This window comes from Stomoxys calcitrans, chromosome 2, assembly GCF_963082655.1.
Source record: "Stomoxys calcitrans chromosome 2, idStoCalc2.1, whole genome shotgun sequence".
In the NCBI taxonomy this organism is placed as follows: domain Eukaryota; kingdom Metazoa; phylum Arthropoda; class Insecta; order Diptera; family Muscidae; genus Stomoxys; species Stomoxys calcitrans.
Genome location: NC_081553.1, coordinates 154,904,565 through 154,959,743, shown reverse-complemented (window position 1 = coordinate 154,959,743; position 55,179 = coordinate 154,904,565). Strand labels below are relative to the sequence as shown.

The following is a 55,179-nucleotide window of genomic DNA, read 5'->3' as shown; positions in this document are numbered from 1 at the left end:
TACCGAGATCTGGCTATAAGGAAAATTAGTGTAAGTGTCCGTCATTTCCTAAAACATATTAAACAAATAAAAACGTGCTAAGTTTGGGCGGGCAGAATCCTATACAACCATGGGTCGCTTTTGTGAAGTTGTTTGGACGGATTCTCTTTATAGACAGAAACTAAAAAAAGGATAAAAGGAGGTAGTAACAAAAAATGCCCATGGGTTTTTTATATGCTAGGATAAGAATAGCGTCAACTAGAGCCTCAAGAACTATATTCGGGAGATCGGTTTATATGGAAGCTATATCAGTTTAAGGGCCGATTGGGGCCAAACTTGACAAAATGTTGTGGCAAATACCACATTGAGGCACATTCTCATTTTTCAAAAGACAAGTAAATCATTATTTAATATATTCTATACTATACAACCGGTTTCGGTCATTTGATGCTATTTTTGCAAGAGAATACAAACAAAAATCTGACATGCGCCTTACAACAAAACCAGTACGCAAAAAACATATGATCGTATGTTTTTGAAAAGCGTCGAGTGTACCTTTTACTTGAAGTTAAAGTTAAACATGCAAAACCTAAGTAAAATCCGGTGTCTATTAATGCTACGCAGATACGAAACGTTTTAAAATATTGTAAATAATTTCTTAATAAAGAGATTTTTTACCGTCAGGGTATTTCTAAAATTTTATTGTTTATTTACTTGTAAAACGAAATTTTAATGCTAAAAATTTCTTAATATATCCAAAATGACTTCTGAATATTTTTGGACACAGTTTTTATGAATATGAAATAAAGTGTTCGAGAGTCTGTATTCGTAGTTTTTATAACAGCATTCATATTTTCCCGTTATATATCATTTGTTTCTTTTCACGTGAGATCCCAATTGTTTTGGCCATAATTTCATAAGAACACTAGTGACAGTTTCGCTATTAACAGGGCAATTATTGTATATATCCTCACACGGCTTCGCATTAACGTCTCTTCCGTGTGCAAGCGCCTCTTTAATTGCAGTGCCGTCCAGAAGGTAATCGACCAAAGAGTTCCTAAACGAAAAATAAAATAAAAAGTAAATTAGCATCTATTAAGAAAAGTTACAATCTCAAAACATAAGGATAGGTCCATTTGTATGGAAAAAACACACACACATAGCAGTTGGAAAAATCTCACAATTAACGACGAATCCTTAGGTATTGTGGTCAACACAACAAAATGTATGTAGAAAAAAATTACTCAAAGTTGGTTTAAAAATTTTATTGCGCTTAAAGATTTTCACTTTTGTAATGAAAATTTGCTAAACTACGGGCACTTTCCCTATTACTAAAGAAATTGTAGTTCATATACTAAAAGTAGTTATGGAAATTTCCTCAAAATTTTTCTTACCACCAGTTTAAAAAAAAATTAACTCACGTTTAAAAACACTCCACCGAAAGGGTTTCCCTTTATCATCTTAAATTGTACTCTGCGACGTACCAAAAAAATTTGTATGGAAAAAAATGTAATGTATTGAAAACGTATACTGATATTATTAGCATTGATTTCAACGACATGCCAGTTTTTTTAGACCACCGTAGCGCAGAGGTTAGCATGTCCGCCTTTGACGCTGAACGCCTGAGTTCAAATCCCGGCGAGACCATCAGAAAATTTTTTTAGCTGTGGTTTTCCTAATGCTGGCAACATTTGTGAGGTACTATGCCATGTAAAACTTCTCTCCAAAAGAGGTATCATACTGCGGCACGCCGTTCGGGCCCGGCTATAAAAAGGAGGCCCCTTATCATTGGGCTTAAACTTGAATCGGACTGCACTCATTGATATGTGAGAAATTTGCTCCTGTTCCTTAATGGAATCTTCATGGGCGAAAAGCATATTTGGAAATTGGAAAATGGTTTCACTTTTCCAAATGTGTAATGCAGTGTACCGCAAACAGCTCTCTTTCAACGAGTTTTAGTTGTGTGTGCATTATAGTTAAGAAACACACAAACAAAGAAAAATAACGCGATCTAGTAACATACCCAAAATCAGAGTTTGCACTAATCACTGATTTTGACAGATAGTGCACTCAATTTTTAGTTGTTGGGCAACTGCTCCTACCTGTAAATATCTTGGCTCATAACGTTAACACGACGGTGACCGTTCATTGTTGTCCGAACGTCATGGGATTGGCTTAGCCGAATTTTTAAACTTCCACCATAGGATGGGGGGTTTACTAATTTCGTTATTCCGTTTGCAAAACCTCGAAATATGCACCTAAGACCCAATAAATTATATATTTTCTTGGTTTTCATGACATTTGAAGTCCATCTAGCAATGTCCGTCTGTCTTTCTGTCGAAAGCAAGCTATCTTTCGAAGGAATTAAGCTTGTAATTTTGCACAAATACTTTTTATTTGTGTAGGTCGGTTGGGATTGTAAATGGGCCAAATCGGTCCATGTTTTGATATAGCTGCAATATAAACCGATCTTGGTTCTTGATTTCTTGGGCCTCTAGAGGGCGCAATTCTTATCCAATTTGCCCGAAATTTTCGAGGTTGTATTTTTCTATGACTTCTAACAGCCATAACAAGTACTGCCCATGTCGATCAATAACATGATATAGCTCATATATATTTTGAAAAATTCATTTAAAGAACTTGACAAATGCGATCCATGGTGGAGGGAATCTTGAAAAAGTACTAAATTTCACGTAAATTATTCGAGCAAAGAACCGATGAAATTCCCTGGTTTCTGCACCAGTAATTTTTATTTAATTGAAATATGTCATTATATTTGGAAAAAATATTTAAGTCACTCAAGGATGGCTACGATAGTGGTATCCATTAGCCGGGCGATGATCTGCCTCTGTTTCCAGTGGAGCGGCAGAACCAGAGCCCGGGAGTAGGCTTAGAATGGACTCCAAAGACCCAACAGCTGGGGTGGTGGTATCAGGCCGTAGCATGTTATCTGCTACTGAAATCTTGACTGGTGGAGCGGCAGCTCCAGGCTCCACTAGCCAAAAAACGACTGGAGAGCAGGTACTTTTAATGACGAATGATCCTAAGACTCTCACTAATATGGAGAGAGACTCCCTTAAATGGGCTCGAGAATTCGCTACCCCAAGCACTACACGTCTAGATTCGGAAACTGCACCGCAGTCAGCCAAAAGGCTGCGGTCACCTGGAGGCATCCCATGCCTAAATGAACTAGGGCGAACTATAGTAAGATGGGTCCAAGAACTTTTGCGATTGTCGCTAGGGACAGTTCGCTTATGGCAGTTGTCGACAAGGGAGAAGAACAGGGCTGCATACCTAGGAATAATTGGAGTGGGATAGTCAATGGACTGTCATCAGTATACTCCGATGTCCTAGCGGAATATCCTGAGACTCCTCCAGTTTGTGACGACGCAGGCTGGTATCGGGGCCGATACAGACTAATTGTCTCCATAAAAATGTATTGTTGTGCGCTAAAAAAGATTGAAGAGATCTGGACAGGTGCAGCACAAGATTTACCCAAGAAGGAAAATATTATTTCTCGACCAATGGCGCATGCTTGGATACCAAGGATTCCCTCAGATCCTGAATCGATATACTAAGTGAAAGTAATACCAATCTTTCAACCACCGACTGAAAGATTGGTAGATTGGATGAAGCTGATGGTTACCGGAGACATGCAATATTCGTACCCAACTCAACTCCTCATCAAGTCTGAAGGGGTTGTATCCTACGGATTCAACAAGTTGAAGGTCTATAGAAGCGGTGAGATTGGGGAACCAGGAAATCGCCCTGAAACAATAAAGACAGGTGGGGGACCCGACATGCAGGGCAAACTCCCACATATCAATGAGTGCTGTCCGATTCAAGTTAAAGCTCAACAATAAGGGTCTTCCTTCTCAAGAAAGAAAGGTTGGTAGAATTCCGGTTGGATTTTTTTATTGTAGATGATATTGATTAAGTGGTACATAACTTGGAGGGACCGATGACATCGGCTTTTTTGTCAGCCTAGCCACAGAACAAGAAGAAGGATAAGAGGTGGTGGAACAATGAGCTGAAGGTACTTAGAAAAGATGCTAGATGGGGATTAAATGCCGCAAGCGGTAGTGATAACATCGAACTGTAGGACACGTATAAGGAAAAACTCAGGGCCTATAAAAGGAGCTAACAAAATCCAAACGTGAGGATTTTGCCAAATTGGGTGAGGAACTCGGTTATATAAAGCAAACTTCCAGATTGCGGAGCTGATGGCGAAGGAAAGTCCGTACATGAAGAACTTACAGAGGCCAAATGGAGAGTGGACTTTCACTCCCCGGGTCACCCTATCACATTTGCTAGAGAAACATTTTTCAGAGCACAACCCCAGAGAACATAGCAATTCGTGTTCTATATTCATGGAATATAAGGCCGTTGGTAACGGGTAGGTAATTCATGAAAGTGAATCTTGGGCACTAAACAGGTTTGGACCCTTTAAGTCCCCAGGAGCTAAACGGCATTTATCTGAAAATGCTGCGGGAGGCTATCGACCATCTATGTCATGAATAACTACAAGTGTTTAGGGCATGTACAAAATTTGCCAATGTTATCAAATCTTGGAAAAAGGTTATACCGCAGGTGATTTTAGACCGGAGAGTCTCAGTGAGGAGTCAGGTGGCACTGGCTCTTAATTAAATACTGAGTGCCAATGATACTCGGGATGTTTCTGTTTCCAGGTTAGAGGTGGCTGAGGGCGAGCGTCGGATCTTGGAGCAAGCGGCTCGCCACAACGAGGGATGCATGTTCAATCCCACAAAACCAATGCGGTTGGGGCACTGGGCCAGTAACCCGGCTCCGGAAAACTATGAGAAACAAAGGAATAGTAAAAACGGACGCCCCCCAACGTTGACGACGCACGCAAAGGATAAAAGGACCATGATTTGCGGATCTGCACCTCGAATGTTTGCACTCTTCATAGAGAAGGTGCAGTATACGCGCTAGCTGATGTATTGGAGAAGATTAAGGCAGATATTACCGTTTTACAGGAAGCGCAATGGACTGGGATTGGCATCACTACAACACCAAACGGTGATGAACTATACTATAGCTGCCATAACACGAGGCACGAATTTGGCTGTGGATTTGTGGTTAGTCGGAAACTTAAAAACACCTTGTCTCCAGCTTTACTACGGTAGATGAGAGGCTAGCCACAATCCGCATAAAAGCCAAATTTTTCAACATCAGCCTTATTTACGCCGCGACGGAAGACAAAGACGAGCAGACCAAGGATATTTTCTACGAGCGCCTAGAGAGAATAAAAGGAGAGAGGAGATATCGGGAGAAAAGGAGAAACATTTATTCCGCAAAAAGAAAATGGAAATGGAAGGATGTGAGTGTGATCGGATTGAGATGTACAGAATGAAGTCCAAAAATTCTACCAAAGAAATAAACATCAAACCGATGTCTTTGGTGCAGGCACATCTCCCTGCAGAGACATAGAAGGAAATCTCGTTACTGACATAGATAGCGTGATGAGAATATGGGAAGACAATTTTAAACAAATGCTAGTGTCCGACGATGGCCCCGAAGAGGATATAGCAGAACCAATCAATGATGATGGTATAGAATGGTTACCTTCTAGTCAAAATGAGGTCCAAGTAACAGTGACACGACAAAAGAACATCAAGGCAGCAGGAGCCAGCGGGTTACCCGCTGAAATATTTAAGACCGGACGCGACACGCTGATAGGGGGTATGTGTCAGCTCATCTGCGTAATGTGGATAGAAAAACGCATCCCCGAAGATTGGAACCTCAGCATATTATGTCCTGTACACAAGAAAGGAGACAGGACGGAATGTGCCAACTACAGAGGAATAAGTCTCCTCCCCATCGCATACCAGACACTCTCGAGCGTACTGTATGAAAGATTAAAATCTAAATTCAATGAGATAATTGGCCCCTACCAATGCGGCTTTAGACCTGGTAAATTCACACTGCGCCAAATCCTGGAAAAGACCCGAGAAGGACAAATCAACACCTACCATCACTTTGTTGACTACAAAGCCGCTTTCGATACCGCTATACGTTCAAAGGTATTTCTGAGTTTGGTATCCCTGCAAAATTAATAAGACTCGGCAGGATGACAATTACTGATACACGTTCTTCAGTAAAAATAGAAAAGAGTAACTCCGAACCATTCAATACAAAACGATTTACAGACGAGGAGACAGCCTATCGTGTGATCTCTTTAATTTTCTGTTGGAGAAGATTATACGAGATGCAGATGTTAATAAATATGGCACACTACTCACAAGACAACAAATGCTAGTCGCCTATGCCGACGACATCGATATCATAAGTTGATCACCGTAGAATGGAATGGAATGGATCTGGCAGTAAATGGAGATAAGACAAAATGGATGGTATCAACTCCGGAAACGCCCTGTACAACCGATCCAATAAAGAAAATGTGGAAAGTCGCCTATGCCGACGATATCGATATCAAAGGTCGGTCACCTGAAGTAGTAACTGCAGCCTTTGAAAGAATCGAAAGAGAGTCAGTGAAAATGGGTCTGGCAGTAAATGGAGATAAGACGAAATGGATGGTTTCCACTCCCAAAAAGCCTTGTACAACCGAGCATATAAAGAACATGGAGAAAGTTGGGAACCACAACTTTGAGATAGTCAGTAACTTTATCTACTTCGGCACCGCCGTAACCGAAACGAATGACATCAGTTTTGAGATAAAGCGAAGAATAATACTGGCAAACAGATGCTACTTTGGACTAAGTAAGCAGTTTAAAAACAAGGCCACCTCTCGACAGACGAAGACTACACTTTACAAGACACTCGTACTACCCGTGCTGTTATATGGTTCTGAAGCATGGGTACTTGTGAAAGCAGATGAGGCAGTGCTTAGAGTATTTGAGAGAAGGATTCTTCGTAAAATATATGGACCAGTTTGCGTTAACGGAGAATATAGGCGACGCATGAACTACGAACTGTATGAGCTGTATGACGACGATAGCATAGTTACACGCATCAAAATACAACTGCTGCGTTGGCTAGATCATGTTGTCAGAATGGATGAAGAAGTTCCAGCAAAGAAGTCTTTTGAAGGCAAACACGGTGGTACACGCAAACCGGGAAGACCAAAAGCCCGATGGAAAGATCAAGTTGTGGGAGACACCTCGAAACTTGGTGTCAGAGATTTTAGAATGAGCGCAGAAGAACGAGGCGCTTGGAACGCTATTCTACGTTCGGCTAGTGGAAGAAATATTCTGTCATAGCCAATTAAAGTAAGTAAAGTAAATTAAGGAAAGTTGGAAACCACAACTTTGAGGAAGTCAACCACCTCTCAACAAACGAAGATCACACTATTCAAGACACTGATACTACCTGTGTTGTTATATAGTTCTGAGGCATGGGTTCTTGCGAAAGCAGACGACGCAGTGCTTAGAGTGTTTGAGAGAAAGATTCTTCGTAAAATATATGGATCAGTTTGCGTTTGCGACGATAGGTCAAGTTGTTGGACCACTTGAGGGAGACGCTTCGAAATTTGGTGTCAGAAATTTTAGAATGAGCGCAGAAGATCGAGGCCTCTGGAACGCTATTCTACGTTCGGCTAGTGGAACAAATATTCTGTCATAGCCAATTAAAGAAAGTTATGTAAGTATGGTAAGCATGAAATCTTTAGTTGAATCAATAGTAAGGTCAATATAATTTAATGTTTGGTCCATCCTCAAATGATCCAACTTTCATTCCAACATTTCGACCAGTATCTTCGAATAAATGCTTCAATGTGTGAATTTAATCGGACTTGTTGTTGTATAGACATGCGCTTTAACATAGCACCACAAAAAATAGTCCAAAGGCGTTAAATCGCACGATCCAATTTACCGGTCCCGAACGTGAAATAAAATGTTCACCGATTCAATAAGTCCATGGTTACGCGTGCTGTGTGCCAAAATCGACAATTCTGCTTATTTACGTACCCATTGAGCTTCGTCCATAAAATGGAAGAAGCGCACTATGAACTTTCTTAACACGGCAAGCATTTTGATAAAAAAAAAAATCAATAATTTACCAGCGTTGTTCGTTTGTAAGACGATTCATGGTTAAATTATAGACCAAACTGAAGATGTTTGACAGTGAAAAAAAACATGGAACGTGCGTAAGCTGTTTAAACCAGTGTTGCAAAAAAGATAATAGCTATAAAATCACCCTTCATATATTTTATATTTATTAATTATTATAATAATATTATAATAAGTTCGGCAAAATTGTGTTCGTTTCTTGCTATTAGCATTGTTGGATTTGAATAAAGGAATTAAGATTTTACTTGTTCAAATTCAGATTTGTGCTTTACAACCTACTCTATTTAGGTTGGTCTGCAAAGCTCCGATAAAATTCAGCTGATGATGATTCTGGCGAATCAGAAATCGCAATACAGAAAGCCGGTCAAATGCTTTTGAGCAACATCACACACTTTGACTTACTTTTGAATACTTCTTCTTTGAATAGAAAGCATTGAACGAAATGGTCTATAGCGGGACAATATCCTGCGATGGAATCTTAATAGGATTTTAAGACCAACAAAGAAAACGCAAACAGACAAACCAAACGAACGGCACATCGCATGTGGTGTAGGTATCACCACCTCACAAGACGGCACAGGCAGCATCAGATGATGGCCGGTCTCAGTGCAGAGAACAAATAAATTCGGCAAAATTGTGTTTGTTTGTTGCTATTGGCATTGTTGGATAAGTTGGATTTAAATAACTCAAGTAAGATTTTACTTGTTTTTATTGCGCTTGTGAATCAAGTCGTCTTAAAGAGCCCTGTTCAAATTCAGTTGTGTGCTTTGCAACCTACTCTATTGGGTTGGTGTGCAAAGCACCATGATCCATTTAACAAATTTCTGCTGATGATGATTCTGGCGAATCAGAAATTGGGATACAGGAAGCCGGTCAAATGCTTTTGAGCAACATCACAGATTTTACTTACTTTTGAAAGTTCTTTGCTGTGCTATTCATTGAATAGAAAGCATTGAACGAAATGGTCTAGAGCCGGAAAAATATAGGCGAAAAAGTTGCTGAGTTTATGTAAAATGACAAGGAAATATTTCATTCCATTTTGCTTGGAAAGCTAATTCGGGAGACTTATGTTTTTCATGTATTAAATAAAAAGAGCTAAGATTCGAGTCACCTTATTTGATTCTTCGGGTTGTTCTTGAGGTTCTTAGGGCTTAACTAGATGGAAAATCCTTTCGTTTGCACTCAACCAAATTTGTTATTCAAAACAGCAAAAATGATTGCTAAAACAGCAGATTTTGGCTGCTGGAAATGGAAAAGCACACATTACTGCTGTTTCGGCACATATAGGTCTGTTGTATTAGCGAACATTTCGGTCATCTAAATCAGCAAAGTAAATCTGCTGATTTAAGTACAAAAATCTGCTGAAAACTGTGTATGCTATTTTTAAATGTTGCTTGTTACTTGTTTTGATTACTTAAGGCATTGTTTTAATTTTTTTTACTTTGTGGAAGCTAATTGATCAACATATTCCTTGTACACACGACATCCATTGGTACACATTTCTCTCTTACGTGTATATGACTGTCATGGCCTTTTGTTTCTAAATCTAAAGAAAAAAATATATTGGAAAGTGTACATTCAGTAGTGATTATAAACATCCAAGGAGAAGCACATTAACATTTGTATTTTATTTGTTCTTCTCACATCCTCCTCATAATTAAGCAGCAGTCATTTTCAGCCAACAATAGATTTTTCAGCAGTTAGTCTGCTTCTCTAAAATTACAGAAGTCCTGCTGTAGTAGCAGAACTATTACTATAATAGCAGCAATATTAACTACTAATATTCAGCAGACAGTGTTTACTATTTTTTTCAGCAAACTTTTTTCTATGAGTGTAAGTACAGTTCTTCAACATGGATGGTGGATTCCAACTATCCTTTTAGAGAACCGGGGAGAGTTCTTGTCCATTTAGGAATAACTCATCCGAATTTCAACTTGTTCTACTTCCCATGGCTTCCGAGAGTTTTTTAATGGGTTTGAATACGGTAATCCGAGAGGACCAGACCAATAAATCTACACTTTTATTAGAAAACAAGTAAAAGCGTGTTAAGTTCGGCCGGGCCGAATCTTATATACCTTCCACCATGTCGAGTTATTTTCCTGGCATCTCTTCTTGGGAAAAAAGGATATAAGAAAAGATTTGCTCTGCTATTAGAGCGATATCAAGATATGGTCCGGTTTTGAGCACAATTAAATTATATGTTGGAGACCTGTGTAAAATGTCAGCCAATTCGAATAAGAATTGCGCCCTATTGGGGGTTCAAATAAATAATAATATCCCTAATACAAATGAGGAGATCGATTTATATGGGAGCTGTATCAGGCTATAGACCGATTCAGACCATAATAAACACGTATGTTGATGGTCAAGAGAGGATCCGTCGTACAAAACTTCCGGCAAATCGGATAATAATTGCGACCTCTAGAGGCTCAAGAAGTCAAGATCCCAGATCGGTTTATATGGCAACGATATCAGGTTATGAACCGATTTGAACCTTATTTAAAACAGTTGTTGAAAGTAAAAATAAAATACGTCATGCAAAATTTCAGCCAAATCGGATAGGAATTGCGCCTTCTAGAAGCTCAAGAAGTCAAGTTCCCAGATCTGTTTATATATGACAGCTATATCAGGTTATGAAACGATTTGAACCATACTTGGCTCAGTTGTTGGATATCGTAACAAAATAGGCCTTGCAAAATTTCATTCCACTCGGATAAGAATTGCGCACTCTAGAGGCTCAAGAAGTCAAGACCCAAGATCGGTTTATATGGCAGCTATAACAGGTTATGGACCAATTTGAACCATACTGGGCACACTTATTGGATATCATAACAAAACACGTCGTGCAAAATTTCATTCCAATCGGATCAGAATTGCGTACTCTAAAGGCTCAAGAAGTCAAGACCCAAAATCGGTTTATATGGCAGCTATATCAGGTTATGGACCGATTTGAACCATACCTTACACAGTTGTTGCATATCATAACAAAGCACATCGTACAAAATTTCATTCCAATCGGATAAGAATTGCGCACTCTAGAGGCTCAAGAAGTCAAGACTCAAGATCGGTTTATATGGCAGCTATATCAAAACATAGACCGATATGGTCCATTTACAATACCTACCGACCTACACTAATAAGAAGTATTTGTGCAAAATTTCAAGCGGCTAGCCTTACTCCTTCGGAAGTTAGCGTGCTTTCGACAGACAGACGGACGGACAGACGGACGGCCATGGCTAGATCGACATAAAATGTCACGACGATCAAGAATATATATTTACTTTATGGGGTCACATTTGGCATGATGTGAACTAAAAATTCTTTCACTGCATTGTCCGTTACATCTCTTTAGAAATGGTGATCTATTCCTTGAGTATTCTTACTAGAAATCGCACCATACCATGAAAAAACACCCGAAATCCATTATGTTGCGTGCATCAGGATTTATAGCCTTTAAAGTATACTGAGAGCCAAGTTGATTGTTTAGAGGCCGTCGCATGTATTTTTTAACTATGCAAATTGAACAAGAAACATAACCTTCAGAATATTTTAGAGGCCATAAGTCCTAATGGAGACAACATAATGGGTATGGGGAGCTTTTTCATGGTATGCTGGGGGCCCTTAAAGTAAGAATACTCAAAACAAAATGGATCACCATTTCTATAGAGATGTAACGGAAAATTCAATGAAACAGCAACTGGGCAGCAACGGTGTGCCTTCAGCTTTCCCCTGAGGGCGTTGAAATCCCAACCCCATATCAGTCAGGAATCCACAAGAAACGGGAAACTTCTAGAAAGCAGAATCGAAGAGGGACTCCAGAATGTGTTAGTTCAACCTATGAGTATCAATTGTGATGATTCTTACGGATTCAACAAGCGTGAATACAAACAAAAAGGCAGGCGTTGTAGTTCGACTGCAGCAAATGTTCAATGAGTTGTCATGTCATTGACGATAAGTTCTATACGCCAACTGAATCACCAAATCGAGTACTTTTTTGAGCATGATTTGAACAACAATTATGACCAACTGAGATTAAGGAAACAGGGTGCAGGAGAGACGTCACTTCAGTGAGAGGAGTGACATCCCATTTGAAAAGTTTAAGCAGTCTTGCCATTATAGCTCATCCTGCCTTTATTCTGATGCCCGGAACAGGTTGCCCAAAATCTGTTCATTAATTTCTTACTCATGGGCTAATTATTGGTTGAGTAGTCAATTGTTCCGCACTGAAAATTTTTAAGAACTATCTGCAGCTCTGAATGACTACCCAAAAGCTTTCTAATGCTTGTAGAACCACTCGAAAAAAGATGAATCTCCAATCAACATTGCCCGAAACAACCAGTGCTGTGAGCGTGCGACCAAAGTTACACTCATAGAAAATGTTTGCTGAAAATTAGTAGTTTGAATAACAAATTTGGCTGGGTGTATGCAAGACTTTTACAAATCCTGCCTCAACAAGGACAACCTCCCACTAAGATTCATCCTCTCCGATGACAACGTCAATATCTTGCGTCCTTGTGTGTTTGATGGTCCTATGTAATGATACATATGTGTGGCTCTTAAGCTTGTGTTCAATTATATAACTGCTTATAGTAACTTTAAAAAATTGCCCAAAATGCTGAAATAAAAATTTCTAAATCATTTTGTGCGTGAGGTTTTTCTATTATCGAATCACCACATATGTTAAATTTTATTTAATTTTAAATAAAAACTCATCTATATATGATACAGGGATATGAGGTTGTAAGAAAGTCATCACCTTAGTGTCTATCCATGCGTCCGTCTATTGTAATCATGCTACAGCCTTCAAAAATATTGATATTAAGCTGAAATTTGGTACAGATTCGTATTTTATCTATTCACAGGCTACGTTCATAGGGCTAAATCGGACCATATTTGGATATAGCTGCATTAGAGACCGATTAAGGGTCTAGAGCTCAAAACATCCTCATTTATTATCCTATTTTGCTGGGTTTTTCTTGCCAAATATGGTCTCGCTTGGAGTATATTAAAGTAAAGCTGCAATATAGACAGTCTCCCGGTAAAGGGTCTTAAGGCCATAACATGCGCAATTATAACCCGATTTCGATTAAATTTGGAACCGTGAGTTGTGGTTCAGATCGTACTATACTTGGATATAGCAGCCAAATAGACCGATATAGCGATTTTGGGTCATAAACCTACAAAAGCCCTATTTTTTACCAGATCTATTGAAATTCGGAACAGTATTAGATCGCTTGACATCCATGGCAAATACGATTATGATCGGACTATACTCAAGTATAACTGGCATATAGACCGATTTCCGGGTATTGGGTCATAGGCCATAAGAGTCGCATTTATTACCCGATTTCGATGAAATGTGAAAAAGTGAGTTGCACCAGGTTTCTCGATAAACGGACCGAGTATGATCCGCATGCGACTTTAGTTAGATATAGCTGCCATATAGGCCGATCTGTCGATTTAGGGTCTTAAGCTCATAAAAAGCGCATTCATTAACCAATTTCGCTGAAACTTGGAGCCGAGAGGTCTTTGACATCCATGCCAAATATTTGCTCGATATTGGATTTTTATCCGAATTCCAAATATGCCATTGTTCGCATTTGTCAAGTGCATTGCACGGTTTCTCTTTATAGGCAGAAACTAGAAAGGATCAAGCAACAAACTTGATTGATTTTTTTTTTTTTAATTTGGTTAGGATTTGCTTCCAGTACATGCTTAGGAAGTAAAACCGGATGATCCGTTTTTATATGAAAGCAATATCGGTTTAGAGACGGATTCAGACCATACTTTGCATATATGTTGGATGTTATAGGAGAAAACATTATGCAATATCGAATAAGAAGAACGCTCTCTATGTGTATATGTGTGTTTATCAGGTAATAGACTGGTTCACACCATACTTTGAAAAAATCTTGAAGGTCGTAGGTGAAATTATGCACAATTTCAACCAAATCCGATAAGAATTGCGCCCTTAAGAGGCTCAAAAAGTACAATAGGGAGATCGGTTATTATGGGAGCAATATACGGTTATGGACCGATTGGGACTATACTTAACAATAGTTTTGAAGGCCATAAAAGACGCAGATTGCAAAAAAAATATAGCGAAATTGGAAGAGAATCGCACCCTCTGGAGGTTAAAAAATGAAATTCGGGAGATCGTTTAATGTGTTGGCTTCATAAATATATAGTCCTATAAAGACGGCTATTAAGAATATATAATCGGAATTGATTATTGCTTGATGTTGATCGTAAGGGCAGAAATAATATGTATATCTCTTGCCCTATGAAGCTGTGAAAAATAGCGGAGCCAAAAAAAATTGCCGGAGCTGAACCATTTTTCCTGGAGCGAAATAGAAAATAGGCACCCGCTCCGGATCCCCAATATTGGCGGAAAGTGTATCTTTCTTGTAATTGAATTGGTCTCCGAGTCAAGATCGACGAGATAGTAGATTTTATTAGTCGGAAGGTCGTATAGGTTGCAGCGATTCAGGAGACAAAACTGACCCACACCTTCAGCCTGCGCAGTTCTCACGGATAGAATGAGCTACGCAAGGATCGCATAAAGAGTGGAGGTGGGGGATTGCAAATTGCAAATTTTACCCTCGAAAATTCCACTAAGGAACAGGGGCAAAGTCCTCACATATCAATGAGTTCAGTCCGATTCAAGTTTAAGCTCAATGATAAGGGGCCTCCCTTTTATAGCCAAGTCCGAACGGCGTGCCGCAGCGCGACACCTCTTTGGAGGGAAGTTTTACATGGCATAGTACCTCACAAATGTTGCAAGCATTAGGAGGGGAAAACCAACGTTGAAAATTTTTTCTGATGGTCTCGCCAAGATTTGAACCCAGGCGTTCAACGTCATAGGCGGACATGCTAACCTCTGCGCTACGGTGGCCTCCGGAGGTGGGGGATTGACATTCATGATACACCATTCCGTGCGGTATGAACCTACACGCAAAAAAACAAATTCGTTTGATCTAAAGGAAATTATCGAGATTTGCCCAATCTGATAGAGGAAGAATACTTCTTTGGAATAATATACCACACGATACTCAATGCATCAGCAACACTATTACATTTAAAAGACGGGTATTTCAATTTTTAACTATTTCATTTCTTAAAATTTTGTTTTAAAATTTTTAAAAATTATAAATTTATCTGTGCCTTTGTTAAATTTACAATTACACACGTCTGTTTCTTTTAACACTTTTTTAAACACTATTTTGTTCCACTTTTTATTTATTGTAACCTAGTTTATATATTACTAACCTACTCATAGTCAGATGTATTATATAACAAAAAATCTACTCTCAAATTATAGGATTATTATCTTGTAGTGTAGACAATAAATCCACAAACAAATAAATAGGTAAAGTTCCTTTCTGAAAAATTTTGGGCTTTGTTTACAATAAAAGTACATGTTTTTTGCCACAAATTCTTGCAAGAATTTGTGACAAACATAATGTTTTTTACCACGACAATACCTTTCAACTAGTGTTTCTTTTTTTGTAAATTAATTCTAAGTCAAATGTTTAAAATGGATTGTGTATATTGAAATGGATGTCAAGTTCAATTTAATGTTGTAACATAATTCAAACTCCAATTTTTACGAATTATAAACAGATCTGAGTTGGTAAGTCGAACTCTTTCAAAGTATATTTGGATTTATTTCGGTGTTATGTTCAACAATTATATCAACTCCATTTTCGCACAACTCCATTATGGTTTTGTATGGGTTTTTCGCAAATTTGAATACGTACTTTGTGATGGATATTCTTTATCGCCTAAATTTTATTAAACAATGTATGTGCCTTTGAAATTCATGTTGTGACTTCTTGCATCTGGCAGCCATATATGTTTAGCTCCAACGATTTTTGCCGTCGGACATACCAGCCTTTTTGTACCGAAACTTTAAAAATGTACACTTTCCTTCGCACTCGTCCGAGCTGCTCAATATTCTGACCTATGGGCCTATGGGTCTGCTTGGGATAATCTCCTCTTCTACGTACACAGTAATATGCAATAGTGCGAATATTTACTTAGTGATAAAAGTATTTTGTTTGTTGTAAAAATTTCCCAAACGTTTTCTTTTTTGGCGTGCATCTCGCCTGCGTCTGGCGCTAGTGACCCCAACTTGGAGTGTACGGGGATAGCTGTCAGGTCCGGTAGTGCCGGAAAAGAGCTATACAACGCGTACATACCGGCGGTTGTTAGTTGTGACCCAGTTAATGGCCAAGCCTACAAGCCCGACTTAAGTGCGCTACTATTTGGCCATAATCGCCTGGTTTTAAGGAACTGAAATTTCCATCACGTTTCGTGAAATTCTCCCCTATGTAAATACCAGCGGGGCAAAGGTAAGGCAGATCAGATTGAAAGCTCTACGTTTTGCACGGTGAATGAGGATGCCCCCTCTTCAATACCGAGGAGTTGCAGCAGCTCGCCAGACATTTTTATTGAACCCCTGATCTTTTCATTGACGTATCCTGGCAAACCGCAATTTCTATGGGATCAGACCACCTCCCCATAATTCTCATCATCGACCGACCACCCGACTTAATAACCTTTGAGCGCCGGACGTTTATCACTCTATAGAAGTCCGATTGGGCTGGCTTCAGAGAGTACACCAATCGCCTCTTCAGTGAACTGACACCCCCCTCGAATGATCTAGTTGTCGAGAGAAAATTCCGAGGCATCATTAACACAGCAACCGCTCGCTTTATACCAGCCGGTCGAATACCCCAAGTGCGGCCCAATTCCCCGGCGCAGGCAGTGGTACTCGAAGACGAGTGTGATAGGATTCGTTGCACTGATCCCACAAACCCCAGAATCAACGAGCTGAATCTGGAAATAAACAGGTTAGCCAACGAACATAAGCGGATCCGATCCGATGGAGAGACGGCGCAATTTGCAGTGGACGAAGCTGCTAAGAACTGAACGTACCAGGATTCGAATAGCTTACGACTGTGCTCAACCTGTCTTTGAACACTCTTATAGTAACCGATGTCTGTAAGATGGGCAGAGTGATCCCGAACGAAAGCATTCGACATGATCAGCCATGCCAAACTATTTGAGGACATCTACGACACGTCCCTTCAGCCAGGCCTAAAACATAGGTTTTCGAATTATCTGTGTGGTCACCAGTCATTGGAGGAATTTGGGGACAAGAAGTCGAAACGCCGTGTATCGAACTGGGAGTTCCCCAAGGAGGGGTGATTTTTCCGGCCCTAGTTACCCTCTACCTATCTTTTATTACACCCCCCCAGACGGCAAAGAAATCGTATCATATGCGTACAATTGTACGATCATGGCATCAGGCCCCACATCCATTGTTGACATTTGCGATTATTTCGCTCCAAGAGATCTGAAGATATCTGCCATCAAATCTTCAGTCACATTTTTACTACAAATAAAATAAATGGAGCAACGATGTCGACCATCAAGTATCCCAAAATACTTGGTGTCACATTTGAAAGCTCTTACACATTCACCTCGCATGGCATATCAATTTAAAATAAAGTCAAAAGTAGAAACAAAGTCCTCAAGTCACATGTCGGCAGCACTTGGAGTGATGACGAAGAAACCTTATTGACCACGTACATAGCAATGGGACAGTCTTGTGGTAAGATATTCATCGTCAGTGTGAGCTATGTGACATGCAGTGGGATAATATTCATTTCTGTCAGAATGCCGCTCTTCGAACTGCTACGGGCTGCCTCCTCAGTTCTCACGTGGACCACCTCCATCTGGAGACAAACATCTTATCCGTGGGAAGATATAACTTTATATGCTATTCAAGCAATACCTTCTGGGCTGTTATCGCAAATCATCAAATTGTGGATAGGTATCCACCGCGCTGTGGACGAAATGAACGATCTAGCGCCTCAAAACTTGTGCCGATTAGGATACAAAAAATTTAATAAACAAAAATTTGTTTAATTTTTTTTTTGTATTTTTGGATTTTGTGAAAGTTGCAAAAAATTTTATTTTTTAAAAGTTTTTTATTATACATACCACCGTAAAATGGGGCTAATACAATAGTAATGAAGTCATTCTGTTTGCAACACCTTGAAATATTGATCTGCGACCCTTTAAAGTGTATGTATTCTTGATCGTCTTGATATTCTAAGTCGATCTAGCAACGTCATTCCATCTTCCCGTCTGTCTGCCGAAATCACGATTGAGATCGAACGAACAAAGCTAGCCACTTGAAACTTTAAAAAGATACTTCTTATTGGTGTAAGCCATTGGTGATAGTATATTGGCCATATCAGTTCAGATTTGGATATAGCCCCCATATAAACAGATCCATCGATTTGACTTCTTGAGTCCCTAAGGGTCTTCACCTACAACCTCCAATGACTATGCCAAGCATGGTGTGAATCGATCCATAACCTCATATAGCTCCCATATAAACCGATCTCCCGATTGTACTTATGGAGATCCAAGAAGGTGCAATTTTAATCCAATTAGGCAGAAATTGTGCACTATCTTATATATAAAAATCAATTTGTGTTTGTTTGTAGATTTGTTTGTATGTTTGTGTGTTCCTTATAGACTCAGAAACGGCTGATCTGATTTTCTTTAAATTTTCACAAATGGTGCAAAATGACCCGTGGGGGGCAGACCCTCCCCCCTTACCCTAATTTTCAGAAACGCCAGATCTCTGAGATGGGTAGCGCGATTTAAACGAAATTTTGTGTGCTCTTATATAGTACCCTAAAAATAAAAATTTGGTTTCCAAATTTCGGATGGGGTACCAAGGGGGGCTGCCCCACCCTAAAACCAACCAAACATATATTTAGACCATTTACGACAATATGGGACTCAATTGAAAGGTATTTAGGATAAGAAAACGTATCTGATATCCAATTGTCGGACCAAGTGTTAGGGGGACCAGCTCAAGCCCCAAAACATCCCTAAATCGGACATATTTACCGACCATGGCAATATGGGACTCAAATGAAAGGTATTTGCGAGTGGAATACGAATCTGATTTCCAAATGTGGGACCACGTTACCGGGGGTCCACCCCTTTCACAAAACACCCCGAAAACAGGACTTATTTACTGACTATGGGAATATGGGCTTAAATAAAAGGTATTTTAGTGTAGAATTCGAATCTGATATTCAAGTATGGGACCAAGTGTTTGGGGGGCCGCCTCTTCCCAAAAACATCCCCCAAAGTGTACAAATTTACGACCATAGCAATATGGGGCTCAAATGAATGGTCTTGGGGAGTAAAGCACGAATCTGATATCAATATTCGGGAAAAGTGTCTATGGGGCCACACCACACCCAAAAATTAAGTATTTGCTGACTATTGCAATATGAGGCTCAAATTAGAGGGTTTTTAAAGTAGAACACTAATCCGATATATATTTCGAATGCCAACTCACTGAGTGGCCGCCCATCTGCCAAAACACCCCACCAAGCCCGTCAAGTTTGCCGACAATGGAAATTTGGGAGTAGACCACAAAATTTGGTTAAATAAATGATGTGTAGATATATGAGAATAGAACACGTTGCTGATGTATTTTCCAGGCTTAGTGTTTGGGAGACCAACCCAATCCCCAAAACACCCTTAAACCGGAAATATTTGCCGACCATGTCAATGTGGGGCTCAAATAAAAGGTATTGAGGAGTAGAGTAAAAAATTTATACCCACTTTCGGACCAATTTTCTGGGGGTCTACCCCTTTCCCAAAATACCAGCAGCAACAGCAACAGCAATTTTGTACTGACCATAGCAATATGGGGCTCAAATAAATATAAAACGAATTTGATATCCAAATGTAGGCCCATGTATTAGGGCGACCATGACAATATGAGGCTCATATGCAAGGTATTTGAGATTAGAAAAAGTGTTGGGGGACGCCTCATCGTGCAAACACCCCTAAACCAATGGCAATATGGGGTTTAAATAAATGGTATTTGAACGAGAACACGATACTGAAATTTTTCAGGGCCAAGTGTCTGGGGGACCACCTCACCCCCGAAAGCACCCCTAAACCAGACATCATGAGAATATCGGGCTGAAATAAAGTATTTTAAGAATGGAGTACATCTTACATCCAAACTTAAATTCTTAAACCAATAGAGATCATATGGGATTCAGATAAAGGCACTTATATTGTTAAACTGTTAGTCAAGCGATATGCTATTTTCGTAGCATGGTATTTCACTAAAGGCTCTTTAATTGTTGAAAATAAATATTCCAAGGAAAATTTTGTTCCATATTAAGTAAAAGAAAAGAAGAAGTATACTACCAGACGCGGGCCCGCTTATATATATATATATATATACACTAAAAAGGGAGTATCAAAAACGGGGGTAGCGAAGCGGACCACCGGCATGCTAATAGATATCATATATGTATGCACAATGAATTGCGCTAATATTCCATAATAGGTGAATTTAGCGGCTGATATTTTTGTATTAATTCGTATGGATATTTTGAAATTGGGAACCAGTTGATGTTTTTAACAACCAGGAGACTTCTCAGCAATTGGATTGCTTTTCTAAAGTTACAAGAATTTTGCTGTAATTGCAAAAACAATGCTATAGTAACAGCAACACTATTTACGCACAATCTTAAAGCTGTATATGCAGATGTTTTTCCTCAAAACTGTGAATATAGTTTAAAATTTAAATCAATGAAAAAAGCAAAACTTACTCCGCTAAGATATGCATGAACTCGTCCATTTTATCTGGCAATTCAGTCATCATATTATGCTCCGTAGAACGAATATAACTACAAACGGCACGTTGCATGCAGCTCGTAGAATCAATGTTGTTTTGCCCAAGAATATCGTCAATCCTATTAATAAAATTTGATACCGGCGATAAATCATTCTCGCCTAAAGTGTATACATTATTAAAACAATTATATGTTAACAAATTTTTTAGCGTCGCTTACTTCTTCCATAACTGCCATACCCTCCATGAAAAGCATTCAAAATTTTAGGTATTATGATAATTGCGCCGATACCCACCAAGGTTCCTAGCACAACACCTCCAAGATCTAGTTTAATGGGGTTGTATGCAGCAAGTCCAGTTCCACCCGGGTACGTCTATTTAAGTTGTTAGGGAACACATTTTATGAAATTAAATCTCTTTTTTAAATCATGTCTTAAAGTCTTACGTTGATTGTGCCATAGCCGGTGGTATATCCCAATCTCTGCAATCGATCCTTGGTGGACGTACTATCCTTTTCAAACTCCTGAGTGTTATTATCCCTGTATGGTGTTGGATTCCATTCGCTCTTTTCGTTGTAAGGCCTAAATAAGAAAATTAATTTTACGCAGACAAAATATTAAGTTATAGAGGTTCAATTTAAAATCATATTGATAAAACAAGCAAAAGCGTACTAAGTTCGGCCGGGCCGAATCTTATATACCCTCCACCATGGATCGCATTTGTCAAGTTTTAGGCAAACAAAGAATAATGGATAAAAATTTGTCATGTTATTGGGGCCATATCAAGTTTTGGGCCGATTCGGACCATACCTGGCTTGAATGTTGGAGACCATAGTAGAAGTCATTGTGCAAAATGTCAACCAACTCTGATAAGTATTTTGACCTATGGGCGCACAAGAAGTAATATCGGGAGATCGGTCTAAATGAGAGCCATAACAGTTTATTGATCAATTCAGACTACATTCGGCATGTATGTTGAAGGTCATAGGAAAAGTTGTTGTACAAAACTCCAAGGTAGTTTTTGTAAAAATCAGACCATAGCTGTAGCGACTTCGACCTTCAAAAGCCATATCGAATGAAATATGTGATCAGTTTTCAATGAAATTTTGCTAACGTATTGCGAGGTCAACATAAAACATCTCATGCAATAAATTTTGTAAAGATCGGACCAAAATTGTGGCTACTAAAGACTTACAAGGCCATATCGGGTGAAGAATGTATGTGGGATGAAATGTTATTCAAATTTTTATAAAGATCGGGCCATAGTTGTGTCGACTACGGCATACAAAGGCCACCTTGGATGGAAGATATATATGGAAGGCCTACTTAAATCTGATCCGTTCGTCCCTGGACCAAAAAATAGACTTCTGCAAAATTTCATGACAGTCGGACAACAAATGCGACCTTTACTTTGATTACAAGAATACATGGACAGACATAGCTAAACCGAATCAGGAAGTGATTCTAAGCCGATCGGTATACTTATCAATGGGACTGCCTCGCCTTCTTCTTAGCTTTGCAAACAAATACACAAATTTATAATACCCAGTACCACAGTGGTGGTGTATGGTATGATTATTTATATATACAGATACGGAAATTGTATGAGGCGTAAATGAAGCAAATACCTGTACACAGTGATCTTTTATTGACTTTGGTTTGTAGCCTCATAAGTGGCAGTCTATCATCAGACTTAGACGTTTTCAGACACTTAGACATTTTCGTCCATCGTGATGCCAGAGGAACATGACAAGGACGATGGCTTCCAGTTCCTACCATTGAACCATCCAGATAGCCTAATCAGAAAAGTTCTCAAAAAAAATGAGAACCTAAAGTGGAACAGCTTCTGACTGTCAATGCGGGACACACACAGCAGATGTTCAATAGTCTCTTCTTCCTGTACATCATTTATGTGAAGAGCTGTTTCAGTGGATTTGTCCTAACCATATGTATGCTGCCGCTGAGACAGGCAATCTTTGCCCTAAGCTATGATTCTATCAACCTCTCAGGAGTATTCAGTATAAAGGATGCCAGACTAATATGACGAACATTTTTCGCCTTCGTGAGGAAAGGAACATGGTCAGAGTTAAGTCAGTCCCGATGAGTTCTTAGTGGTGAAATCTCTAAACCTGAATTTGATAGGGCAGTATCCACCGAAGAAGAGAAAACAAAGTTCGAAATTTGTCCATAACGCGAATGATCATACGAGTAAATAATATAATAGTATGATTGCAAATAATTTGCCTTGTTATTTGAGAAGTTTACCCGCCTTGTTGACTTGAACGCTCAACATCCGTTCAAGTCTCCAAATATAAAAATGTCAGAAGCATTATTAGTCAGAGTATCAGAGGGCAATATCCAGATGGTTCGTCTACTGTTTAAGTCGATTCCCACAGCAATTGCTTCAATAGTAGACGTTTTACAATTTGGCAACAATTCGTGATTTATAGAGTTGCTTACTTAAAAAAAAAATTAAATATAGGAATTATAACTTTTGACGTACAAGACCAAATTGCATAATTTTGTAACGAAAGATCTCTTCGAGATGATCAAAATGAAGTCAAAAATATAAGGTTTTTTGTGCATTATATAGAGAGATATTAGCTTCCATGTATATGTCCTACGATTTGGACTAAAATTGCTCTGTTGTGTACAACTGTCAACCAATCTTCACGAAATGTGGCAAATACTATTTTCTTAAGATTCACAATATGTACGATGAATTTTATAGAAATTGTTTCCCATATATGTACGAACAATTTTAACTTTAATTGGCACTTATCACTATGCGTGCTGAATTTGTTGAAATCGGTTCAGAATTCAAAATTCACGAAACTGCTAGTTAGAAGTTTTTTGCACCTCCAACAACACATACAAAATTTTGTTGCAATTGGTACAGATTTAGGTATACCTGCCTCATACGAGGGTTGCCTTTTGTATTTAGGGATTGAACAACACAAAAACAAATATAAATCATCGAAAATCGTCTTATTATTTTTATACCCTCCACCATAAGATGGGGGGTATACTAATTTCGTCATTCTGTTTGTAACTACTTGAAATATTCTTCTGAGACCCCATAAAGTATATATATACTTGATCGTCGCGACATTTTATGTCGATCTAGCCATGTCCGTCCGTCCGTCCGTCCGTCCGTCTGTCTGTCGAAAGCACGCTAACTTCCGAAGGAGTAAAGCTAGCCGCTTGAAATTTTGCACAAATACCTCTTATTAGTGTAGGTCGGTTGGTATTGTAAATGGGCCATATCGGTTCATGTTTTGATATAGCTGCCATATAAACCGATCTTGGGTCTTGACTTCTTGAGCCTCTAGAATGCGCAATTCTTATCCGATTGAAATGAAATTTTGCACGACGCGTTTTGTTATTATATCCAAAAACTGTGCCAAGTATGGTTCAAATCGGTCCATAACCTGATATAGCTGCCATATAAACCGATCTTGGGTCTTGACTTCTTGAGCCTCTAGAGGGCACAATTCTTATCCGATTTGAATGAGTTTTTGCACGAAGTATTTCGTCATGATATCCAACAACTGTGCCAAGTATGGCTGAAATCGGTCCATAACCTGATATAGCTGTCATATAAACAGATCTGGGGATTTGACTTCTTGAGCTTCTAGAGGGCGCAATTCCTATCCGATTTGGCTGAAATTTTGCATGACGTATTTTATTTTTACTTAAAACAACTGTGTCAAATAAGGTTCAAATCGGTTCATAACCTGATATAGCTGCCATATAAACCGATCTTGGGTCTTGACTTCTTGAACTTCTAGAGGGCGCAATTCCTATCCGATTTGGCTGAAATTTTGCATGACGTATTTTATTTTTACTTTCAACAACTGTGTCAAATAAGGTTCGAATCGGTTCATAACCTGATATAGCTGCCATATAAACCGATCTGGGATCTTGACTTCTTGACCCCTAGAGGTCGCAATTATTATCCGATATGCCTGAAATTTTGTACGACGGATCCTCTCATGACCATCAACAAACGTGTTTATTATGTTCTGAATCGGTCTATAGCCCGATACAGATCCCATATAAATCGTTCTCTCTATTTTATTTCGTGAGCCCCAATGGGCGCAATTCTTATACGAATTGGCTGAAATTTTACACAGGTCTCCAACATATAATTTAATTGTGGTCCGAACCGGACCATATCTGGATATCGTTTTAATAGCAGAGCAACTCTTTTCTTATATCCTTTTTAGCCTAAGAAGAGATGCCGGGAAAACAACTCGACAAATGCGATCCATGGTGGAGGGTATATAAGATTCGGCCCGGCCGAACTTAGCACGCTTTCGCCCCTCTGATTGAGGTATCTCCGAAACATTCATTCTGAACGCATCAATCGCTCCTTCAGGTGTCGAAAAACGTTGACCCCACCTTTTTATTTTGTGCGTATGGGAATAAAAAGGATTCATTCGGTGCCAAGTTGAGACTATACGGCGAATGACTTATCAAATTGATGTTTTGAGTGCTCAAAAATGCAGTTGTTTCGTATTTTTGGAGCATTTCTTTCGACCAAACGACGCCTTTTTTGAGCGATTGAAAAATTGTGAAAAATTTTTTTGATGTTCATACAATATTGAATGTACGCCGGTCCCACCAATGCCTAAGATTGTCTCAATCTCACGATGGGTCATATGACGATCTTGGAATCTCAGTTGGCGCACTGAATCATTGATTTTTGGAACAATAACTGACTTTGGACTACCTTCATGAAATTCGTCTTGGAGTGAACTACGACCTCGGTTGAATTCACCATACTATCGGTAAACACTGGTCCTTGATGGAGCTTCATCGCAAAAAATTTAATTAAGTTCATCGATCCACTGTTGTTGAGTTCATTCACGTCGAAAGTTGCAAAAAGTAATAATACGAAAATGTTTACGATTTATTTCCATTTTTTGGGGGAGATGAATCTTTCAAGTTAATGTAAACAACACAAATAGCGCTCGTATGTCAAAACGTTCTGAGTACGCATAGCTAGAAAAATGACAAGTTTTACGATGGAGCTGCCAGTTGGCAGATTGCAACACAATGTTTGTCCAATGCCGAAATATAAAAGTCAACCCTCGTACACGTGTTACCTTATATACATTTATATACTAATTGTATAGGCATTTTTTGGAAAATCTTTACAATATTTACCTCGTGAAAGTCTTTTTCCTCGCACTACACGTAATTTTGATAGCTACTATTTGTTTTACGTTTTGGAAGTCATCATTTTGCATTAAATGTTTAATTTTAGCAATTTCTAATGAAAGTTTGGAGTTTTATGGATCAAGAAGTGAAATTACAACATAGGCTTAAAAGGGAGGCATACTTATACGTCTCATACAAAAATTTCAATAATCTGCTCCATCAAAACGAGTCTGTGCAAATTTTCAAGCGGATACCTTTCTCCACTTTCATGTTATAGCGATTTTATTTAAAGACGGAAGGACATATTTCTGAAGTTGTTAAATCAAAAAAGTGGCTATAGCGACCAAAACGCAAAAAGTGCACAAATTCCTTTTGCATAGTGCTAAAAGGAACTTTGCTGAAGATATGCATATAACTTAAATGTTGGTTAAAATTTTATTTATTTTAATTAGTGTATAGGGACATAAAATTTTAAGAATTTTTAAAGTTTTGTATAAAAAAATTTGGGTAATTTTCATGTTCAATTTTGGTCATAAACCAAATTTGCAAATTGCAAATTTTGCCCATGAACATTCCACTAAGGAACAGTGGCAAACTTCTCACATATGAATGAGTGCAGTCCGATTCAAGTTTAAGCTCAATGATAAGGGGCCTGCTTTTTATAGCCGTGTCCGAACGGCGTGCCCCAGTGCGACACCTCTTTGGAGAGAAGTTTTACAGGGCATAGTACCTCACAAATGTTGCCAGCATTAGGAGGGGAAAACCAACGCTTAAAATTTTTTCTGATGGTCTCGCCAGGATTCGAGAGTCATAGGCGGACATGCTAACCTCTGCGCTACGGTGGCCTCCGAATTTACCGTCACTATATATTGTTTATATTTTGGAATAAGAGAGCTCTATATGTGCTTAATGCAATTTCATAAGCATAATTTTGATATATGAAACATCAAAATTGTTTAATTTTGGCCGTTTTTTTCTATTTCCGCCATAGTACGCCGCACTCTTTCGAATTAATTTGGCGTCATTACACAACATCATATCATAGTCTTGATGAAATTTGGGATTTTTATCTAATTTTCTCCTAAATATACGCTCAGACGTTTGGCAGGGATGAGCGCTTAAAGGTTTTTGGTTTTTTTAATTGTAAAATGTTAGTCTGGATAACTAAAACATGTCAAGAAAGGGAACCCCCTTTTTTCCTCCATGCATCAAAAATCTTTGTTATTGCTACTTAAAAGCTCTATTTGAGTATCAAAAGAAACTACGACATTCCCTGTTTGATCGCTTCGAAAATGTATACCAGCATTTGCCGTTCCTCAAATTTATGGCGGAAAAGGATTGACAAATAAAATGTAAAACTCTTTCTGGACCCACACACATGAGGAACGTTTTTGTTTTTGCTATTGGGATTTGTTGATGTATATAAATAATGTGCAGAATGTATAAAAAAAAAACATATTTTTAACTTTCAAAATATTTAAATATTGAATTTGCCATAATCATTCCATTTGGGAATGGAGGATACTTCTCTCATGACAATGTGTGCTGTCCGATTAAACTTTGAGCTCATTTTTATGCCGAGTCCGAACAGTGTGCCGCATAGCGCAACCACTTGGTAGAGAAGTTTTAACATTGCAGGATACCTTGCAAATGTAGCCAGCATTAGTAAGGGAATAACCATCGCAGAAAATTTTTTTCTGATATTCATACAGGGATTTGAACCCAGGCGTTCGGCGTCATATGCGAACATGCTAACCTCTGCGCCACGGTGGCCTACCATATCATTAGGTTAGGTTGAAAAGAGCGTGCGGATATAAATCTGCCTCATGCCACTATGGCCAGAAATCAGCTTGTTGTGCGCTCTAAATAATAAACAGTAACCTCGAAAAAGAAAATATAAGTAACGAATTCAGTGCTGCTTGCTATATATCGAAGTTTCAAGTTCAAGTTTGAACCAACATACTTAATATTGGAGAAAAATAATAATTCCTGCTATTGCAAAAACACTTTCTTGACATATTGTATCTCTTTAAGGTTTGGAGGGGCTAAAGCCGTACTCAGACGTACTTCATTGACTTAAAATGCCATGGCGATCAAAAATATATATTTCATTGTATCTTAGACCAAAAATTATACAAACGTAATAAGAAAGTTGGTATTTATACTAAAGTGAAAGTATGCCAAAAAAAAATTAATAATTGCCAAACAAACTTTTTTATGCTAAACAACAGGACTTTCTTCCTCATAAATAAAACCCTTTTGGCTTGTTTTATTTACCCTATAAGCGGATTTTATCGTTTCTTTTATATGGAGAAAAATGCTTGTTATGCAGCGTACTGTATTGTCACTTTTAAATGTCATGGTCATGTGATGTAAGATGAAAAACATATTATTCATTCAATCGGAATCTGAACCAATTTTAATTGAAATTTAGCTGAGGCTTCCAAATGGATAACAAAACAATCCATACAGAGTTTCGTGCACATTAATAGGAAATTATAGTCTTACGCCCTTATAAAAAAATCTAATGACAAAATATCAAGAAAATGTTTCTAAAGATTAAATTTTGATCAATCTTTTCTAAAGCAAACATTTCAATAAAAATGTTTGTAAAGACACTCTTAAAAAATTGGTTTTAAAAACAAAGTTTTAATTATTTTTTTTACAAAATTAAATTTTCTATAACATTTTTTCTAAAAACAAAATTTCAAAGAATTTTTTCCAAAAGTAAAATTTCAACGAAATTTTTTTTACAAAAATATGTCAATGAATTTTTTTCTATAACCAAAATTTTAATGAAAATTTGTATTTACAAACATATAATAGCCTAATTTTCCTTTAAACTAATATTAAAATTTTTGTTTGTTTCTCTTTCGAGAGGAGCTGAGCTTTGCAAGTGGAAAGGGAAAGCCACAGACCGCAACACACACACCAACCGTTATGGGACGCGTTTCGTAATTTGGTTACAATTACTCATCAGCCATATTAGGTGTGATGGCTTCAAGGACCGTGCGTTGGTATGTTGTACTTGTACCTAATTTATTGCGAAAACGCCCCTATGATACAAATAACCACATTAACCACGCTCAACAACCATGTCTTTTATTAGCTGAGGTTTTCCCAATGCATGTGTTTTTTTCATTTTAATTTGAAAAGTTATTACTGGCACTTGTTTAACACCATAACACAAAGACATTTCTCAATTTTACGAGCATAAACCAATACTAATAAATACCAAGCAAGTAAAATGGCGCTTAGTTCGGCTGGGCCAAATCTTGGTTACTCCCCACCATTGCTTTTTATACCCTCCACCATAGGATGGGGGGTACACTAATTTCGTCATTTTGTTTGTAATTACTCGAAATATTCGTCTGAGACCCCATAAAGTATATATATTCTTGATCGTCGCGACATTTTATGTCGATCTAGCCATGTCCGTCCGTCTGTCTGTCTGTCGAAAGCACGCTAACTTCCGAAGGAGTAAGGCTAGCCGCTTGAAATTTTGCACAAATACTTGTTATTAGCGTAGGTCGGTTGGTATTGTAAAAGGGCCATATCGGTCCATGTTTTGATATAGCTGCCATATAAACCGATCTTGGGTCTTGACTTCTTGAGCCTCTAGAGTGCGCAATTCTTATCCGATTGGAATGAAATTTTGCACGATGTGTTTTGTTATGATATCCATTAATGGTTTAAATCGGTTCATAATCTAGTATAGCTGTCATATAAACCGATCTTGGATCTTGACTTCTTGAGCCTCTAGAAGGCTCAATTCTTATCCGATTTTATTGAAATTTTGAACGTAATTTTTTGGTATCACTTCCAACAAAGTATGGTTTACATCGGTCCATGTTTTGATATAGCTGCCATATAAACCGATCTGGGGTCTTGACTTCTTGAGCCTCTAGAGGGCGCAATTCTCGTCTGATTTAACTGAAATTTTGCACGTAGTGTTTTGGTATTACTTTCAACAACTGTGCTAAGTATGATTCAAATCGGTTCAAAACCTGGTATAGCTGTCATATAAACCGATCTTGGATCTTGACTTCTTGAGCCAATTGAGCTCGCAATTCTTATCCGATTTGGCTGAAATTTTGCATGAGGTGTTTTGTTATGACTTCCAATAACTGTGCTAAGTATATATAAACCGATCTGGGATCTTAACTTCTTGTACCTCTAGAGGGCGCAATTCTCATCCGATTTGGCTGAAATTTTGTACAACGGCTTCTCTCATGACCTTCAACATACGCTTGATACAGCTCCCATATAAACCTATCTCCCGATTTTGTTTCTTGAGCCCCTACAAGGCGCAATTCTTATCCGAATGAACTGAAATATTACACAATGACTTCTACAATGTTCAGCATTCATTTAGCGTCCGAATCGGACTATAACTTGATAAAGCTCCGATAGCATAACAGTTCTTATTCAATATTCTATGTTTGTCTAAAAAGAGATACCGCGCATAGAACTCGACAAATGCGATCAATGGTGGAGGGTATATAAGATTCGGCCCGGCCGAACATAGCACTCTCTTACTATAATTGGATCGATCTATCTACTCTTGAATACTAAGAATCATAAGATCAAAATTCCGCCAAACCCGATAAACCCGATAAACCCGATTCATGAAGTATATATGGCGACTATTTTCTATTTTTAGACCTATTTTCGAGCCATTGCAACCAAAGCGGCTTCGAATCTCTGGACCAGTTTTTTAGGGCCATAACTGTACGGTGCTTGATGTGGTTGTTTCAGAGCATTAGTGTACTCTGCATTCCAAATTTCAGTTTACAAGCTGTTAACTCAAACTCATATTTTACTAAGATTGGACTCATTTTCGAGCCCGGACCATTAATTTAAAGATTTATGAAATCAACCGTAGAGTTGCTCTCACTTTGGCTCATGATGTTAAAAATTAAACTGTGATGTCGACATCTCTCGAGTAGGAATATTACACATGTCAGAGAACATGTTGTCGTGGCATTGGCATTAACCAATTAACCAACCGACTTCCTGATTTCAGCCCTTACATACGCAGTGTGTATCCTATTTGGCTGAATATTAGCATGTAGTTCTTTGTTATGAATTCCAACAATTGTGCCAATTTGTCATTGTGAAATAACCGGAATTACCAGATAAAACTTAAAAAAAATTTTAAATATATTGAATAGTTATTTGACAGTTATTATATGTATTTGAGCAAAAAGTGGGTTATGGTTAGGTTAGGTTTAAGTGGTAGTATGCCATCAGACTCACTTAGACTGTTTCGTCCATTGTCCACAGGAACAGAGGAAGGAAGATGCCTTCTAGTTTCTACCGTTGAACCATCCAGATCGCTTTAAAAAGCTCAACAACTTGCCAATGTTCACATCCGCTAAATCAGACACTCACACACTAGCCAGTGACAGCAAAGCGGTAGATATCTTTAAGTCTAGATTAGGCCACCATGTTTTTGTGACCATCTATTGTATCATTCGTTGTCCTTCGGGCCTGGTCCTGAAAACTAAGCTTACATGTTGCTAAAGGCATACCCACAGATTCCAGTGTCCCTGGCATGTGTAGGGTAGTTCCTAATTTCGCAAGCTTGTCTACTTTACAATTCCCGGAGATATCTCTGTGGCCCGACACCCAGAGCAGGTTAGTTTTGAGCCGTTAAGCCATCTCGTTGAGAGATCTGTGACAATCTAGGACGGCTTTTGTGCTCAGAAATACGTTCTCCAGCGATTTAATGGCTGCCTGGCTGTGTGAAAAGATATTTATGCCAATCTTCGTAATGACATATCTTAGCCATTCCACCACTTCCTAAATTACAAAGATCTCCCCTTCATACACACTGCAGTGATCGGGTAAAGGATATCGTAGTTCCAATCGGTTCTATCAGGAATAGTAGTACAGTACTTTTTATCAAAAAGCGGCTCAGGTAGAGTGTAATCCACACTGCCTGAAACATCGGACAAAATATCAAGGATAACGCAGTGTCCGTAGCCGCCACATGACCAAGGAGAAAGCTCCCTTGTCTAGCCGCAATGTCCAGAGGCATTAGATGTAGAATTAAATTCGGTTCATCAGATGATGTCGTCCTAAGTGCGCCGTCTAACGGCTCAAGATCCAAGATCGATTTATATGGCAGCTATATCAGGTTATAAACCGATTTCAACCATACTTAGCACAGTTGTTGAAAGTCATACCAAAACACCACGTCCAATCAGACGAGAACTGCGCCCTTTCACAGCTGAAGAAGTCAAGGCCCAAGATCGGTTTTTATTGCAGCTATATCAAAACATGGACCGATTTGGCCCATTTAGAATCCCAACTGACCTACGCTAATAAAAAGTATTTATGCAAAATTTCAAGCGGGTAGCTTTTTTCCTTCGAAAGTTAGCGTGCTTTCGACAGACAGACGAACAGACGGACATTGGTAGATCGACACAAAATGTCATGACGATCAAGAATATATATACTTTATAGGGTCTTAGACGCCTATTTAGAGGAGTTATAAACAGAATGACGAAATTAGTATACCCCCATCCTATGATGGAGGGTATAAAAAAACCTCGAAAAAGTCATTTTTATAATTAAGAATTCCGAGTTACTTACAAAATCCATACCACCCTCCTAAGTTGGTCTATACCACTTCCCTAAGTTGGCTAGTGTCTGATGTTGTGTCCCCCCCCAAAGTACGCTCGTATTGCTTTTACCCGAAAGGCTTCAGGTTAACCAAGTTTATTGACGGCAGTCCTCTGACCTTCACCTCCAAATCGCCTGCCCTTTCATTCCCCCTTACTCCGTTATGGCCCGTCAAAATTAATTTGAATGAAATTGACATGAATCGAAAGCTATTTTTCCAGACAAGTGACGAATATATGTGAAAAAAAAAATTTCCTTTAAGCAAAGCTATGAAAAAGAGAGAATTAATTTTTAGTAAAAGAAGAGGAATAAGCACAGCAAATTGTTGTTGGTTTTTGTATGGGTGTGAATGTAAACCCATGGGTGGGAGTATTGGTAGTGAGGGTAAGATGAACATCTGGCAGATATGCGAGAGAAAGAGTATCACTATTTATAGTAGATGAGGATGTTGTGGGAGTGTAATGTGGGTGACCCCACTCGGAATGTTGGTCTACCAATTTCTGAATACTCGGCTTTGTGTGGCAGTTACAATTTTGTTTTGATTGCATATATATCTGTTGGTAGCCTACGAAACAAGACAAAAAAAGTTGTAACTACAGTACAGGTTGTATACATAGAATTAACGAATAAAAGCGTCCTAATAAATATTGCGTCATTTACCAAGGGGTCATAACAGCCTCTAAAGCCAAAGATCACGGTAGGTTAAGTTAGTTTTAAAAGAGGGTGCGGATATTAATCCTGCCCATGCCACTATGGACATACATCCAAGCCAGTAATTGGCTTGTTGTGCGCTTTAAAAACTAAAAAGCAACCTCGAAAAAAAGATTTTAAGTTGTATCCGTGCTTCTTAGAAAAACCCTATATTTCCATACCACGCCCCTAAGTTGATTTATGTCTGGTATTGTGTCCCCACCTAACTGCCGGTGTCTTTTAGTCGCGAAAGCCGAGCAATGACATAGGAGATGTTCTAACATCTCATCATCTTCCCCACATGCCCTACACATGCTATCACTTGCCGCGCCGACTTTACATAAGTGAGCTCGTAGTCCTATGCGTTCCGTTATGATACCAATAGATATACTGACCTCCTTCTTACTTCAATTCAGTAATAGCCGGATCACCTCATAAGATTTTCGCTGTCCTACCGACTGTTTCATTATTCCACAGGGTTCGTAGCTTACACCCTTAACTCGGACTGCTTCGTCCCGAAGGGCTTCGGGTTAACCAAGTTTATTCACGGCAGTTCTCTTTGGCCTTTCACTGCCAAATTTTCTACCCTTTCATTCCCCTTACTCTGTTACGGCCCGACACCTAAATGAAGCGGATTGTGCCATCCTCAGATAAGGCGTTAATCTCCTTTTTACACTGCAAGACTGTTCGTGACCTTACAGTCTTAGTTGTTATTGTGAAAAGGAATGCAAACAACAAACGCTCGAAATAGAATCCTTTTCGGTTTGTGTATGTCGAATTCCTTTTCGGTTTGTGTATGTCGAATTTTCCTGCACATACGTAAGTCAATGTTTTCTTATTTATACGCTACACCACTACTGTGGTACAGGGTATTATAACTTAGTGAATTAGTTCGTAACATCCAGAAGGAAGAGAGATAGACCCCTTGATAAGTATACCGATCGACTCAGAATCACTTTCTGCTTCGATTTAGCTATGTCCGTCTGTCTGTTTGTCCATATTAGTTTGTGTACAAAGTACAGGTCGCAAATTTCATCCGATCGTCTTCAAATTTGGTATGGGCATGTTTTTCGGCCTAGAGACGAAGCCTATTGAAATTGGAAAAAATCGGTTCAGATTTGGATATAGCTTTCATATATATGTTCGTCCGATTTGCAGTAATATTGCAATAAAATGGTCATTTGTTAACCGATTCTCTCAACATATATGTATATCGCCAGATTTTCATCCCAAAAGCCGCTGCCAGCGCATTATTTGACCAATCTTCCCAAAATTTTGCACCACGCTTTCCTCGACTACCACATTATTTGAGAAATTTGCTTGAAATCGTTCTGAATTAGATATAGCTCCCATATATATGTTCGTCAGATTTTGGGTCATTTGCAAAAATGTTGTCATTTGTCAACCGTAGTTATTACTGTTTGACATATATTTGATCGCCGAGGTCCATCAAAATTGGTTCAGAATTGGTAATAGCGCCCACATTGTACAGTCGGCACCGCCTGACTTTTGCCCTTCCTTACTGGTTATATGCTTACGTTTTTTGGATTGCCATAGGGGTGTTTTTTCGATTTCTCATAATCTATTACGATTGTACAATTATGTTGTGACTTTCTTTATTTCAATCACATACACATATTTAAAACATTATTAACAAAAAAAATTGTGATGTGCTTAATAAAAGACAAATAAAATCATCCATTGGCGTTCACTTTTTGGCGGGTAAGGAGGAGTCCAACATTCTACAACTACCTCGAGGCACCCTGTCACGGGATAACTATTTATTCTCCAAACAGGCTGGAACTTTGAGCTCCAAACTGTATTGTGTCATAGTTGTCACGAGAAGCTTAGCCTCGAGCACGTCCCAGGTTGCGGATAGTGAAGTGCTCCATACGGAGTAGCTGCAACGGCAGTCGCGGCAATCAGCGGTATCGAGTGGAGTGTCTCAGTGAGAAGCCGGATGGCACCGGCTGTTACATAAAAACTGAGTGCCATTGATGGTCGACATAACAAGGCATAACTCGCCTTGCGCTATTAAATAACCAATTTAGCATCAATGGAGCTTGAAGAGGATCGCCACCACCACATAGAGAAATGAGGCTACAACAACAACAACCTCGATTCACCAAGGAAACATTTTTACTTTTGGAGCTCCTAGAACAATTTACAGAAATCTTAAGAGAGATTTCTGTAAATTGTTATAGACAACCTTTTTGACCCCTTATTTTTATCATAGAATCCGTGATGGGCACCTAAGGTTATTTAACGGTAAAATTTGTATAATTTCACTGTTACGGTATACTTGAACCCATTTTTGTATGGGAAAGCTTACTTTTTGTTTGGCCTGTCGTTCAAAAAATTCTTCGGTTAAAATTAGATACACAAAGCGAAATTACTTTTTTTTCGTTTGTAAGCCGAACGAACGACAACAGGCTATTAATGTCATATTTAACGCGTCAGAAATATTACTGAAAACTTATCACTCTGTTATAAAGATATAATCATCGCTTAAGTGGCAGTCTGACATCAGACTCACTTAGACGATTTCCTCCGTTGTGATACCACGGGAACAGAAGAAAGAAGATGCTTTCTAGTTCCTACCGTTGAACTATCCAGATCGCTTTAAAAAGCCCAACAACTTGCGAATGTTCACATCAGCTGAAATGAGAAACTAAAGATGAACTTCCTCTGAGTAAGTGCGGGACACACACAGAATAAGTGCGGGACACACACAGAAAAGGTGTCCTATAGTCTCTTCTTCCTCGACGTCCTCACAGCTCTGCAAATATCGCTACTGGCAACCTTCAGTCTCTCACCATGTTTTCCGATTATACAGTGACCTGTCATGACGGACACAATGACTGAGACGTCTATTCTAGCCAGTGACAATAAAGCTGTAGATCTCTTCCAGTCTAGATTAGGCCACATAGTTTTGGAATGCTCACAGTCCCCTCTTTTTGACAATCTAACATTCCCTGCACTTCGGGCCTGATCCTAAAAACGAAGTTTATATGTCACTAGAGGCATACCTACAGATTCCAGTATCCCTGGAATTTGTAGGATAGTTCCTAGTCTCGCAAGCTCATCCGCCTTACAATTCCCTGGGATATCTCTGTGGCCCGGCACCCAGAACAGGTGAATTTTGAACAGTTCAGCCATCTCGTTGAGAAATCTGCGATGGTAGAGGGCGGTTTTTGTGTTCAGAAATACGTTCTTCAGGAATTTAATGGCTGCGTGGCTGTCTAAGAAGATATTTATGCCAATCGTCATTACGACATTATATCTTAGCTACTCCACCACTTCGTTAATTGCAAGGATCTCCACCTGATACACACTGCAGTGGTCGGGTAACCTTTTCCATATGACCAGTTCTAGATCTTACGAGAACAACCCAACACCCACCTGGTCGTCTAGTTCGGAATCATCCGTATAGAAGTCTATATAACATCTTTTAGCAGGGATATCGTAGTTCCAATCGGTTCTATCAGGAATAGTTGTCCGTTGGAGAATTTACCGTGAAATGTGTATCAACGAGTAGTTCTAGTGTTTCCTCACTAGACTTTGTCCATACATTCTCTGACTTCTGAATATACCCCACCTTAATAGGTCTCGAGGACGGAATCTTTTCCGCCCAGGATTTGTTCTGAGTCTTTCTCAGCTCGCCCTTATATTTTCTTAGCTCAGCTTTATAGTTGTCCCAATCGTGTGGTGCTCTTGTGGCTTTCGGTCTGTTGAAAAGTTTTCTGCAGTCCTTCCTTAGACCAACCAGCTCTGAGGTCCACCGTGGCGGTCGCTGTTTGCGCCTTGGTTTGGCACTAGGACATGCAGACACAAGCGAGTCAAGCATGGTCTTCGTGATCCGATTGACCATTATGTCTATATCCTCCACAGTTTCCACTTCCCTTTCTGGTCCAGAAGGGATAGACGTGCAGAATTTATGTCTCAATTTATCCCAATCCGCCTTTCTTCTGTTTGGCTGAGTAACCACTTCTACAGTATTTCTTTAACGCTAAGACTTATGTAACAATGATGAGAGAAGCTGTGGTCATCCAACACATCCCAGTCGCATATTCTTGTGCTTATATATTCCGAATGAATTTTTGGACGAAGTATTTTGTTTTGATATCCAACAACTGAGCCAAGTATGGCTCAAATCGGCCCATAACCTGATATAGTTGTCATATAAACAGATCTGGCGAGTTGACTTCTTGAGTTTCTAGATTGCGCAATTCCTATCCGATTTGGTTGAAATTTTGCATGACGTATTTTATTCTTACTTTCAACAACTGTGTCAAATAATGTACAATTCGGTTCATAACCAGATATAGCTGTCATATAAACCGATCTGGGATCTTGACTTCTTGAGCCTCTAGAGGTCGCAATTATTATCCGATTTGCCTGACAATCAACATACGTGTTTATTATGGTCTGAATCGGTCTAAAGCCCGATACAGCTCCCATATAAATCGATCTCTCTATTTTACTTTTTGAGCCCCCAAAGAGCGCAATTCTTATCCGAATTAGCTGACATTTTACACAAGTCTCTAACATATAATAAATTGTAGTCCAAACCGGACAATATCTTGATATCGCTCTAATATCAAAGTAATCTCGGGAAAAAGTCTATGTCGGCAATTTCGTTCTGCTACCAGAATCCCTAACTATTTAATTGTTCTGCATTCCGCGACCCTAAGTCGATTCAATACTGGTATAGTGTCCCCACCTATGTGCCGGTGTCTGTAAGCCCCGCAAAGCCAGGCAATGACATAAGACATCTTCCCCACATGTCCTACACATACCTTTACCGCACTTATTCTGCCAAAGTGCACTTGAAGTCCTCCGTTATGATACCGAAGCTACTTTGACCTCTTTCTTATTTCCTTTCGGTAACAGCCTCGTCATTTGACTGTGGCGGCCCTTCACTCGGAATGCGTCTCCCGAAAGGATTCGGCAGTCCTCTGTCCTTCACTGCCAAATCGTCTGCTCCTTCATTCCCCCTTACTTCGTTATGGCCCGACACCAAAACTATGGGGATCGTGTCATCCGCAGAGAAGGCGTTAATCCCCTTCTTACACTTCAAGAATGCGACCATGTCCTCACTGTCTGGTTCTTAGAGCCCTGGTTACTGCCAATGGTATTTATACCTGTAGGATCGTATTATGGTCAAGTAGTCGGAAGTAGACTCCCAGGTCCACTGTGCCCTCTAGTCATCCGTGTAGCATGAACTTTCAGATGGCAATACCAGAATTGCATCTATCCAAGACTGTGCCGCTAGCAGCAGTGTCTCGCCTCGACCTCGAGTATCGCCTCGGGTTCCCGTTCGAAAACTTCACTCCTAAGTGTTTGACCTTTTCGAATATCGAAAACGTTCTGTTGAGAAGTGGGCCCAAATTGGTCCACCCTAGTGAACTGATAGATTTAAGTCTTCTGTGGGTTGCCATTCAGACCTCTAGGTGTTCTATTCGACACGTATATTATCTCCAATACCCTTTCGGCCTTTTTGTACAGATTCGGGTCCCTATCCCTCAGAAATGTTATAACATCGTCGGCATAGTAGATAGGATCCAATTTCTCCTTAGTCAGCATCCGTTATAGGTTATTAATTGTGGTTATTTTTACCCTACATAGTATCCAACAAAATAAAAATTCGGTCAATTTAAATGAATTTGAGCACGTCATTTGAGCAGAATGTACGCGGTTTCTATTTTGGTCAAACATTATTTTCCTGCAACATCTTAAAAGTAATTTTGGCTAATGTTTTAAGTTTGTTTGTCAAGTATGTTATGAAAAAAAAAAAGAATTTAAAGCAATTGTCGAAATCGGGACCATATTCTGTTGAAATCATATTACCAATTTGAGAGCAAAAACAATGTAAAAAAAACGCTAACAAAAAACTAAAACCAATTCGCCGAAATTTTTAACAAGATAATTGAATAGCGTAAAAATGGAATCTGTGCGTGCAATCATCGGGTATGAGTTCTTCTAGCCAGATTGCACAGACGAGCTGATGCATACGACTTATCAGCGTGTAGCCTCCAGTCTTAAACAGTTCAGTCGGCAATCCATCAGCTCCTACTGCGTTATTGTTTTGCAGTCGGGTTACTGGACCTCGTTCTGAATGGGTGGCACACAGTCCAAACCATCATCAGGGATTGGCTATGCTGTATACTCGTGGTAATCATCATCGGATACCAGCAGCTGGAAAGTTTTTTCTTTCTATATCCTGTATATGCATCATTTATCAGATTTCCTTCTTTGCCACTGCAAAAGCCATCGGTTCGATCTTCAATTCTTTGAACTTCATTCTGTCTCCTGAACATCTCGATTCGCTCACACTCACTTCTTTCCATTTTCTTCTTCTTCTTGCGGAAGAGACGTTTTTCCTCTCACCTTTTCTCAGCCGCTGCTACTGACTGTAAAATTGCTATCTATATCTGCATTCTTGGCTTCGGTAGCTTTTTGGCCCTCCTGGTCGAACCATGGGTTCCTTGGTGAAGGCTTTTGATACCCAAGTACAGATATTGCGGCTTCATGGAGTGGGCAATGGTTTGCCATTGCGCTGCTATACTATCGGGATTGGAAATGCTTTCGTCAAGCAATGGTGTAAGCCGATTGGAGTACGCCAGTGCCACCTGATGTGTTGTCCAACTTCGGTGCAGTATCAGATCGTAAAGGTAATGATCCAAGATAAGTCCGGATTTTGCAAATTAAAACCAAATCAGAGCCGTTGCTTGGTTTTCAACATATCCAAGTCACCATATTTTTATGTAAAGGATGATTTTTTTTAGCTATTATCTTTTTGACAACACTGGCATAAACAACTCACGCACGTTTCGTGTTTTATTTCACTGTCAAACATATTTAGTTTGGTCTATAATTTGAATCGTCTTACAAACGAAATTTTATTATCAAAACGCGTACTCTGTTAAGAAAGTTCATCACGCGCTTCTTCCATTTTATGGTCAGTTTAGTCGACCCCCTGGTTGGGTAGGTAAATAAGCAGAATTTCCGATTTTGGAGTGAAGACCAGCCAAAAGCATTGCAAGATCTTTATCGGTTTAGGGGCTGGTGGCATCATTGGACCGTACTTTTTCAACGATGATGCGAATCGTAACATTACTGTGAATGATCAGCGATACCGTTAGATGATATCGAACTTTTTTCCTGAAAATGTTCTATTATTACACGGGTTGTAGTTGTCTTATGACATGTCAAATTTACCACATGTAGAGTTGTACATGTGGTGTGATACAAAAGAAACCAACATACGAAAATCACTTTTCAAAATAGCACATGTAATTATTTTTGATTAGAGTGTGCTCTATTCCTTTTGGCAAAAACATAAATAAATCAACTATGTATATATACTGTCAGTCAAAAGTAAGCAACTCCGAATTAAACTGTTTTCCCAAATTTATGATATCAATCGCATGTAAATTGACAATTTTGAGAAACATTTTCAATTAAATGTGAATACAAAAAGTGACATGTCATAAGACATCTACATGCCGTGTTATAGCGCCGTAAATTTGCAATAAGAACAATTAAATACTTGAAAATTGTTCACAGATAAAAGTATCTTTGGATTAAAGATTTTATTAACATGTAAAAGCCAATTGATTGCTGATGTAGATGAGATTTGTTTTGCAAAATTCTTTCAACAGTGCAGCATTTATCAATTTTCAAATGGCAATGTGAAAATCATTCAATTTGAGTTGGTTTGTTTGCTTGTTCCGTATAGACTCAAAAAAGGCTGAACCGATTACCTTCAAATTTTCGAAGATTGTGTAGGTTGGTCTGGAAGAAACAAAGGCTATATAATTTTTTGATATCGGGAGGGGCCGGACCTTCATGTCGAAATATAGGGGGTCACCCCACCCCCACTAAAACGCCCAAAATGGGCACATCACGGATATATGGGACTCGGTTTGTTTGTTCCGTATAGACTGAAAAAGGGCAGAACCGATTTTCTCAAAATGTTCGCATATTGTGTGGGTTGGTCTGGAAGGAAACATGGGGTATATAATCTTTTGGTATCGGATGGGGTACAGACCCTCCCCTTTATGCCAAAAACACAACCCAAATCAAAAGTGGACCGATCAAATGAAAGGTGTTGGAGACCAGAAAACGAATATGGTATAAAAATTTGTGTGCAAGTAAAAGGTATTGGGGAGTAGATCACGAATATGACATTAAAATTTGCGTTCAAGTCTAGGTGGCGCTTTTCCACCTTAAAATACGTCAAATGGGTTATTTGACCCATTATGACAATATGGGACTCGAATGAAGGTTTTTGAGAGTAGAAAACGAATTTGATATCCAATTTTGGAGCCAAGTGTTGTGGGGTACGCCCTAAATCACCCCCAAAACTGAACTTCATTTCCGTTGGGAATAAAGAAAGAATTTGATATCTATTTTCAGTGCAAAGAGCCGGTGGCCGCCCCAGCCCCAAAACACCCTCCAAACTATTCATATTTACCGGCCATGGCAATATGAGGCTTAAATTAAAGCGATTTGGAAGTGCAGCAAGTATTTGAGATTTGGAAGTGCAGCAAGTAATGATAATATTACCCTAAGGAAGAACATTACCACCAGGAACCGAGAAGGGGCAAATTCTCACACATCTATGAGTGCTTTTCAATTCAAGTTCAAACTCAATGATAAAGAACCTTTTTTTTAGCCGAGTCCGAACGGCGTCCCGCAGTGCGACACCTCTTTGGATTTTGCAGCAAAAAAAGTTGTTGATTTCATTCAGTACAGGCAAAAAAAAATCGCTTGACATAATCGAAGTTTTCGTCAAGTAAACTTCTTTTCTTAAAAATTTGGAATTTGCTTGCGATAAATTTACATGTTTTCGCGATAAAGTCTTGCAATAATTTGTGACAAATATATATTTTTTTTAACCCTGACAATTCCTTTCATTTTTGATATGCAGAACATGCTATTCGGGGTTTCAACGAGTTTTTTATAATTTATAAATTAATTTAACGTTAAACGTTTAAAATGAATTTTGCATATTGAAGGATGTTGTAACATAATTCATAATTAATTATATTTAAATCATAATTAAATTATATTTAATGTTGTAACATAATTCAAACTAAATTTTTTACAATTTATAGGCAGCTACCAGTTGGTAGTTCAAACTCTTTCAGAGCATGCATGGATTTGTTTCGATGTTATGGTACACAATTATATTTAAAGCCTTCATTTTCGAACAAATAGATTATGGTTCTGTATAATGATCTGCTGTATTCGTTATTCTATTGGGTTGCCCAAAAAGTAATTGCGGATTTTTTAAAAGAAAGTAAATGCATTTTTAATAAAACTTATAATGAACTTTAATCAAATATACTTTTTTTACACTTTTTTTCTAAAGCAAGCTAAAAGTAACAGCTGATAACTGACAGCAGAAAGAATGCAATTACAGAGTCACAAGCTGTGAAAAAATTTGTCAACGCCGACTATATGAAAAATCCGCAATTACCTTTTTGGGCAACCCAATATAAATAAAACAAAAAAAAATTATTGTTGTTTTCACACATTTAAATACCTAATTTGTGATGGATATTTCTTTATCGCGTAAATGTTGCCAAACAATGTATGTGCCGTAGAAATTCTTGTTTTTTTTTTTTTTTTTGTACATGGCAGCCATGTGTGTGTTGTTCTAATGATTTCTGTCATTGGACATACCAGCATTTTTGTACCGAAACTTTAAAAGATGTCACTTTCCGAGTTTACAATCCGCACTCGCCCGAACTGCTCAATATACTCTCTGCTCTTTGCTCAATTAAAACAAAAAAGAAAAAAATTTTGTGTGTGAGAATGTGCCTATACCAGTGACGAGCACAATTGAAATTATTTGCAAGCCTATAGTTCTGCTTGGGATTATTTTCTTTTGCATGTACTAAAAAATGTGCAATACAGTGAGTAATTTTGCCAACCACTGGTCTACATGCTCAAATCCTCACCCTTTCTCCCTAGTAGGAGAGACACAAGAGCATAATTATTGGTGCAGTACACTAATAATCATTTGCGGCTATCAAAGCACTTTTGCGACTAAAGAGTCTTTGGTTTTGGAACAAAAGGAAGGTCCTGTTACTGTAGACGAAGCCGCTAAGAGGTTTACAATAAACGGAGTTAGTTACGTTCAATAATACTAAGTTGAAGCGAAAAAATTTCCCAAACGTTTTTTATTTTTTTTTTTTTTTTGGGTTTTAGACATTTCCTCATTACTTATGGAAAAATGTTCATAAAAGTATTACGTTAGGTTAGGTTTAAGTAGCGGTCTAACCATGGTGTTTGTTCGAGATAACTATAGCTCGTATAGGCTTGGACGGGCTCTTCTGGATTCGTGCTCACCGTTAAATTTCGTCACTGATGAGTTTGAACAACGTCTCAATTTACAAAGGGTGAAAAAACCTGTAGAAGTTTCCAGCATCGGAGATACTTCTACGAAGGTGAAGCAAAATTCTTCCACCAACGTTAAATCTCGCATCACTTACTTTGAAATTTCGCTGTCATTCTGCTTTACTCCACATATTTCGTATCAACCTGGTTGGGAATTGGATGTCTCGTCTTGGAGTTTGCCAGCAAATACAAAGCTTGTAGACGAATATTTCTTCAAATCAGAGAAGATCGATTTTCCCATTGGTGCTGAGACGATCTTTGATATTTTGTTTTGGGTGGATTGTTACTGTTACTACACTAGATTAGAAAAACGGCCTGCTTCGAGTGAATCCCACCACTACATTCCACATCACTGCGTTTTCAAGCCAATGGCACGTCGACTAAACTTTGCGCGGCCTTTGATGGCTCCTGCCCTACATCAACACAGATCTTCCTAAACGATATTTAACCCAAGAAGAGTTGTTTTTGCTGCTCTTAAGGTACCGGCTATATCGATTCGCATTGACTGCCGATATAGTTAACATGTATAGGCAAGTTTTGATTGAACAACTAGACCGCAAATACCAATGGCGGTATTCAGACCAAGAGGAGATAAAAACATATCGGCTTAATACTGTGGCGTATGGAACTGGATATGGAATACGTGGATACTTTCGAACTAGGTGCAACGGCTATCAAAAATTCATTTTACGTCGGTGATTTTCTTGGTTGTGGTGAAACTATTGAAGAATTAACCAAGCTGAAGTATCAGGTAGCTGAATTCTTAAAAAGAGGATGTTTCGAGCTGAACAAATGTCACTCGAATCTCAGAATTTTCGAAGCAATAAATCCATTAAAGATTTGAATTTGGATGATTCGTGCATCACAAGTGCATTGTGTATTTCCTAGGATCAACCAAGGGATGTATTTTTGTTTTCGTCCACGCCCAAAATCAAATATGAAACTGTATCTAAACGTTAAATTTTATCGCTTTCGTCATCGCTTTTCTATCCTCTTGGCCTTTTAGCATCTCTCATTATGAAGGCAAACGTTATGCTTCAAGAGCTTTGGATACTTAACATTGGCTGGGACGAATCAGTGCCACAGGAACTTCACACGGCTTGGCTGACTTTAGCCAACGATCTCGAAATGCTGCCATCCATACATATTCCCTGTTATTACCAACTATCCAATCACGAATCAACGCAATTACACGGTTTCTTTGATTCGTCAATTTGTGCATATGGCTGCTGTCTGTACATTCGGGTGCAAGTTGCTTCTGGGAAGGTATTCTCACAATTGTTCACAGCAAAATCCAGAGTCGACCCAACAAAAAGGAAGTCTTTGCCAAACTTCAAGCAATGTGGAGCTCAATATCTTTCTCGATTGTACACGAAGGGCAAACTTGTGCTCAATATACCAAAAAATTGTGAATTTTTATGGGCTAAATCCGAAATAGTTCATTCTGGCTCAAACAACACTCCTTAACACTCTCTGTCTTTGTGGGAAATCGAATATCGGAAATACAAGAGTCGACTAATGGTTGTATTTGGCGCCATGTACTTTCGCAACTAAATCCAGCGGTTACTATGTCAAGGGGTTCAACGGTGCAAGAGCTTAAATCATCAATCTGGTTCACGGGTCCATGTTTTCTGGGCAAGGATGCTGAAGAATGGCCTCAGAATATATGCGATCATATCGACCAAGATGCAAAAGGACAACAGCTTTGCCATAAAAAAGGAACTCAATTGAAGTGAAAAAATAGTCTCATACATGTCAACGAATGCCTTTACCGCTGGCCTCAAGAGAATGATCGGTTGAAGAGGATTGCCTACCGATATATTTTGCGACAACAGCACAAATTTTGTGGGTGCCAATTCTAAACTGAAGTAATTGAAGGCGTTTTTATTTGATGACAGGAACAAAACTTACACTGTCAATTATTGTTCAAATTAATTCATTAACTTTACGTTTATTCCACCCAGGGCACCCTATTTTGGCGGCTTGTGGGAGGCCGCCGTAAAGTCAGCTAAGGGTCACTTGAATCGAACGCTGGCTAACACCCACTTCACCTTAAATAGCTGGCCACAGCATTAGTCGATATAGAACCCATACCGAATTTGAGGTCAATATCACCGATGTCATCTGACTCCAGCGACCTTGAAGCCGTCACCCCTGTTCACTTCATAATTGGCTGCGCTTTACGTTCGCTTCCTGAATTATTGTACTATTTTATTTAATGTTTTTATACCCTCCAATCAATACCCGGATTCAATAAGTTGAAACTGAAGTTCTATAAACGCTGTTGGGGATTGGGGAATCAGGAGACAACTCAGCAGTTGTTGCTGAACACTTGCTCGACGAACTATCGACCTCGTCGCTAAAGTCTTGCGGATTGCAGGAGACAGAAAATCCCCCTGCCACGATCAAAACAGGAGGGAAAGGCATCGAAACCCTACAAGCCTTGTGTGGGTAGGTCATCCGGTTAGCCTGGGCTCAAGGTGTGCGTCAGCTGCGTAAGACGGAACTCAAAAAGTACATCGACAACAGGAGCTAGTGAAGTATCTAAGGACGAATCGTCTACCATGCAAGTGTCCAGTGTCCTGAGGAAGAGTGGTTCCACAGCTTTCTCACCTGTCCATGGATGCACAAGAAAACATATCTTGACAAGATCTAACGAATCTTGTGAGATGTAAATTCTCAATCCAGATTATGGTCCGGTTTCTGCACATAAATCTCCACCATTGTAAGGCCGCTTCGGCGGCACTAAGGTCCGCCTGATGGCAGGGGCATTTGCGGTGGTTCTTATGCAGGAACCATGGGTCTGTGGAGGAACGGTTCGTGGACTTAGAATTCCGGGATTTAAACTACTCAAGGGTACGGGGAATGGTAGCCACAGAGCCTGCATTTTTGCAAAGAATAGTCTAAATATTTTTCTTTTTCCGTAGCTAAGAACGGAAGACTCAGTAGTAGCCAGCCGTGAAATAAATAAGTTTCATTAATGGCTGGCCTCCCTATACATGACACACGATTCAGAGATGCCCCCTTCTAGCCTTAAGTTGATGGTTGTAGCCGATTCTGCAGGAGAATAGAGCCTCACTGTAGGAAGTGATGCTAATGCACAACAGCAGATATGGGGAAGTTGAGCTGCTTATTGAATATATTATAAGTTGCAATCTGGCGATTTGTAATAAAGGGGATAAACCGACCTTTATTACTAGGAACAGGCAGTATGTACTAGATATTACCTTGGAATCGGAAGATATAATTGCAAGAATATGCGACCGCAGCTTTTCTGAACATCGTTATATTAGTTTCAGCCTTGGAGGGAATACTGCAGAAGTGGTCTCTCGGCTAAACAGAAAAAAAGGAGGATTGGGATAAATTTCGGCACAAATTCTGTACATCTATCCCTTCAGCACCAAAAAAAGAGGTGGAAACTGCGGAGGAGGTAGACATAATGGTAAAGCGGATCACGAATGGATATTCTGGCCTCGAGACCCATTACGGTGGGGAACATTCAGAAGTCAGACAATGCTAAGTGAGAAAACACTAGAACTACTCGTTGATACACATTTCCCGAGAAATTCTCCAACGGAAAACGTGGCGCCAGAACAGGTAGTCACTGGTATGCATTTGTCGGAGGTTATTAGGGAAATTGTGTCCGAGCTGAAGACTCTTGAGAAGTCGAAACATATCTTACAGCAAATATTCCTGGAGATCGCCTGTCTCGGCAGCAGCATGCATATAGTAAGGTCAAGTACACTGAAACAGCCCTTCACGAACTTGTCGACTACACAGAGCGTTATCTCGCTGTCAAGAAATATACAATGGTAGGATTTCTTGAAGTTGAAGGTGCTTTCAATAATGTAAAACCGACGTCAATCATGAAGGAGTTGAAGTTTCTAGACATCAACTCTACCATAAAAAAGATTATTAATAACTTACTTACTAAAAGATTACGGCGGGATCAGAAAAGGACAGCAGAAGAACACCTCAAGAACGTGTACTGTGTCCTCTACATTAGAATAAAGCCATTAACAATATATTATTATATGACGTGGCTATTGCGGTTAGGGGAAAGTTTCTCAGTACTCTAAGAGATATACTTCTGGAAACTCTACGTGTAACACCGAAATTGGTCTAGGCATAAATCCGAGCAAGACGGAAGTAGTTCTTTCCAGCTTGCACCTGCCTCCTTTGGAGGATAGAATGTTTCATTTACAGGAAAATGTTTCAGGCAGGAAATCGAACTTTAAATCAAACATTTTGGAAGGGCATGAAAGGCAACTCTTGCCTACACAATTACAAAAGGGCCATTCGCAAAAGTTGAGGGTTTAGACCGCGCGCCATTTGGATTACACCCTGACTGTGCCGCATTTTTGATAAAAAGTACTGTACTTGTATTCCTGATAGACCAATTGGAACAACGATATCTCTGGTAATAGAAGTTACATAAACTTCTATACTAGACGGCCAAGTCAGCTTTGGGGTGTATTCTAAAGATCTAGAACTGGTCATATCGGAAAGGTTACCCGGCCACTGCAGTGTGTATCAAACGGAGATCCTTGCAATTAAGGAAGTGGTGGAATGCCTAAAATAAAATGTCGTAATGACGATTGGCATAAATATCTTCTCAGACAGTCAGGCAACCATTAAATCCGTGGAGAACGTATTTCTGAACACAAGAACGGCCCTCGACTGTCGCAGATTTCTCAACGAGATGCCTGAACAGTTCAGAATTGACCTGTTCTGGGTGCCGAGCCACGGAGATATCCCAGGGAATTGTAAAACGGACGAGCTTGTGAGACTAGGAACTACCCTACACATTCCAGAGAAAATGGAATCTGTGGGAATGCTCTAGCGACATATAAGCTTAGTTTTCAGGATCCGGCCTTAAGGGCAAAGAATGATATGGTCACAAAGAGGAGGATGTAAGCAATACAAAACTATGTGGCCTTATATAGACTTGAAGAAGTCTACTGCTTTGCTATCACTCGCTAGAACAGACATCTCAGTCATTGTGTCCGTCATGACAGGTCACTATCTAGTCGCAAAACATGCTGTGAGACTGAAGGTTGCCATTAACGACTTTTCCAGAAGATGTGAGGACATCAAAGAAGAAGAGACAATAGAACACCTTCTGTGTGTATGTCCCACGCTGCAGTTAGAAGGAGTTCCACTTTAGGTTCTCATTTCTTTGAGAACCTGTCTGATTTAGCTGATGTGATCGTTCGCAAGTTGTTGGCGGTATGGATGGTCCAACGGTAGGAACTAGAAAACATCTTACTTCTTCTGTTCCTGTGATATCACAATGGCGGTCCCGGTTCAGCTAGTTACATATCTACTCTAACATTGTGTTAACTAAAAAATTCATTTTATTTATTGGAAAATTTGGTGGTTGGTAAACTGTTTCTGCAATCTGCCCATATATTGTAGAACTTGTAATTCGGGGTTGTAACTATTTTTTCATTATATAAATAAAAAAAAATTAACATCATGCTTATGTATATGTATATTTTTTTTTCAATTTCAAAATAGTTTGTGCATATTAAGAAGGATAGCAACATCGTTTTAATGTTGTAACATAAATTTTAATAACAAATTTTTACCAATAATAAGAAGATGGCAGTTGGTTTTGAAACTCTTTTAGAGTTTATTTTGATGTATTAAATTCACATAACTCCATTATAAGTTGGTATTATGATCTAAATAAAACAAAACAAAAAAATACTGATTGGAGTTATTGTTTTCGCACATTTATATACATACCTACTTTGGGATGAATATTTCTTTTTCTTGTAAATATTATCAAACAATTTATGTGCCTTAGAAATTCCTGTTGTGTTTTCTTGGATCTTGCAGCCATTTGTCTGTTGCTTTAATGATTTTTGCCATTGGTACCATAGACGAAACTTTTAAAATTGTCACTATCCTAGTTTACCACTTACACGAGACCGAGCTGCTCAGCATACTGACTTTTCTTTGCTCAGTCAAAAAGAAGGAAATTATGTTGTGTGTGAGAAAGTGTATATACTAGTGACGGGCAATCAATTACGATTATGTGCAAGCCTATAGGCTTGCTTGGGATTATTTCTGTACGTACACAGTAATGTGCAATAGTGTGAATATATTTCTACCGGGTAAATACCCAACGATTGGGTATTTATTAGATAAATACCCAATAAATACCTTTTTTATTTTTATTTTTTATTTATAACATTGCAGATGGGTATAAAAACATTTTCCAAACAGTTTTTGATGATTTCGTATTATTTGTATATAAACCTGACCTTCTGATCTCATAGACCGATCTCGAGACTTAAAGTCTTGAGGCAATAAATTAGTCATTTTGCATCCGATTTAGTTGAAGTTTGGCACAGTGAGTTCTGGTAAAACCCTACCGATTTCTGTGAAGTATGGTTCAGATCGGACTATACTAGGATATGGCTGCCCTATAGATCGGTCGCCCTATCTTCCGATATAGGGTATTGAGGCCATAAAAGATCCATTTATTACCCGAATTCGATGAAATTTGACAAAGTGTATTCTGGTATACCCTTACCGATTCCTGTAAAGTGTGGTCCACATCGGACTATATTTGAATATAGCTGTCATATAGATCGATCCCCCGATATAGAGTAATGAGCCAATAAATTAATCATCCTATTTTGATGAAATTTGGCACAGCGAGTACTGGTGCCATTCTAAGCCTTTTTGTTGAATATCGTCCAGATCGCACTATATTTGGATATAGCTGCCATACCGATCTCCAGATATAAAATGTTGAACATCGTGCAGATCAGAACATATTTGGATATAACTGTCATATAGACCGATCTCCCGAGCATTGAGCCCATAAAAGGAGCATTTTCATCCGATTTTGAAGAAATTTGAAACAGTGCGTTTTGTTACACCCCTTAACCTCTTTGTTGGAATCGTCCAGATAGAACCATATTTGCATTTAGCTTCCATATGGACCGATCTCCCGATATAGAGTATTGTGCTCATAAAAGAAGCATTTTTCAACCGGTTTTGATGAAATTTTAAACAGTGAGTTTTGATAGACATCTTTGTGTTGAACGTCGTCCAGATCGGACCATGTTTGGATAAAGCTGACGTATAGGCCGATCTCCCGATATATAGTACAGAGCCCATAAAAGGAGCATTTTTTATCCGATGTCGATAAAATTTGAAGTTTGGGCGATGGGTTTATATAGGAGCTATATCAGGTTATGAACTGATTTAGACCGTATTTGGCATAGTTGTTGCGAGACAAAATAAAACACTTTATGCAAGATTTCAGCCCTAAAGGATCAAGAAGTCAAAATCCCTGATTGGGTTATATGACAAATATATCAGGTTATGAACCGATTTAAAACATATTTTGCATAGTTGTTGGAAGTCATAAAAAACACCTCATGCAAACTTTCAGCACTTTATTGGATAATATACGAAAGTTTCAAAGTTTACAAACCAAATGACTATATTAATATACCCCCATCCTATGGTGGAGGGAAAAAAATTAGGAAGACTAACAAATCAAGAGAATAATATTTGCATGTAACAAAGCGTCTTTTATAGTAACCAAGACATTTTTGGCTTCACTTTTTTTTTTGAAATTTTCGCACAACAAACCATTCTTTACCTCAGACGTTCCTAAAAGTTTAACCATAAACTTTTAAATCAAAAAGATAAAAATTACTGACTAATGTTCACTAGTGGAGAGAAATATTGCACAATTGCTATAAAAATAGTACTTCAGCAATTAAATCAGATTGGATTGGCGCAAGGAATCACAATGGGTCGCATTTGGCCTCGACGGATACTAAGGCATCTAATGTCTGATACCATCCTCATCCAACCTAACCTAACCTTGTCTTAAGGATATTCAAATATTAAATTTTTTTGCGTGTATTAAAACTGACTGACTGACCATTTCCCAATTACCATATGCTCACGCGCTCACTCTCTCTGGCAAATGGAAGGAGCACAAACGAATCGTCCTCTCATGTAACATCTTTTGCTGTAGAATTCCTGACTTTTTTTGATTACAAGAATTTTTGAATTTTGGCGTAAAAGAACAATCCATAACATAACAAAGTGAATCTTATTTATAAAAATCAATTTGTGTAGGTTTGTTTGTTTGTTTGTGTGTTCCTTATAGACTCAGAAACGGCTGAACCGATTTTCTTGAAATTTTCACAGATGGTGTAAAATGATCCCGTGGTGAAAATAGAGTACTACATTTTTTGATATCTAAAATATCCCCCTTACCCTAATTTTCAGAAACGCCAGATCTCGGAGATGGGTAGCGCTTTTTGTGTGCTCTCATATAGTACCCTAAAAATAAAGATTTGGAATTCAAATTTCGGATGGGGTACCTAGGGGGGCCGCCCCACCCTAAGACCTACCAAACATATATTTATACCAATCACGACAATATGGGACTCAAATGAAAGGTATTTAGGATAAGAAAACGTATCTGATATCCAAATGTCGGACCAAGTGTTTGGGGGACCACCCCAACCCCCAAAACACCCCTAAATAGGACATATTTACCGACTATGGCAATATTGGACTCAAATGATAGGTATTTGCGAGTAGAATACGAATCTGATATCCAAATGTGGGACCACGTTTCTGGGGGTCCTCCCCTTCCCAAAAACACCCCCCAAACCGGACATATTTACTTACCATGGGAATATGGGGCTTAAATAAAAGATATTTGAATGTAGAATTAGAATCTGATATCCAAATACGGGACCAAGTGTTGGGGCGGCGCCACTCCCCAAAAAACATTCCCCAAAGGTAGTAAATTTACGACCGTGGCAATATGAGGCTCAAATGACAGGTCTTTGGGTGTAAAGCTCGAATCTGATATCAATATTCGGGAAAAGTGTCTATGGGGCCACCCCACCCCCACAACACCACCCAAATAGTAAGTATTTGCTGACTATAGCAATATGAGGCTCAAATAAGAGGGTTTTTAGAGTGGAATACGAATCCGATGTGTATTTACAAGGCCAACTCACTGAGTGGCCGCCCATCCCCCAAAACACCCCCCAAGCCGGTCATGTTTGCCGGCTTTGGAAATATGGGGCTCAAATTAAAGGTATTTGGGAGTAGACCACGTATCTGATATCAACATTAGGGACCAACTGTCTAGGGGACGTGCTACCATCATAACAACCCCCAAATAGGACGTATTTGCTCACCAAGACAATTTGGGTCTTAAAGAGAGTGGAACTAAATATTTATGATTTTTAGGGCCAATGAGATTAGGAAACGAATTTAATATCCAATTTTGAGGCCAATGGCAATATGGGGTTCAAACAAATGATATATAAATATATGGGGATAGAGCACGTTGCTGATATATTTTCCGGGCTTAGTGTTTGGGGGACCATCCCAATCCCCAAAACACCCCTAAATCGGGCATATTAATGACCATGTCAATGTGGAGCTTAAATGAAAGGTATTGGTGGGTAGAGCAAGAATTGACACCCACAGCCGGGACCAATTTTCTGGTGTCTACCCCTTTCCCAAAATAGCCCACAAACAGCAATTTTTTAGTGACGAAACAACCACCAAACTGTAAAAATTTTTCAACCATGCCAATATGTGGCTCAAATTAAAGGTATTTGAGATTAGAAAACGAATTTGATAACCTATTTTGGTTCCATGTATTTGGGGGACGCCTCATCGTGCAAACTCCCCTAAGCTAATGGCAATATGGGGATTAAATAAATGGCATTCGAAAGAAGAGCATGATGCTGATATTTTTCTGGGGGACCATCTCACCCCCGAAAACACCCCTAAATCAGATATCATGAGAATATCGGGCTGAAATAAAGTATTTTTTTAAATGGAGTACACCTTGCATCCAAACTTTAATTCGTAGACCAATAAAGATCATATGGGATGCAGATAAAGGCACTTATATTGTTAAACTGTAAGTCGAGCGACATACATATACTATTTGCGAAGCATGGTATTTCACAAAAAGCTCTTTAATTGTCAAAAATAAATATTCCAAGGAAACTTTTGTTCCATATAAAGTAAAAGAAGGCGCAGCGGAGCGAGCCCGGGTCAGCTAGTTGTTTATACAAAAGAGGCAGATTCAAGACTAACCTTTAACATTGAATCTTGAGAGGGCTCAAAGCTTATTCGAAGTGGCTGAAATTTTGCACTATGACCTTCAATATACGTTCCAAGTATCATCTGAATAGTTCCATGGCTTCCATATAAACCGATCTCCCGATATTATTTCTTGTGCTCCTGGAGGGCGTAATTGTTATTCGTTTGCACTGAAATTTCCTTTCTTATACCATGAACGCCAAAATGTACGCCATGTATTATCGGAATTGGTCTATAATTTGATATGGCTCTCATATAAACCGATCTATCGATTTTTTTCTTCGATTCGATTTCATTCCTCTAAAAGGCACAACTTTTAATCGATTTGGTTTAAGTTTCGTACGATGAATTCTGCTATGGCCAACATCTAAACCCAGTATGATCCGAGTCGATCTCTAACCTGATATAGCTTTCTTATGAACCTCGCTCTTAATTTAACTCCTTGAGCACACACAGGAAGCAATTCTTATTCATTTATTACTTGACCTCCCATAATATTTTTTTTTAGTTTCTGCCTATGAAGAGAAACCGTGCAAAGAACTTGAAAAATGCGATCCATTGTGGAGGGTATATTCGATTCAGCCCGTCCGAACTTAGCACGCTTTTACTTATTTACAACACTTCACATTGGATAACAATGTTGTGATAGTTAAAAAAATAACTTACTTTCCGCTACTAGTTTCGTATTTTGGCACTGCATTCGAGACTTTCAACGCGAAAAAAGCCATATATAAAATTAAATACAAGCCAAAGGGACATTTAAGACACATTTTCGAGTACTGCTAATGAACTTGGTTACTCTAACGCTTTGAACAACGATGATAAACTAAAGCGAATATAACATGCGCGAAATCTTTTATTTGAAGGGGTGACAAAAATTGTAGATGAAACTCACATTGCACAGTGGTAAGAAAATAATTCGTTGAAGGCATTTGTTATTACAATCGAACGGGGAAAATGCTTTGTATAATCATTTGTTGAACATATGTAGAATCCGTTTACTGTGATAATGACAGCGTTCATCAAAACACTGTGTAATGCCATATAAACTATTTGAAGAAACAGTTGTCAAGGAAACATAATTTAATTGGAGATGTGAACGCGCAATTTAACCGCAGTGAAATCATTTCAAGCGAACAGTAATTTCAAACAAAGTAATGCTATTACAATATTACGTCTGCAGACGGAAAAATGTACTGCGTATGTGTGTACAACGTACATGCATATGTGGGGAAAAGTGTGGTAGGCCGCTTCAACGCGAAGCAAAAAGCTTCTGATAAATAATAATGCAACTTTTTTGGTTATTCAAGAAAATTAAGAAAATATTCATGAAATCAAAAAGGTTTTGCATGAACCACAAATCCAGCAAAATATTGTTATGTACATATGTACATACATTCGTGCCAGAGTAGTGGTGACAAGAAACTACTCTAAAACATTTTGA

The 55,179-nt window shown here is 38.8% G+C and overlaps 1 protein-coding gene across 1 annotated transcript; it reads right to left on the bottom strand.

The window, feature by feature from the left end:
* Window positions 1–676: 676 nt before the first annotated feature.
* On the bottom strand, window positions 677–54,542 carry LOC106088358 (uncharacterized). The gene is made up of 5 exons (XM_013253835.2): window positions 54,402–54,542; window positions 21,167–21,302; window positions 20,942–21,095; window positions 20,699–20,882; window positions 677–1,036 (listed from the first exon to the last, which is right to left on the bottom strand). The coding sequence occupies exons 1-5, from the start codon at window positions 54,503–54,505 to the stop codon at window positions 847–849; spliced, it is 768 nt and encodes a 255-aa protein (XP_013109289.1). The 5' UTR covers window positions 54,506–54,542; the 3' UTR covers window positions 677–846.
* Between the last annotated feature and the right edge of the window lie 637 nt (window positions 54,543–55,179).

Bases quoted from the DNA above. Each gene is read 5' to 3' on its own strand.
- LOC106088358 (XM_013253835.2), bottom strand. From the start codon at position 54,505: ATGTGTCTTAAATGTCCCTTTGGCTTGTATTTAATTTTATATATGGCT. The intron at 21,303-54,401 runs GTAAGTTATTTT...TTTCTTATTTAG, and splicing joins TACGAAACTAGTAGCGGAAA to GCCTTACAACGAAAAGAGCG. The intron at 20,883-20,941 runs GTAAGCGACGCT...TATACACTTTAG, and splicing joins GTATGGCAGTTATGGAAGAA to GCGAGAATGATTTATCGCCG.